This window comes from Lissotriton vulgaris, chromosome 3_1 (assembly GCF_964263255.1).
Source record: "Lissotriton vulgaris chromosome 3_1, aLisVul1.2, whole genome shotgun sequence".
Lineage (NCBI taxonomy): Eukaryota > Metazoa > Chordata > Amphibia > Caudata > Salamandridae > Lissotriton > Lissotriton vulgaris.
In genome coordinates, this window is record NC_141689.1 from 1,376,295,343 (window position 1) to 1,376,367,431 (window position 72,089).

Below are 72,089 nucleotides of genomic sequence, written 5' to 3' on the forward strand. Positions count from 1 at the left end.
AAAAGGGTTCGGAAATGCCCAAGGGAATAGGAAAACAGGGGGGGGGGGTTCAAGGAAAAAAGGGGGTCAAAACCCAGCACTAGAAAAGACCGCTGGAATGGTGCTCGAAGGAAGGGAAACAAGGTAGAACCACAGGAACAGGAATCACTTGGCAAGGGACCAATAACGAAACCAAGCACCTGTTTCCTGTTGGCAGCCCCCTTTTAAAGCGAGCTCTAGGGAGCGTCCATAAATTCACATATGCACTTGGCACTTCTAAGGATAAATCACTAAAGAGGAACTAGACAGAAGGACCCAGGCCCCCTTGAACCCCAACACCGGGCACCTGGACGGGTCTTCCAGCCCTGGGCCCTGTCCCCCAAGCCTGCCGCACTGCCAAGGGCCCAGGACAGGGTTCTGTTGTGCCCGGGGAGCCTCCCCAAGCTTGACTGGGTTCAGGAGCTCCATCCGGGGCCCCTGAGGGCCCTGGGGTGGGTGGCCTCCCCACCCTGGGCTCTGTCTTTGGTCCTGCTGCGTGACAGGGTGCCCGGGATGGGGCCTGGATGGCCCGGAGAGGCTTCCCCTGAGCCTCTGGGCTTGGGACCCCTTGTTGGGTCAAGGGGCCCGATCGGGCCCGGGTCGGGTGCTCTGGCCCCGGGACCTGTCTCCCAGCCTGCCGCACTGCCAAAGGCCCGGGTCGGGGTTCCGTTGTGCCCGGGGAGCCTCCCCTTGCTTGGTAAGGTTCAGGAGCTCCAACCGCGGCCCCTGAGGGCCCTGGGGGGGGCGGCCACCCCACCTCGGGCTCTGTCCTGGGTCCTGCTGCGTGGCAGGGTGTCCGGGACGGGGTCCAGAGGTCCCAGGGAGGCTTTCCCTGTGTCTCTGGGACTGGGAACCCCGACTGGGTCCAGGGGCCCGGCTGGGCCCGGAGTCGGGTGCTCCGGCCCTGGGCCTTGTCCTCCAGCCTGCCGCACTGCCAAAGGCCCGGGTCAGGGTTCCGTTGTGCCCGGGGAGCCTCCCCTTGGTTGGCTGGGTTCAGGAGCTCCATCCGGAGTCCCTGAGGGCCCTGGGGGGGTTCACCTCCCCACCCAGGGCTCTGTCCTGGGTCCTGCTGTGTGGCAGGGTGCCCAGGATGGGGTCCGGAGGGCCCAGGGAGACTTCCCGTGTGCCTCTGGGACTGGGAACCACGGCTGGGTCCAGGGGCCAGGCTGGGCCCCTGGTCGCGTGCTCCAGCCCTGGGCCCTGTCCCCCAGCCTGCCACACTGCCAAGGGCCCAGGACAGGGTTCCGTTGTGCCCGGGGAGCCTCCCCAAGCTTGCCTGGGTTCAGGAGCTCCATCCGGGGCCCCTGAGCGCCTTTGGGCGGGCGGCCTCCCCACCCTGGGCTCTGTCCTTGGTCCTGCTGCGTGGCAGGGTGCCCGGGACGGGGTCTGGGTGGCCTGGGGAGGCTTCCCCTGAGCCTCTGGGCTTGGGAGCCCTGGCTGGATCCTGGGGCCCAGCCGTGCCCCGGAACGGGTCTTCCAGCCCTGGGCCCTGTCCCCCAGCCTGCCACACTGCCAAGGGCCCAGGACAGGGTTCCGTTGTGCCCGGGGAGCCTCCCCAAGCTTGCCTGGGTTCAGGAGCTCCATCCGGGGCCCCTGAGGGCCTTTGGGCGGGCGGCCTCCCCACCCTGGGCTCTGTCCTTGGTCCTGCTGCGTGGCAGGGTGCCCGGGACGGGGTCTGGGTGGCCTGGGGAGGCTTCCCCTGAGCCTCTGGGCTTGGGAGCCCTGGCTGGATCCTGGGGCCCAGCCGTGCCCCGGAACGGGTCTTCCAGCCCTGGGCCCTGTCCCCCAGCCTGCCACACTGCCAAGGGCCCAGGACAGGGTTCCGTTGTGCACAGGGAGCATCCCCAAGCTTGGCTGGGTTCAGAAGCTCCATCTGGGGCCCCTGAGGGCCCTGGGGAGGGCGGCCTCCCCACCCCGGGCTCTGTCCTGGGTCCTTCTGCATGGCAGGGTGCCCGGGACGGGGTCCCGAGGGCTCAGGGAGGCTTCACATGCTCCTCTTGGCGTGGGAGCCCGGCTGGGTCCAGGGGACCCGCCGAGCCCCGGATCAGGCCCTCCAGCCCTGGGCCCTGTTCCCCAGCCTGCCGCACTGCCAAGGGCCCGGGACAGGGTTCCGTTGTGCCCGGGGAGCCTCCCCAAGCTTGGCTGGGTTCAGGAGCTCCATCTGGGGCCCCTGAGGGCCCTGGGGTGGGCGGCCTCCCCACCCTGGGCTCTGTCTTTGGTCCTGCTGAGTGACAGGGTGCCCGGGATGGGGTCTGGAGGGCCCGGGGAGGCTTCCCCTGAGCCTCTGGGCTTGGGACCCCTTGCTGGGTCCAGGGGCCCGACTGGGCCCCGGGTCGGGTGCTCTGGCCCTGGGCCCTGTCTCCCAGCCTGCCGCACTGCCAAAGGCCAGGTTGGGGTTCTGTTGTGCCCGGGAGCCTCCCCTTGCTTGGCTGAGTCCAGGAGCTCCATCCGGGGCCCCTGAGGGCCCTGGGGAGGGTGGCCTCCCCACCTCGGGCTCTGTCCTGGTCCTGCTGCGTGGCAGTGTGCCCGGGACGGGGTCCGGAGGGCCCAGGGAGGCTTCCCCTGTACCTCTGGGACTGGGAACCCCGGCTGGGTCCTGGGGCCCGGCGGGGCCCTGGGTCGGGTGCTCCAGTCCTGGGCTCTGTCACCCAGCCTGCCGCACTGCCAAGGGCCCAGGACAGGGTTTTGTTGTGCCCGGGGAGCCTCTCCAAGCTTGGCTGGGTTCAGGAGCTCCATCTTGAGCCCCTGTAGGCCTTGGGGCGGGCGGCCTCCCCACCCTGGGCTCTGTCCTTGGTCCTGCTGCATGGCAGGGTGCCCGGGACGGGGTCCGGAGGGCCCAGGGAGGCTTCTCCTGAGTCTCTGGGCTTGGGAGCCCTGGCTGGGTCCAGGGGCCCCGCCGGGCCCTGGGACTGGTCTTCCAGCCCTTGGCCCTGTCCCCCAGCCTGCTGCACTTCCAAAGGCCCAGGTCGGGGTTCTGTTGTGCCCGGGGAGCCTCCCCTTGCTTGGCTGGGTTCAGGAGCTCCATCCAGGGCCCCTGAGGGCCCTGGGGAGGGTGGCCTCCCCACCTCGGTCTCTGTCCTGGGTCCTGCTGCATGGCAGGGTGCCCGGGACGGGGTCCGGAGGGCCCAGGGAGGCGTCCCGTGTGCCTCCGGGCTTGGGAGCCCCGGCTGGGTCTAGGGGCCCCGCCGGGCACGTCTCAGGTTCTCCGGCCCTGGGCCCTGTCCCCCAGCCTGCCGCACTGCCAAAGGCCCGGGTCGGGGTTTCGTTGTGCCCGGGGAGCCTCCCCCTGCTCCATCCGGGGCCCTGGGCCTCCTGTCCCCCATGCCCCGGCGCTCGCTCACTCTTTCATTGGGGCACAGGGTAACCAGATGGCTTCCCTTTCGTGCCCGGCCATCTGGTCACCCGCATCCCCTCGGATATCTGGTCACCCAGATCCCCTCGGCCATCTGGTTACCCGCAATGCTTTCCTATGGGGCGACCAGATGGCCGCACTTCCCTGGAAGTCCCCATGAGGTGCCATTTGCCTCTCGGATCGCAGCGAGGGCTCCAGGATGTCGGGTACTTTCGCGCCTTGGGTCCCCTCTGTCACATCGTGCGCACGGATTACAAGAAAGGGGGTAATTTTTCTACGGATTAATAGGGAGAGTCAGTAAGACCTCTGTGAGGTCCGGCGATTCTGAATCAGGGGAAGGCAGAACCCGGGTCTGCCCGCCGGGGCCCCAGGGGCCTGGGTACACTCCTGCCTCTCAGCCCCTTGCCAATGGTCCTTTTTTTCCGAGTTTGCTCAGGCATACCTCTGTGAGGTCTGGCAATGCTGAGACGGGGGAAGACAGCTCCCGGGCCCGCCTGCTGGGGCCCCCAGGGGCCGGGTATGCACCTGTCTCTCAGCCCCTTCCCAATGGTCCTTTTTCTCTGAGTTTTTTTCCACAGTCAGACCTCCGTGAGGTTCGGTGATGCTGAGACGGGGGAAGGCAACACCCAGGCCAGCCCATCGGGGCCCCCAGGGGCCTAGGTATGCACCTGCCTCTCAGCCCCTTGCCTATGGTCATTTTTTTTCGTGTTTGCTCAGGCAGACCTCCGTGAGGTCCGGCAAAGCTGAGACGGGGGAAGGTGGCACCTGGGCCCCTCCCGCCGGGGCCCTCAAGGGCCTCCGTGGGCCCAGGTATGCACCTGCCTCTCAGTCTCTTCCTGATGGTCCTTTTTCTCTGAGTTTGCTCAGGCAGACCTCCGTGAGGTCTGGCGATGCTGAGACGGGGGAAGGCAGCACCAGGGCCCACCCACCGGTGTACCCAGGGGACCGGGTACGCACATGCCTCTTGGGCCCCTTTCCGATGGTCCTTTTTCTCCGAGTCTGCTTGCCCTGGCAGCAGACAGGCAGGGGATGCTAAGCCAGCATACCCCCTGCGCAGGGTGGCCTTCCAGGGCATGCCCCAGCTTTACTCCGATCGATTGGGCACACTCGGTCCGTTTAGGGATGGACTGCTTGGCCAGCCTCGGCTGTTCTTTCAAGCAAAGAGCTTCCACCCCGCATGGACCGGCCGACTCGAGGGAGGGCCTGCCGCATGGCGGTAGGTGGTCCACCCTACCCAGCAGAGCGAAGGCCGAGTGGCCCGACAGCTCATGCCTCCCAGTAGTCTGACCCGAGCGGAAGGGGTCGGGTGGTGCCAAGCTCTCGGATGCTGCCTAGCCAGCGGGTCTGTGGGCCCTGTGTGCCACGCCGTCACCCCTCTCTGCCCAGCATGTTTCCACAGCAGCTCAGAACAATATTTCCGAGGGATTCTGCCGCTGCCAGGCCCCAGCACCCCTGCATCTTGCTCAGGCTGCGCCTCTGCCTGCCTCTCCCTCCCGGGGAGACGGCTGGGCGACTGCACCGTTTCACACCCCTCCAGTGAGCCCTCCAGCCCAGGCGGACAGGCTCCTTCTCCTGGCAGGCTCCCGAGAGATGGAGGGTTGCGTGAAGGTTGCCGGTCGGGGAGATGGGCATGCGGCTTCCACCCTGTCATCAGGTGCGGCTACCTGGTTGATCCTGCCAGTAGCATATGAACGTCTCAAAGATTAAGCCATGCACGTGTAAGTACACACCGCGGGTACAGTGAAACTGTGAATGGCTCATTAAATCAGTTATGGTTCCTTTGATCGCTCCATCTGTTACTTGGATAACTGTGGTAATTCTAGAGCTGATACATGCCAACGAGCACCTACCTCCCGGGATGCGTGCATTTATCAGACCAAGACCAATCCAGGCTCGCCCGGCGCCTTTGTTGACTCTAGATGACATCGGGCTGATCGCACGACCCCCTGACGGCGACAATACATTCGGATGTGTGACCTATCAACTTTCGATGGTACTTTCTGTGCCTACCATGGTGACCACGGGTAACGGGGAATAAGGGTTTGATTCTGGAGAGGGAGTCTGAGAAACAGCTATCACATCCAAGGAAGGCAGCAGGCAGGCAAATTACCCACTCCCGACTCGGGATGTAGTGACAACAAATAACAATACAGGACTCTTTCGAGGCCTGTAATTGGAATGAGTACACTTTAAATCCTTTAACAAGGATCCATTGGAGGGCAAGTTTGGTGCCAGCAGCCGCGGTAATTCCAGCTCCAATAGCGTATATTAAAGTTGCTGCAGTTAAAAAGCTCGTAGTTGGATCTTGGGATCGAGCTGGTGGTCCGCCGCAAGGCGTACTACCGCCTGTCCCAACCCCTGCCTCTCGACACCCCCTTGATGCTCTTGACTGAGTGTTCTGGGGGTCCGAAGCGTTTCCTTTGAAAAAATTAGAGTATTCAAAGCAGGCCGGTCGCCTGAATACTTCAGCTAGGAATAATGGAATAGGACTCCAGTTCTAATTTGTTAGTTTTCGGAACCGAGGCCATGATTAAGAGGGACAGCCGTGGGCATTCGTATTGTGCCACTAGAGGGGAAATTCTTGGACCGGCACAAGACAAATCAAAGCGAAAGCATTTGCTAAGAATGTTTTCACTAATCAAGAACGAAAGTCGGAGGTTCGAAGACGATCAGATACCGTCGTAGTTCCGATCATAAACTATGCCGACTAGTGATCCGGTGGCGTTATTCCCAAGACCCGCTGAGCAGCTTCCGGGAAACCAAAGTCTTTGGGTTCCGGGGGGGAGTATGGCAAAGCTGAAACTTAAAGGAATTGACAGAAGGGCACCACCAGGAGTGGAGCCTGTGGCTTAATTTGCCTCAACACGAGAAACCTCACCCGGCCCGGACACGGAAAGGATTGACAGATTGATAGCTCTTTCTCGATTCTGTGGGTGGTGGTGCATGGCCGTTCTTAGTTGATGGAACGATTTGTCAGGTTAATTCCGATAACGAACGAGACTCCTTCATGCTAACTAGTTACGTGACCCCCAGCAGTCGGCGTCCAACTTCTTAGAGGGACAAGTGGCGGTCAGCCACACGAGATCGAGCAATAACAGGTCTTTGATGCCCTTAGATGTCCGGGGTTGCACGCGCGCTACACTGAACGGCTCAGCGTCTGTCTACCCTTTGCCGAGAGGTGCGGGTAACCCGCTGAACCCCGTTTGTGATCGGGATTGGGGATTGCAAATATTGCCCAGTAAGTGCGTGTCATAAGCTCGCGTTGATTAAGTCCCTGCCGTTTGTACACACCGCCTGTCGCTACTACCGATTGGATGGTTTAGTGAGGTACTCGGATCGGCCCCGCCGGGGATGACAACAGCCTTGGCAGAGCGCCGAGAAGACAATCAAACTTGGCTATCTAGAGGAAGCAAAAGTCGTAACAAGGTTTCCGTAGGTGAACCTCCGGAAGGATCATTAATGGCGGAGCGGCCGGAGTGACCGACGATGCCAGCCTGAAGCCCTCTGCTGCCTCTTGAAAGCACACACCATAGGCACAGGGCCCGGCCCTGCCCTGGTGCGCCCCGGCCGGCGGAGCGGTCCGCAGCCACATGGGGTGCTTGGGTGAGGACCGGGACTTCGGAGGGTCTCTTACCCCGGGTAGGGCCTGACCGATGTGTGAGGGACCGGGTATGGGGGCGGCCCCTGTCCCTCTCTGAGACGGAACCCAAGATCACCCGGCACCACATCCCCTCAGGTGGGGGAAAACCGAATGGCAGTTCATCCCCGGGCTGGTACCACCCCTCCCTTGAAAGGCTGTGGAGCCGGCTGGATCCTCCCACGCCTGAGTCCCGGCTCAACCGGGTTCCGGGCTACCGGGGAGTGGCCCTTCTCGTGTGGCAGGGCGGCCTGGAAGAGAAGGGGCCAAGGGCCTGTGAGGGGACCTTGGCTCCTCTCTGTGGGAGGCGTGTGGGATGGGGAGTCACCTTGCTCTTCCCTTTCGGCATCTCTGACCCGTACAAGGATGGTGGTGGGCTAATTGCCAGTCACATGACCTGAGGGGAGGGTATTTAGTTCTGGCTCTCCCCTGTGCGAGTGCTTGGTATCTTACCCTGCTTGGTTCCGGTTCCTGGTCTGCTGTTACATTGGGTTCCTGGTTGGCTTACTCGCGGGCCCGCGAGCAGAGTCTTTTGTTCTCCCCTGCCAGTTTCCTTTCTTTGTCCTTTCCCTTTTTCTGGTTCTGAGTCCCTGTTCCCGTTTTGTTTGCCCATTTCCCTTCCGAGTTGCTTGTCCTGGGCTTTTCTGGACATTTGGAGCACTGCCAGATTATTTGGGGTGCTAGGGCTCTAGTACCCCCTTTTTTTAGTGGAGATGTGGAGTGGGGACCCCAGCAAGTAGCGCACGGCTGTGTGTTAATGTTATTTCTCCCGTCTCGACTTCCGCAATTTTTGTAGTCTCTTGTCGTTGTTGTGCCTTTCTTTGGGTGCAATCGGCGTTCGTCAGGAAAGAGGCTGAGATAGTGTTCCGAGTGTTTGTAGTTTCCCTTTTTGCCCTTTCAGTTAGTTATTTAGTTGAGGACTACTGGTTAGGGGTTTTTTTCTGTAATTTTTGTGACTTTTTCCCCCTGTTGGAGTATGGAGACAAGTGTTGGGACTTTCTTCGTTTTGTGCTGACCCTACAGTTAGCTTCATTTCATGTATCCACAGGACCAGCAATGCACGCACAAGATATTCGGTAAGGGAGTCATTGTGCTATGTTTTATATGTGAGGGGCATGGTCATAGTGAATGAAGGGAGGGGGTTGATTATACGTTTGTCTAAATAGTAACATGGTGCCTTTATTCTTCAGGTGCATGCAGCTACGTACAGGTCATTTTCTGGGTCAGACGTGGTCCCTCCCCTCAAGTCTCCCTTGTCTTCCTATTTTTTTTTATTACCACCCCTCCCGGTGTTCATCTGCTTACCCAGTGCGAGGATTCCACTGGGCGGCAGGTGGGCAGGCGTAGTGGATTGGGCCGTACTTCGCCCCTGCAGTGGTAGGGGCTTCTGAGGTGGAACCTAACAGCTAGCTGCGAGAATTAGTGTGAATTGCAGGACACATTGATCATCGACACTTCGAACGCATCTTGCGGCCCCGGGTTCCTCCCGGGGCTACGCCGGTCTGAGGGTCTCTCGATCATCAATTGTCCCAAGGCTTCCCCGAGACATGGCTGGTGCCGTGTCAGGGTTAGCTTCGCTTCCCCTTCGTCCCCCCACAAGGTCAGGCCCCCCTATTGTCCCGTGGCAGGGCCCCTGCTGGGTCTTGCCGCGGAGGTACGCCGCTGGTGCACCTGGCCCTTGAGAAAGGGGCCTGGCGACCGGTCCACCCCGGGACCTGTCCCAGGGCGCCTGGCTGCATGCCGCACTTTGATGTCGGTGGTGTCCCACCGGCTGCTCAGGCATCCACCTCTGCGGCTGGCTTCCCGGGGATGTTGAAACCCTCAAGATACGATCTGGGGAAAGAGGGTTCACTCTGCCGGGACACCAGGACACCCCCTGCTCCGGCAGGGGAAGCCTGGCCTTCCCCGGCAACCCACTTTTGACGCTCCAGCATCATTCTTTTGACTACGACCTCAGATCAGATGTGGCGACCTGCTGAATTTAATCATATTACTAAACGGAGGAAAATAAACTAACCAGGATTCTCCCAGTAATGGCGAGTGAAGAGCCCAGCGCCGAATCCCCGCCTGCCGGCGGGTGCAGGAAATGTGGCATACAGAAGACCGACTCCCCTGATCGAGGCTAACCCCACGGACGGTGTTAGGCCGGTAGCGGCCCCCGGTGCGTCGGGATCAGGTTTTCTCGGAATCGGGTTGCTTGAGAATGCAGCCCAAAGCGGGTGGTAAACTCCATCTAAGGCTAAATACGGGCACAAGACTGATAGCCAACAAGTACCGTAAGGGAAATTTGAAAAGAACTTTGAAGAGAGAGTTCAAGAGGGTGTGAAACCGTCGAGAGGTAATCGGGTGGGGTCCGTGCAGTCCACCCGGAGGATTCAATACAGCAGGAAGGTCGGGGCCTGGAAGTTCTGGATCCCCTCTGCGGGATCAGCCCCCGGCCCCGCAGGATGCATTTCCTCCGCGGCGGTGCACCGCGACTGGCTCTGGGTCAGCAGGGAAGGCTTCGAGGTGACACGTGGCCCTCCTCTCCGGCGGAGGGTGTTACAGACCCCTGGCAGCAGCTTTGCCGTGTCCGTGGGGCCGAGGGAGATTCGACCGCCTCCGCGCCCTCCCCCGGTCACCTGTCCCCAGCTGCCCCTCGGGGCACGCCGGAATGGTTGAAGGGGGGACCGGGCCCCCTGCTCCTGGTGTGACTGTCGACTGGGGCAGACTGTTCTCAGTGCACCCCGACCGCGTTGCGCAGCTGGGCAGGGAGGCCCACGCCGGGCGCCAGGGGCCTGCGGTGATGTCAATTACCCGCCCAACCTGTCTTGAAACACGGACCAAGGAGTCTAACACGTGCGCGAGTCGGCGGGCCGAGCAAAACCCTGTGGCGCAATGAAGGTGAGGTTCGGCATGCGCTGGCTGAGGTGGGATCCCACCGTGCTTCCAGCGGCGGGCGCACCACCGGCTCGTCTTGCCCACTCTGTGGGGGAGGTGGAGCATGAGCGTGCATGATAGGACCCGAAAAATGGTGAACTATGCCTAGGCAGGGCGAAGCCAGAGGAAACGCTGGTGGAGGTCCGTAGCGGTCTTGATGTGCAAATCGGTCATCAGACCTGGGTATAGGGGCGAAAGGCTAATCGAACCATCTAGTAGCTGGTTCCCTCCGAAGTTTCCCTCAGGATAGCTGGTGTTCGGAGCCCCCAGTTTTATTTGGTAAAGCGAATGATTGGATGTCTTGGGGTCGAAACGATCTCAACCTATTCCCAAACTTTAAATGGGTAAGAAGCCCGGCTGGCTGGCGTGGAGCCGGGCATGGAATGCGAGTGCCTAGTGGGCCACTTTTGGTAAGCAGAACTGGCGCTGGGGGATGAACTGAAGGCCGGGTTATGGCGCCCAATGCCGACGCTCATGAGACCCCAGAAAAGGTGTTGGTTGATATAGACAGCAGGACGGTGGCCATGGAAGTCGGAATTCGCTAAGGAGTGTGTAACAACTCACCTGCCGAATCAACTAGCCCTGAAAATGGATGGCGCTGGAGCGTCGGGCCCATACCCGGTCGTCGCCGGCGCTGATAGCTACAGGGGCTAAACCACGACGAGTAGGAGGGCCGCTGTGGTGAGCACGGAAGCCCAGGGCGAGGCCCGAGTGTAGCCGCCGCATGTGCAGATCTTGGAGGTAGTAGCAAATATTCAAGCGAGAACTTTGAAGGCCAAAGTGGAGAAGGGTTCCATGTGAACAGCAGTTGAACATGGGTCAGTCGGTCCTAAGAGATGGGCGAGCGCCGTTCGGAAGGGAGGGGCGATGGCCTCCGTTGCCCTCAGCCGATCGAAAGGGAGTCGGGTTCAGATCCTGGAACCCAGAGTGGCGGAAACGGGCAGCCCTCGCAGCGTCCAGTTCGGTAACATAAACTATCCCATAGAAGCCGGCTGGAGCCCCAGGGAGAGTTCTCTTTTCTTTGTGAAGGGGAGGGTGTCCTTGAATGGGTTCGCCCCGAGAGAGGGGGGTTCCGGCGGCATCTGGTGAGCTGGGCCTTGAAAATCCAGGGGAGATGGTGTAAATCTCACGCCGGGCCATACCCATATCCACAGCAGGTCTCCAAGGTGAACAGCCTCTGGCATGTTGGAACAATGTAGGTAAGGGAAGTCGGCAAGTCAGATCCGTAACTTCGGGATAATGATTGGCTCTAAGGGCTGGGTCGGTCGGGCTGGGGCGCGAAGCGGGGCTGGGCGCGCGCTGCGGCTGGATGAGGCGCCTCCCTCCGGGGCAAGCCGGGCCCTTCCTGTGGATTGCCCCAGTTCCAGTGGTCACCTCTCCCCGTGCCCCCTCCTCGGGGGCACAGGGCCATCGTTCTGCCTCGGCCGGCGCTTAGCAGCTGACTTAGAACTGGTGCGGACCAGAGGAATCTGACTGTTTCATTAAAACAAAGCATCACGAAGGCCCGAGGTGGGTGTTGACGGGATGTGATTCCTGCCCAGTGCTCTGTATGTCAAAGTGAAGAAATTCAATGAAGCGCGGGTAGACGGCGGGTAATCGGTTGTAGTGGCCTTACCTCCCAGTGGTCCCGCCGGTAACTGCCTCTGAAGTGCTAGACTCTGCATAGAGAAGCATATAGAGACAGGCCAAACAAGGTTCTATCATGGCAGCGAGCGTGATAGTAAGAAATAGCGAAGCAAACAAACCCAATTCCAGATGGGGTAGTTCCTGGAGAATAAAAACTCCATTAAGATGGCGTAAAGAGGTGCTGTCTTTCCCAGAAATCATTAACCTCCTCACCGAATTTGACAAACCAGCACCCGCTTCCAACAATGCAACAGTGAACAACGATCCAGATCACAATATAGGCCCTAGTTCACCCTCCATAGCAGAAGAAGACACAACAAAAGACCTCAGCAAATCCATCGAGTTTGTGGCCTCCTCAGCCAACAATGACATTGGTACAACAAACTTTGAAAATCTACCCGATGTATACGAGGTCAGCGAAAATGTAATAACAAAGAAAAGTGACTACACAAAGAAAGTCACTTATTGGAAGTACCCAAACGAAAAATATAAATGTGACGTATGTGGAGACATAATGAGAACTTTTAAAGAACTGAGAAAACATGTCTCCAACAAACACAAAGGCTTCTATCTTAAAATGTACTTTTCAAAATGTGATAAAGAAGCCGAATACCACAATATTGCATGCCATTATGCCAAATGTAACGGAAGACCTAAAAAAGGAGAGCTGCCATTCCTGTGCAGCTTCTGTGACCTCAGATTTGGAACAAAAATTGGTGTTTCTCAACATGCTCAGCATGCGCATCCAAGAGCGCAAAATGAGGCTAGACTAGCAGCTCTAGCAAGCAGCAAAACGTCAAAATTATGGTCACAGGAAGAAATACTGCTACTAGCAGAATTGGAAAAAGTATATGAAAATAAGAGGAATATTAATGCGCTGATGGTTCCACATTTTGACACTAAAAACAGAAAACAAATTGCAGAAAAAAGAAGAGATAAAAGAGATAAAAGCAAAAAATCCGCAAAAGATGTACTGCAAGCATCAAATGTTTCAGAAAATGACTCTTGCGATGAACAGAGGTTACAATGGAAGTAACAACAGAAAAGCGCAAAGACTTTATCAACCGCAAATATGTGCAAAAAATCAAGAACTTTGATGAACTGGAAGACAGAATCACAGAAATCGAGAAGTACACCCAAAACGTAAAGCAACACGATGTTGCTATGGATCTGATGGATGAGGTAGTGACTTATATCGCAGAAAACACCACTGATATAAGTCCTACACCAACAAGTGTACCAACAAATGAACCAGCAAGAGAACTCAATAATGAGCCTATGAACTCTGCTCAAGATGAGCCCCAGAATGCCTCAGTAGAGAACAAGATAACAAAAAAAGATAAGAAAAACAGAAGGCTTAATCGGACTCACAAGAAAAATTATGCCAAAGCAAAGGGCAGCTATAAAGAATACCAGGCAATGTTTCAAAAAGACAAAAAGAAAATTACCAGGATTATCACTGATAGGGCAGAAGATGCTACTTGCCAAATCAGTGCTGATGAAATCTTTCAATATTACAAAAACATATTTGAGAAAGAAAACAAGAAAAATCCTAATTTCATGCCGATTGATCGGATACCAGAGGATTATGAAATTATAAATCTATGTAAAGAAATAACACTGCTCGAAATAACTCATGCCTTTGAGGACTCCAATTTAAAGAAAGCAGCGGGGCCTGATAAGATTGGTCTGAATGACTTGTATAAAGTGCACAGCAAAGAACCAAGACTGCTGCCGAGAATTCTATCGTCTTGGTTGATGATGAGTAGAGTACCAGAAATTATCAAAAAGAACCGATCAATTTTGATACCCAAGAATGTACTGATTAGTGAACTAAAAAAAATCAGTAACTGGCGTCCAATTACCAACAGTACTGCATTCATGAAGTTATTCACAAAAATATTAACTAAAAGACTTTCATTTTTTTGTTAAATTGAATACGAGAAAAAAAAGGCTTCATGAAGGTGAGAGGATGTCACGAGAATCTGACTCTTCTGCAAAATATCATAAAAGGGGCATGAATAAACAGTCACTCATTAACAGTCGTTTTCATTGATATATCGAAAGCCTTCGACTCTGTCAGCCATGGTCACATTATAGAGTCTTGCAAGGCAAAGAATTCCATCATACATCAGAGACATAATAAAAGACTTATACACTGACTCAACAACATCTTTCAAGGGAAAGAACAACAAATCAACTCCTGAAATAACAATGAAATCTGGGGTCAAACAATGTGGCTCTTTATCCCCACTACTATTTAACATTGACATGGATCCTCTGATCTGTGATCTTCAGAAAAATGGCAAGGGCTTCACATTTGGATCACTGAAAAAATGTAAATGTCGCATATAAGCAATTTGAAACCTTGGCAGCTGTGTAGAGCCTCACTATACAGGGACATCTAGTAATGAATGATCTGAGGTACTGCACCCTCACACATCCAAGAGGGATATCCAGCCACAGCCTGAAGTACTCATTCCCCTAACAAAATGAGATGAAGAAATCTTTGTTGTCAGAGGAGAGGGACTGTTGTTAGTTTTTGCATTCTCCCTTCATGAGAGGATGTGGTCTCACAGCCAGAGCTGCCGACCTCGGAGCAGAGAACCAGGTTTGAGCCATGGCATCAGCAATCTGTGATTCTGGGTAAATCGCTTTAATCTCCCCGTGCCTACCAACAAATAGTAAATGAATGTGCCTTTTTGTAATGTAATGGTGCTCATATAAAACACTCCAATATCTTGGGGTCGAGTTTGCAGTACACAAGTCTTCAAACAAATTATTTATTTATTTATTTATTCAATTTAGAGAGCGCACTATCACCTTGCAGGCATCCTGGCGCTAAGCAGCTCAAAAGTAGAAGTGAGTCAAGCCGGAGGTCAGCCATCTAGTTCTTAGGGAACAACCAGGTTTTAACACGTCTCATAAAAGAATTTCCCTGATTTGCCTGATCTCCCAGGGGAGTTTGTTCCACAGTCTAGATGCTGCCACCCCAAAGGATCTGCCCCCGACCTGACTTTCTTAAATCTTTGCACCTTCACCAGTCTGGCCGAGGACAAATGGAGCAGTCTTGAGGGGGTGTACCAGTCAATTATTTTGTGCAGGACCACCAGTCCTACCCCATGAAGGGCTTTAAAGACCAGGCAGAGCGATTTAAAGTGCATCTGTCTCAGAGGGAGCCAGTGAAGTTTTGCCAAAGCTGCAGAAGCGGAGGACCTTCTAGATAGTCCTAACACTAGTGTGACCGCTGCTGATTGGATCCTTTGTAGTCTGTCCAGCAGAAAGTTTGGGGAATCCAGCAGGAGGGTGTTGCAGTAGTCAAGTCTACTGGGGATGGTACACCTTGCCACTAAGGCGCGCGCCTGAGAAGGTAAAAGCGGAATTTTTTTGCGAAGGGACCTAATGATTGCAAAACAGGAGGCTGTTGTTTTTGTAACCTGGGCTTCCAGGGAAAGCTTGCAATCAAACATAATGCCCAGGTTGCAAACAGTTTTTATAGACCGACCTGTGTTTGAAAAACCCGGGGGCCAAAGATTGCCAGGAAGAAGACAAGGGATCCTATTCGCAGCACACACAATCATCTCTGTCTTGCCAGCGTTGAACTTTAAGGAATTGGCCTGGAGGCACCGGGCCGTGTCCTGCAGGCAATTCTAAAATACCTCCACAGACGTTGAATACTCTCCATCGAAGGAGAGGATCATCTGAGTGTTGTCTGCATAGTTCACAATATCGTGAGACTTTATGACCGCAATCAGTGGTTTTAGGTAAATGTTAAATAAAATAGGGCTGATTGCCGTTCCCTGAGGTACACCATGCAGCACATTAGAGAAGGTGGATTGGAAAGGAGGGAGGAACACTGCCTGCTGTCTATCCTGCAGAAAAGAACGGAACCAACGTAAGGTGCAGCCTTTCACTCCGGCCTCACTAAGTCTTTCCAGCAGGATTCAGTGATTTACCGTATCAAAGGCGGAAGACAGGTCAAGCAGGATCAGGGCAGCTGCCTGACCCCTGTCTGCCTGCCTTTGAAGCTCATCCATGACGGTCACCAGGGCAGTCTCCGTCCCATGTGCCGGTCGAAAGCCAAACTGAGCCTCTTCCAACCAGCTCTGTTGTTCAAGGTGCATGGAAAGTGTGATGGCAACAGCACGTTCCACAATTTTAGATGGGAATGGCAGTAAGGAAATGGGTCTATAATTTTTAGAACATTCCGGATCTAGAGATGGCTTTTTCAGTAACGGGGACACTAGGGCTTGTTTCCAATGTCTGGGCACTACCCCACTCACTAGCGACTGATTACAGATTAGGCGAAGGGTAGGGAGGAGCTCATCCTCATACTCCTTCCAGATCTTATGTGGTACTGGATCCAGGGGTGAGCCGGAAGTGATACCCTGTGCCAAGCGATTGAAATCTTCAGCTGAAAAATAGCCTGAACTCAGATAGGATTTCAGTATCCTGCCACCCCCGGCCATTATCCACACCCTCCGACTCCTCCCTTGTAGGGGCTCCTGAGCACCTAGCCTCAGATGCAGTGTTCTCGGCTGCCAACTGACCGCCCGCAAGATCATTGATAATCAGTTGGATCTTTTCCTGGAAGAAGCTAGCCAAGTTCTCGCAAAGTTCTTGAGAGGGAGCTATTTCATTCCTAGAACAATCAGGGCTGGTGAGACTGTTCAGAATGTTAAAGATGCTTCTAGAACTATTACAGGCATTACATATTAGGTAAAATAGTCAGCTTTGGTCCTTTTAATCGCATTTTTGTACTCCACAATTTTTTGTTTCCACAGCAGTTTGTCTGTCTCCTTATATCCATGCCTCCATGTCCTCTCAGCCTGTTTACACCCAAGTTTCAGGTCTTTTAGTGAGGCATTAAACCATGGGGCAGAAGCTTTACCTTTACCTCTATGTTTTTTGAGAGGGGCGCAGGAGTCCAGGATCGAGGTGATCCTTAGACACAGTGAGGCATAGTTCTCCTAAATATTATACTGTAGTTTGGAAATTTGTGATTTTGGTAGGGTTGCACCATGCGCAAAGCCACAAAGTACAAATAAATGAACATAATTTTCAACAGCTGGAGGATTGTGCTTAAAACTCATTGGACCCTTGGAACAGGAATGAATCCTTTTTGTAGCGACACAATTTATAGCAATTCGAAAAGAGAGGAGCAGAACTTTATGCAGCTAATTAATAAAGAGAGTAAAGTCCAGGAAATGACATCTGCGGGAAACCCAATACTCAGTGGGAAATTTGTATTCCCACTATCCTTTGCTACACAGCAGCCATAGTTTCATTCTTGCATGAAAAATTACATTATTTAAGAGTGTATCATGTGATAATTTTGTTTTCAGCTTTGTTTATTATTTATATTTGAGACACTTTAAGGTGAATTTATACCCCCGTAACATTGGTGTGATCTAAGTTCACTGTAATCTGTGTGATAGTGAAGGGGGAGATACTGTGTCAAATTTTGGAGGATTCCTGCGGGGATCCGATAATCAGCTCGTGGGCTGCCTTCCGTTTAAAGCCCGGCCACAGTAATTCGGGAAGAGAGCACGTCATCATGTGTACGCCATTCTCATTATGCCGCACGTTCCCCCTTTAATACTGTAGTTTGGAAACTTGAGGTTCGTGGTAGGGTTGCACCACCCGCAAAGTAACAAAGTACAAATAAATGGACATAGTTTACAATAGCTGGAGGATTGTGCTTAAAACTCATTGGACCCTCAGAACAGAAATGATTCCTTTTTGTAGTGACATATTTTATAGCAATTCGAAAAGATCGGAGCAGGACTTTATGCAGATAATTAATAAAGAGAGCTAAGTACCATTACAAAATAGTAGTACAGGAAAGGGCGTCTGCAGGAAGCTTCGGTTGAAAATTTGCATTCCCACAATACTTTGCTACACAGCAGCCACACTTTCATTCTCGTATGAAAAATGACATTCTTTAAGAGTATATCATGTGATAATTTTGTTTTCAGCTTTGTTTAATATTTTTATTTTGAGAACGTTTAAGGTGCATTTATATCCCGCAATATTGGTGTGATCTAAGTTTTATTTTTAAGTTTCTTGTACCATTAATGGCAACCTTTTTTCCTTCAATCACTGCATGTGATAGTGAACGGGGGGATACTGTGTTAAATTATTGGAGGATTCCTGTTGGGATCCGACAATCAGCTCGCGCGCTGCCTTCTGTTTAAGGCCCGTCCACAGCAATTCGGGAAGAGATCACGACATCCCATGCGCCTCGTTCTCATTAGGCCGCGCGCTCCCTCTTTCATTCTGAGAAGGTGTGACCTTCGTTATTATGAGAAGACAGCTGCGAGCAAACTGTCAAGCCCAGAGAAAGTGCGGCATGTGTGGGAGTAAAGAGGCCAATAGCCTTGGAAGGATACAAATGACGACATGGTCGTCATGAGGAGGGACTAACAAGCCTAAAACCAATCGGAAGGCAGTATTTATGACCTAAGCCAATGAAAAAGATGGGCGGAGAGTGAGCAGAGCTTCCACGAAGCTTCCACACTATACTGAATACTGCATGCCTTGCAAAGCGAGCAGCGCATGCGCTGCAATGCTATGCTCGACAAAAAAGGGTTATGGCTGCCATCAAAAGCTTCAAACAGCAGGTGTATGATTGGTATCAGGAAGTCAGGAACAGGACACAACTGTGCCCTATTTCATGAGTGTCACTATGCACTGGAGGGGGAAAATAGGAACACACTTCAGTGAGTGATCCATATAGTCCTGGACAAGATGTGCGAAGCACAACAAAAGATCTGCCAGTCGTTTGGGACACGGTAAGAGCAAAGGACACAACTATAGTGTATCTGTATTTCTGTGTTTCTGCCCCACGGACTCATATAAGAAAGCACAAATGAGTAATTGCCTGATTGACACCTATGTGTGGATGTGGATGTGTCTTCCTCATTTATTCAACCAGTTTCAGTTGCTATCATCACCCACCAGACCCAGCAGCTACTGATGGTTGTTTATGCATGTCCAAATATCAATTTGGCTACTGTGTTTGCCCTTTCACCTTCTTTCATCTCTCTGCTTTTTTAGATTGCAGGACTAAGTGAGGCAGCTGAAGAGCCCATGATCCATAGTAAGGGATGAATGTTGCCATATCTAGGAAATTGGGTTTTTGATTGAGGAAGCAACAAGCAACAAGCACAATCCCTGTCGGGGTGAACCACAAACGATTACATTAACCAATGCTTAACCCTCTAGGCACAAAAGCAGTCATGCTTAACTTGGAGGCACTATGTTAGGTATTTATGGAGCATACAAACAGTAATAAAGTGAAACCATAGAAAAAATCCCACAGCAATTTTTAGCAAAATATAGTAAAATGGAATAAATCAAATGACACCCAAATGACAAAAATACAAATAGTAGAACTGAACATATGTAGTTTCAAAGTGTTATGTAAGTATATTCCCTAAAAGCGTGAAGCGCCACTGCCGGTCTTCTGGGAGCGCTAGACCGGGAAAAAATGACAAGTTCAGGTAAATTGCGATGCAGCTTGTGCCAGATACAGGGACCAGGTTAGTCCCACTGGCAAAGTTACTTTCTCAAAGTGAGTTACGAAGAGTTCCATTTTCGATGGAGGAGGCTGCAAGGAGCATAGAGAGTGTCACGAATGGTCTTCACTGTAGCAGCCATGAAGATCGGGTTGGGCATCGCAGGGGGTCCTTGCTGGAGCTTCACAGTGGCGTTCATAGCGGTCTGTAGTTGCTGCAGCACAAAGTACAGATCTCCCATTGCCGGTCATCACTGGCAGTCGCTGTAGCGTGAAAAGTGGGGTTCAGAAGAGCATCACATTGGCTGTCCTTGCAGTGGCAGAGTTTAACCCCTTCGCTGAGGGGGTTATTCCCTTGCTGTGCTGTGGGGGAGGGGGGAATGCACAGCACCGGCATGCTCATGATAAGCTGAGCTCGTCATGAGCTACAGTGCTCCTGTGCAGGTGCATTGGCTCTGTGGAACGTTCAGCACAGCGGGGGGATGCACCGGAGCACCGTGGCTCATGACGAGCTCAGCTCGTCATGAGCATGGGAGGGGTTAAACATGAACAGGTCAGTTTGCAGTTGCGAAGAGCCTAAGACACCAGGATTCCATCCTTACTTTATGAGGAGTGCATTCTGATGCCAGCCACGAGTCCAGGACCTCACTCTAGCAGAGACTAGCAGTTCTCAGACAGGTCCAGTTACAGCAAGTCAGCTGGGCATTTTAGGGAGGCCTTTGGAGATGTTGTGTCCCTGTAGCTCAGAACTGGAGGTCCGCCACGTGACCCTTGGAATCATTCAGGTTAGTCTGGGATAATCGGAGCAGGTCTAGTCTTCCTTCATAGAGAGCAGAGCAGACGTCAAGCATCAGGGCAGATCTGTCTATGAAGAACAAGGCATGCCTAAAACAGCAGGGTAGTCCTCTAGTATCGGCGGAGCAAGCTTTTGAAGAACAAGGCAGGTGTCAAGCAGCTGGCAGATTTTTCCTCTGTAGTCCACAGGTTCAACAGTGTACTGAAGAGTTGGTCTGAGGGTCCCATATGTATACATGGTGCCATCCTTTGAAGTGGGAAAAACATCTAGGATATCCTCCTGGAAACCTGGAAATGTCCTTCCTTCTCCTGCCCAGGTTCCAGGTGGCTTAGATTGCCAAAGGCCTAGTGTCAGGTTCCTTTGTGAGAGTACTGGAGGCAGCCTTTCGAATTGTAAGTTGGGCAGGGAACAGCTCCACCCCACCCATTGGCCATCCTGCCAACACCCAGTCCCCCTTTGACTTACTGTCTGAGAGGAATACACAAAGGCCAACTGCTAACTTTTCACAGTCACGTGACTCAGGACACAGGCTTCAGGCACCAAATCATTAGTACAAGTAAAATGCAAACTTTCTAAAAGTGGCCATTTCATAATTGTCAACTAAAATCTGACTTTACAATGAAACCAGGTTTTTAATTACAATTCTTTGCAGACCATACATGACAATTCTACCTGTTGACAAACAAAGGTTAACACTTATTCAATATAAGAAGGTAACACAATGTTATCCTATGAGAGTGATAGGCCTCACAGTAGTGAAAAACATTTTTCACTAGCAGAACTTATGAAACTTAAAAGTAAATGTCCAACTTTTTAAATGCACTGCACCTTGCACTATGAACTGTTTAGGGCCTACCTTGAGTTGTGAAATATGTATTAAAATGGGAGGTTTGGGCTTCTCAAAAAGTTTATTTTGCCAGGTTGAATTGACAGTTTAAAATTGGACACAGGCTGCAGTGGCACGCCCAAGACATGTTTTAATGGGCTATATAAGTTGGCATTGAACAAAAAGTATGATGTTCCTTGGGGTCAGGGGGTAGGGAGGGGAGAAGGCGGTTTGCACAATAAGCACTGCAGGCCCTCCACTCACATATCATATACAGGGTCTGGATACAAGTTGTATCATTTTACTGGGGATTCATAAGTAAATTAAATGTGCCAATGAAGTGTAGGCCAATTTTAAAATGTTTAAAGGAGTGAGCACAAGAACTTAAGGTCATGTTGGCAGTGGTAAAGTGCACAGAGTCCTAAAGTCAACAAAAACGAAGTTCGACAAACAGGAGAGAGGGCAAAAAGTTTGGGGGAAGACCACAACAAAGGCTGTCAGATCCAACACCATATATCTGATGGTAGTACTTAGAAAAGTGCCCTTGGCTCACATTACTCTACACAGTCCTCTAGGGAATTGTAGGTTGGCTGTTGCAATGTTGCTGCTGTAGTTACCAATCTGCCCATGCTCCATCAGATTTGGCAGCGTATCAGGCAGTGGTTGTCTGTGGCCATTCAGAAATTGAAGAAGTTTACTGATGGCTATGTGAAGTATCATGAGATATATTTGCAGAATGTCTCTTTTCTTTAGTGACTCTATTTTGCTTCATTATTGCATGTGTTCTAAAGCAGCTGCAAGAATCTATGACTGATATCTCTAGATGCCAGTCTACTAAATGCTACACCGTGTTCAGACTTGTAAGATATTGTAAATCATGTGCTCTATGTTAGCTGGATGTGTCAGGAGATTAAGAGGCATGCCACCAGGGGTATCTGCTGCCACCTGAAAGGTTTTAAAGGGAATCATTTGTTTTTGAGGGTGGTGCATGGGGACTTTGTAGTGTTTGTCTGCTTGGTGTACCCATCTCTCAGGATACAGTTAATATACTTTGGTCTTTGCATCCTAGTCAAAATCCAGCTTCTTTCAAGTATGGCTGTAATGTTATGAGCCTAATAAGCATTTAGAGTACATAGAGAAGGGTGTTTGCACAAAATATTGATTACAATTTTTTTTTCTTTTTTACTATTTTTTTTTGCATTGGAGGCAAAACAAAAGCAGATACATCAGCATATTATATTTTTCGAAAAAATAAAAAATATTGCATACTAAAATTCCACAGAGTTTAACAGTCAATCTTGACTCATTCCATGCAAACAGCATTAAATCTCTGCATCGACTTTAAGCCTCTAACTTTAGCCAAGGCCTTCTCCCTCTGAAAGAACTCCATAACAGTAGCCCACTATTCTGCTGTATTACAAGGTCTTGGGGAAATCCAATCTCTGGAGATAGCTAATCTAACAGTAACTATAATAATAGATGTTAACACCTTGGCTGCTAAGGGGTTTTCCCCTCCTGTGCTGACATTCCATGAATCCCTTTATTCATGACAAGGTCAGCTCTTTTTATTTTTTTATTTTAAAGTATGTTTATTATTGCAAGAAAAAAATACACATCAGTTCACATATCAATGGTATGACAGAGTATTATCACAAAGTATATCTTTAGCTATCAAAAAGAGCAACTGAAGAAAGAGAAAACAAGAGGGAAAACTGTACAGTACATTTTAAATAATTATATATTGTGCCAAACTAATAGTAGATAGTCACAAATAAGAAATTCCGTTTTTTAAAGTTCGAAAAAGTGTTTCCAAATCCTTTCCTTTTTTTTAAAGGCTTTTGGACCTCTATGTTTTGCTAGTGTAAGTTCCATGATTCTTATTTCGCTGACCAAAGCGCACCATTCTGAAATATTAGGGGGATCCTTAGATATCCATGTTCTAGCTATAACTAATCTAGCACATGCAAAGAGTATAGTTAGGAGGTCCTTATTCAAGCAATTGATTTCTTGGATGTCTAAAAGGATGAAGTGTGCAGAAAGCACCGGAGTTGTGATTTGTTTACGTTTTAAGACCTCCATTATTCCTTTCCAATATATAGATAATTTAGGAAAAGAAAACAGCATGTGTTCTAATCCTGCTGCATACAGATCGCATTTTGGACATTTAGTTTTATCAGTTGCTGAGTTCCCCTGAGTCCAGGCAGATATTCTTTGTGGGGTATAGTAAAGTTGTGTGATTGTTTTATAAAGTTGTAATCTAAGATTGGAAGAGTGTACTATAGTGTTTATATGGGATAGTGCCGCTGCAATCTGTATAGGGTTAATATCCATATTAAGTCTACCAGACCATTTGGTTGCAATTTTGATAGTATCATCACACTTGCCGTTAGTTAGATGTTGATAACCCAAGCTTATTAATGATTTTGTTTTTTCTGACTATAGACAAGCTAATAAATCAGATTGGGTTATTTCTGTTATTTTCATTTTACAAAAGAAAAAGTCTCTTATTTGCATGTATTTAAAGTACATATCGTTTGTTAGACCATTTGTTAGTTTCAATCTTTCAAAATCTAAAATTCCTTTTGAACCGTAAAGGTCTCCCAGTGTATTAATACCATGTCTGATCCAGCGGTTTCCTGTCCCATCTGAAAAAATACCAGGAAGACCTGGATTGTTCCAGAGTCTAAGTTCGGTATTAAAAAATGAGCTTTTGTCGATAGACAAAATTTGATCCCAGATTTTTTTAATATGTTTGGCCGTCTTAAATTTAACTCGTTTGAAATAGTTCGGATCATGTACGCGAAACAAGAATTGATTACTATCTGGCCCTAGCATGTAGTGATGGAAAAATAGAGGACTTTCGTTTTTCATTAAACTTCTTAGTCGACGAAAAAAAGTTGCTAAAAAGTACAAATTAAAATCAGGAAATGTAAGACCGCCTTTTGCTATTGGTAGTTCCAGAAGCTTTATAGCCCTACGAGCTTTCTTAAATCCCCATACGAAGCTGCTACATATGCCATCTAGTTTAAAAAAAAAAAGTTTGTTAGGTTGTAAAGGTATAGCCCTAAATAGATAAAGTATTTTAGGTAATATCTTCATTTTTATCAAGTTAAGTCGCCCTATTAAGCTAAGTGGTATCTTGTGCCACTTTTTGAAAGTTGAAGCAGTTTCTTTTAATAAAGATTCATAATTCATACTTAATATGTTCTCAACGTTGTTAGCTAATTTAATTCCTAAATAAGTAGCATTTTGACATATATCATATATAGGTTCTTCTGGAAGATAGTTAGCAATAATTTGTGTTTTGTTCACATTTAATTTGTAACCTGATACATTACCGAATTTTGTCGCTTCTTCAATTATCTCAGGTATTGCCTTGTTTATGTCTGTTGTATAAATCGCAATATCATCAGCAAAAGCTGTTAGTTTGAGGCTCTTTTCGCCGTGGTATACTGGAGTGATATTAACCTGTTCCATTAGCGCATTTAAAAAAGGTTCAAGGGACAGAGCAAAAAGTAATGGGGAGAGAGGGCAGCCTTGCCTTGTTCCTCTTCCTATCTTGAAGTTAGCTAAGTCTTTTCCCCCATAACTAGTCTTGGCCAGCGGGTTATCGTATAATGAGCAAACCCAATCCAGGAATGGTCCGGAGATACCCATTTTCTTTAACACTTCCCACAGGTATTCCCACCCCACTCGGTCAAATGCCTTTTCCGTATCTAACATGATCATACCGAGTGGGGTGTGAGTAGTCTCTGCAACATCGAAAGCTGTAATTGCCATATTTACATGGGCAGTGGTGTCTCTCCCCATCACAAATCCATGTTGTTGTAGGTTAACCATATCTGGCATGATGGGAGCGAGACAATTAGCTAGGATTTTAGAAAAAATCTTAACATCCGAGTTGAGCAAAGAGATTGGCCGGTACGAGCCGCACTCTTTTTCGGGTTTGCCTTTTTTGAGGAAGAAAACTATTTTAGCTATTTTCCAAGATGATGGTGCTTTCTTAGATGTGAGTATTGAATTGATCACTTCTTCCAAAAGTGGATACAGTTCTTTAGCAGAAGTTTTATATATTTCCAAAGGTAGACAGTCCTCTCCAACTGCTTTTCCTAACGGTAAAGCAGCGGTTGCTAATTTTATTTCAGTTAATGTTATCTTTGAGTTTAGTTGTTGAGAAACTTCTGTGTTTAGGTCCCTTTGTGTTGATAAATATTTATTGAGGTATTGTATTATTGTGTTTTTGGAGGGTATGTTATCGGGGGTGTATAGATTTTGGTAATAATTAGCAAACTGATTTAAAATTTGGTCTGCTTGTTCATAAACGCCTTGATCTAGCCCTATTATTGCCTTGATTTTGGTTCTAGCTTTTTTATCCGCTGTCTTATATGCAAGTACTTTGCCTATGCGATCGCCACCTTCATACTGAGCTAGTTTATATTTATGGATTTTTGAGCTATATCTTTCTCTTAAAGTTTTTTTGATACAAAATTGTAATTCAGCTAGCTTTATTCTAATCTCGTCAATATCAGTTTTTGATTGCGTCGTGGCTTCGGCAAGCTGTTGTTCAACTTGTAATATGTTAGAGGTAATTCTCTTACTAGCTCGACGGTTCTCGGCATTTGATGTCAATATGTATTGCTGGGAAAACCCCCTGATGCTACATTTACAAGTGTCCCATACTGTATTTATATTAGCAGTATTGATGTTAAGTGATATAAACTCTTTTATATGTTCTTTCAATAATGTTATGAACCCGGCTTCAGCCAGTAAGTATCTTGGGAATGTAAAATTTTGTGTTTCTTTCTTTTGATCTCTTATTTCAAACTCGAGTAGCAGTGGGTTGTGGTCTGATATAATTTTTGGGCATAATTCCAATTCACAATGATCTGCTATATGATCTGATGCCTATATCATGTCTATTCTAGAGCAGGATCTATGTGGCGCTGAGTAGTAAGTGTGGCCTGCTATTAGAGGATATTTAGAACGCCATATATCTTTCAAGTTGTTTAATCTTGCCAGTTCTAATATTGCTGATCTGACTTTGCGCATCCTATTTGGGGTACCTTGCCCTGTAGAGTCTATTTTATAATTAATGACACAATTGAAGTCGCCCGTAATTATGCGTTCTCCCTCCCATTCTAGTAACTCTATACTTAATTGTTCAAACACTTTGGGATCATCGATGTTGGGTCCATCTACCACACAGAATACAATTTTTTTGTTATCACATTGTATCTGGGCAATTGCCCATCTACCCCGAGCATCTGAAGCTGTTTTGATTGTTTCAAACAAAGTTCTTTTTTGTTTAAGAATGGCAACCCCTCGAATAGAAGCATTTAATGTAGAGCAAACGACCAATTGGTAACCCATCTGGGAAAGCAGTTTTCTTTCCTGATACCTGATATGAGTTTCTGAGAGTAGCACAAAATCTGGTTTGTACATTTTAATCTCTTCTTGTACTAATCTCCTCTTTATTTTGCTATTTAGACCATCTACGTTCCAATTTAGTAATCTTAGTTTAAGCATTTTTATATCTTGTAATTTCTCCTGTGTAATTAGTTTCCCTCTGTTTGTAAATTTTATTGTGCAGATATTTTCTGTTGTTCTTTAAAACAAATTCATTTCTTGCAATAAACTTTTTCCCCCTTTTTGTCCCCCACCCTTTCCCACCCCCTCCCTTGTCGTCACCCCACCACCACCCTCGCACCCTCACCTCCCTTCGGGGGGAGCACCCCTCTATCTCTTGCTGCCGCTGTGAGAGCAGCACAGTGAAGGAGCATACATGGAGGTTACCCCTACCGCTTTCTAAGTATATCTATGTTTGGTCAAAATAATTAGTGAGTAAAAGCAGACCCAAAAAGAAAAAAAAGAAAATAAGAAAAGGCAAGAATTCTTAAGTCATTATATCAACAGTGTCAGGTATACTCCACGGGATCCAGTCGCTGCAAGTATGGTTCCACCTCCAAATGTCACCAACACCCTGAAGTGTAAACACAGGGTGTTCGAGCCATTAGGCGAGGGAGAAAAATAACAAACTAAAATAAAAAATTGTGGGATGGGTAAAGGTAGGGTCAGCAGGGAAAGGACGCCTGTAACAAAAGACAAGACAGGCATCAGTTAAGTGCTTTTCTAACATGCAATACTACTCTCATATAGTCTCACTAGATAACCAAGGAAATAGGCAAGTACCTGAGCAGAAAGAAAACACGACCTTGGATAGGAAATAACTACAGCCCTTCTGCCACAATCTGTGAGGAAGGCCTAAGGAACACATAAACATATAATTAAAGAAAACAATCCTGTCGTACCAGACACACACACGCTGTACTGAGACACCAAATCCACTACTCACAACATACCACAAACATGTCAGAGGACTCAATGTACAAGGGGTGTCCCAAATCTCCAAAGCAAGGATGTTAGTTCCAACACAAAGTAAGAGGGAAACGGTAGTGTGTAGGAAGCAAAAACTACAACACTCCGCTCTCTAAATAATGACCCAATAGAGAATGCTTGGTTAATGTCAAACAGAAAAACGTAGTTGCGACCACCACTGGATTCTGCCAACAATACACCCCATGGAGGACCATGCAATGTGAACTGGGGTATCCTGTCGTTTCCTCACTACATGCCCAGTTCTTTTGTTCCTTGTAAATACCCAGTTAACAACGGAGACGCGTAGTTGTCCTCACTACAGCGCCCCGCTTTCATAGTACAATAACAATTCCCGGGTGTACGGTAACACGTGGTTTCGACCGCCACTGTGTTCCGCCACACCCAAATTAGCCAAGAAAGTATCAGCAATGATATGGTCTGTGAGCAACAGACACAGAACTCCCTGAGCACTCTGACCTGGAAGCAAGCAGCTGACCGCATGGGCGGCCGAAGGAATAAGAACGGCAATATCTGCTGGCGCTTGAAGTCTGTCAACCGCTGAGGGCAGAACAACGAAGCACTCCCCACAGAGCCTCAGGGGGGGAAGAGATGACCAACAGGAGACACGAAAGGCAGGCATGCAGAGCGTCCGCTCTCACGCCGAGTGCAGAACCAGAATCCAGAATAACGCGCAACCGGAAGCGCGTCTGGTCCCGAGATAAACTTCCTGCGGGACTCCGCCGACTCATGGGAAATGTAGTTTCCTAGTGCGGTAGGCGCGATAGAGCGGCGAATCCTGACAAACAGAGCAGAGTCAAAAATCTATCTAAGTATTAGTTCATTTGTCCTTTTTTTCTAGAGTAATTTTTTCTAGCGCCTGGACTGCCTCTTCAGGTTCTGTGAAAAATAAAGCTTGACCATTTCGTCTGACTTTGAGACGAGCAGGTTCTTGAAGATAAGCCATGCACCCTGTATCTTTAAAGGAATCAATCATTTTGCGAAGTTCCCATCGTCTATCCATTGTGCCCTTGCTTAGATCTGACTTCACAAAAAAAGTCAGGTTATCAATAGTTACAGGGTTATTGGGTCTGGCCTTGAGTGAAACTGCTTGTCTCAATAGAAAGTTCCCGAAGTAAATCAAAAATGGTCTAGGAAATTTATTATTTTTGTTTTTTTGAAACAAGGGCAGTCTATGCACTCTCTGGAGTTGGCAATCCCAGTCCCAGTCGGATAGGTCGCTAAAGGCTCTTTGGAATAATTTCACCATAAAAGATCTCGGGTCGGCCCCCTCCATGCCTTCAGGGATTCCAAAAAGTCTAAGGTTTTGTCTTCGTGCACGATTCTCCAAATCCTCTACTTTGGCTTCCAGTTTTGAAACCCGTGTGTAATTCTGTTTTACAGTTAATTCTGATTTACTTGCACCTTCTTCTACTTCTACTATACTTTGTTTTAAGTCTTCCATTTCTTTTGTGACCCCTCCAAGATTTTGACAAATTTCTCTCATAAAAACTTGTATTTTGGTATTGTCTTCTCTTAATTGTAAATATTGTTGTTGGCTTTCCGTTCTTTGTGAAAGAAGAGTTTGCATAATTAACTCCATGGATATAGTATTTGATATAGTTTTTGAGAGGTCTGGTAATGATACTGTGTCCTGTGTCTGTACATGTCCTTGAAGTGGTGTTTGATTTAAAAGGGCCATTTGAGTTATCATTGCAGGCGACTTATTGACATCAAAGGGAGCAGTGCTCCAACCTGTTTCCTCAGTCTCGTTGTTTGCAATGTCAAGTTGTTCCACTGAACTATCCACTAAAATTGTTTTAGCTGGTGTTAGATTTGAAAGTGGACGAGCTGGGTCTTCTCCTATCGTATTAGAGTTGGAAACTGTATCATGGGGATTGATATTCACAGATTCGTCTAATTCAATATTATCGTTAGAGGTAATCATCAAGGAAACAACCTCTCTGTTTTCAATACTTGCGTTAGCTTTACTTGGGGGAGTTATCAAGTCATTGTTCGCAAATGTTGGCTTCTTTATAGACTCCGTTATGAGTGATTTGTTTCTTCCCTGAAGACTTAATTCCTCTTTGGGACTTGTGCCAGATAATCTTAAAGCCATGTTTTTTACTCCGCCCTTAGCTTCGATCCATCTTCTCAATGGACTATCATCTATTAAGCGACTTTTCTTATTTCCGTCCGGTTCTTTAGTAATTGGTTTGCGAGCTATATTTTTTTGTTTATTTTTAGCCTTCATTTTAGTTTTCCTTGATCCAGTTGCTTTGCCAAGATTAGATTTATTGTTAGGAGTTCCATCTGTTTCTTCTTCCTCAGAAATTTCTTCGTATTCAGGGTTGGAGCCCTCATCCGCTAGCTCGATATTATCTTGGAGCGAGCCATCTCCTGCTTTTTTTCCAACCAATATACACTCGTCCGTTTGATAGTTGGGCTTAGTGCTAAGTTCCACTATAGCCCCGCCTTTTTTTGGCATGTTGTCCTGCGTTTTTTTCAGGTTGATGCACTCAACAAGCGTCTCCTTCTCACATATCATCGCCTTGCCGCTTTGAGTTTCATTTGTTGTTACATCTTCTGCATTTGAATGTCTTTCTAGAGAGAGTACCACTTTATTCACTTGAGTGAGTTTATCAGGGCCTTTGTTTCTGTTCTTATTTTCCACTTTCTCTGTTGTAGCAGCTGCCATCTGAGCGTCATTAGCGCTGTTAGCTGTATTTGTGTTTATATTTCCCTGCTCATTAGCCTCTACCTCAGACACAGTGGGCGCCTTTTGTCCAGTTAGAATGGTACCTCCCCTCTCATCAAGCACAAGCGTTGTTTCAAGTACTCATTTAGTATCTTCGTCTAGCGTGTCAGAGTGTTTTTGCTTGTCTGCTTTGTCTTTGAATAAACTTTTGCCAACATTATCAATGCCTGTATTTGCCTTTAACTTTGCAGAGCGTTCTACTAATGACGTTTTAGAGCCGCCTGACACCGGCGCTGCCATCGTACCTGAATTTTCTTGTTTCGCCGATTTTCCAACTTTCCGAGTTCTTGTGGAGCGTGTCTGCCTCGATGACATCGGCGCCGTGAGCAGCTCCGAGCTGGCCGGCGATTGAAACACAGAGTGCAGCGTCTGGTGTGCGCACAGCTGCAAGACAGGTGAGCAGGATCCGAGACCCGCCCCGCTGAACAGCCTCCTCGGCGTTCGAGTGGAACAGACCCTGGCGAATGTCCAAGACCGCAGAAATCCTCTGCTCTGGCGAAGTACAGTCAGCAGCATTAGGTCTTTCTGCAAAGTAAAGCCCCGTTTCTTCAAACAAGTTTTCGGTGGCGGTTTTGGCAATAGCTCCGGTAAGCCCAATGCTTCCTTCTCACTTCAGTGGCTATCGTTTTCTGCCTAATAGAGCAGTTCTCAGCATATCGTATCCGCGTAGCGAAGAGCAGCTCCATGTTGCTGCCTTCACCTGGCGGCTTCAGCCCGCCATCTTGAATCCTCCCCCAACTGCAGTGACAAGGTCAGCTCGTCATAAGCACAGCTCAACGGTGCCTCATGACGAGCTGACCTTGTCATGAGCATCCAAGGGGTTAATGCACGACGTGCCTGATTAACATCCTTCTAATACCCCAGCATAATCTCTTCATTAGAGAGTCAGATCTAATCAGAGACAGTTTTTACAGACCAGTATAACCTTGTGCCAGAAAGCTCCTAGCTGTGGGCATGTAACAAACATATGGACAATATTAACCTTATATTCTCCACACTTAGGAAAGTGAATCCTATTATTTGAAAAATACGCTTTTAATTGCCCCACCTAACTATCTTATCGGGCGAGTACTACAACATGCAGACTATCTTAAATTGTTGTAGTCTCAAATTAATGGACCAAACAGCATCTTTTAACGTTGAAAGTGCCTTCTCCAGCATTGTAGAAGTTACTGCCATCAAAAGAGTTAAACACCATTATGGAGCTAGCTGTAAGCAAGGATCAGTTATATCTCAGCAAAAAAGCCTATATTCCGCCCAAATTGTCTTCTTCGGAGGAGGTTCATTAAAAATATCAGTAATTCCAGAGTATCGACCTATTTAATACACAGTGATCTCACAAAAAATCACTGAGATGTAAGTATTTATATTTATGTTGTTGTGGTATCAGAAAAGTGTCCTGCAGGTTTTGAAAAGTTCGGAAGCCATCACAGTCATAAAGATCTTCCAACTTGTCCACCCCAAGTCTAGCCCATTGCTTCCCTATCCCATCCTAAAAATGCCTGGAAGAAAAGGATTATCCCATAGAGGAAATTTACTAAAATATATTGGCAAAGAATACCTAGTAACAATTTCTCACCAAAAAAAGACTAGGCCCCTATGGGTCTTAAATCATACCCTCTTAAAGTAGTCCGGGTCATGGATCCAGTAGAGAAACCTACAGCTATCCTGGCCTAACAAAAGTTTATGATTAAAATCATGGCCCCATCAGAAAGAAGACTGCATAATCTACTCATGAAAGAGGCCCAATAATAAAGATTAAAATCAGGAAGTTAGAGGCCACCTTAGTAAAATGGATATTTTAGGAATTTAATTGCGCAGCGAACATGCTTATACCCCCATATAAAACTGCTCACTGTCCCATCTAACTTCTTGAAAAACACATTAGAAACTCTCAGAGGAATAGAACGAAATAAATACAGAAATTTCGGGAGGATCGTCATCTTAATTATATTACATCAGTCTATTATACTAATGTGTAATTTATGCCAGTTCCTAGGTTTTTTAATGACGTTGTACGGTTAAACCTCATAGTTTAGTTTGATTATAGTTTCGATCTGGGGTGAAATATAAACACCTAAAGAAGTAGCTTCAGAGCATGTTCCTATAATAGGACTTACCAGTCTAAAATTCAGTAAGACCTGAGTTTTGTTGGTATTCAATTTATATCCAGAGAAAGACCAGAATTTCCCTGCTTCTTGAATTATTAATTTTAAATATTGGTCCGGATCCATCGTAAAAATAGCAATATCGTCTGCTTAGGCATTGACTTTTAATTCATTGGGTCCTGGAGATAGTGGTAAAATATTTTGATTAGCAAGCAGAGCCCTGATAAAAGGTTCAAGGTATAAAGTGAAACAATAGTGGGAAAAGGAGACATCTCTGGTCTCGTACCCCTATTTATACGGAAAAGCATAGATTGTGAACTGGCATAACTTCATTTGGTCTGTGGGGAGTGATAAAGCACCTTTACCCATTACAAATATCGACCAGAAATTCTGAATGTAGTAAGAGTACACCAGAGACAACACCATGCCACAGGGTCGAAGGCTTTCTCCGCATCCAATAATATCATGCCCAACTTAACACCAGTTTGATTACATAAATCAAATGCCTTTAAGCTGTATTAGTATGAGTGGATATATCTCGACCGGCTATAAAAGCCATACTTTTGGCTAGAAACCAATTTAGGCATCAAAGGAGTAAATCGATTAGCCAGCATTTTGGTGTATATTTTGGCATCAGCATTAATAAGTGAAATCGGGCACTAAGATCCACAGTCGTCAGCTGACTTTTCCTTTTTCAGAAATAAACTATATTAGTAATATCCCATGTTGGTGGCACAATACCCGATTCACCTATTTCTATGATGACCTTAATGAGAAGTGGGATTATAATGTTCTTAAAGATTTTGTAAAATTCAACCGGTATCTGATCTTCACCTGAGTCTTTACCTGAAGGGAGTGAAGACAGTTCAGTCTGAATGTCTTCTGACGATACCTCTGAGTTGAGCTGGGTAAAATCTTCCGCTAATAGTGAGGGGAGTGGTGCCCTAGCTAGATAACTAGAGACCTCCTCTGCCATTATCTGATCTGACGGGACATAGAGATCTTCATAAAAAGAAGCACATTTTGTAAGAACCGTATGAGTTTCTGTATAAAAAACATTAGCCCCCTTTAATTCCAGTAATTAAGCTCTTAGCCTTATTATCAGCTATTTTATAAGCTAATATCCTGCCCACCTGTTCGCTATATTCATATTGCATAGAACAATATTTATTATAGGCAATAGCCAATCTTTCCTTGAGTATCCCTACTGCTAATTCTCTTGCTTCTGTCAATTTATTGTAAGCATGGGATTGGTCTCCATCTTGTTGTCTAATAGCCATCGCATGGGACAGTTCTAAATTAGTTAATGCTATGCAAGCAGCTTTAATAGAAGCCTCCCTAATTTAATTTAAACTAGTATGAATTGCTAAGTGATACCCCTTATAAATGCCTTTATAGCATCCCAAATCATATAAGATGAAGCAGTATTGATATTAAAATATATAAATTCCGCCAGCAGTTTCCCCTTTGTGAAATATAATCATCATCCGCCATCAAGTGACATAGAAAAGAAAAAGGTGATTCAGAAAAGGGGGTGGTGATGAACAGAGTGTCTGAATTAAGCAGACCACTCTTACCCAGTCCAAAGATCAGGGCTTGACCCATCACCGTTTTTTAGCTCACTGCACCATCCCAGCTCAGAACCTGGCTATATGCAAATTAGTCTGTCCCTGGCCCAGTGCATCATGGGAACAGGGCAGACCAAACTACCAAGCCAATTCTTATATTGGGAAGGAAACAAGCTACTGGGGACCGGTTTCTGGCATTTCAGCCGTCTTCGGCCCGGCTTGCTTGAATCCTGATGGTGCAATGAGCAAGGGACTCACATCTGAGTATACCCTTCCACGCTTATGGTGGACAAAAACGATTCAGAAAAGGGGGTGGTGATGAACAGAGTGTCTGAATTAAGCAGACCACTCTTACCCAGTCCAAAGATCAGGGCTTGATCCATCACCGTTTTTTAGCTCACTGCACCATCTCAGCTCAGAACCTGGCTAAATGCAAATTAGTCTGTCCCTGGCCCAGTGCATCATGGGAACAGGGCAGACCAAACTACCAAGCCAATTCTTATACTGGGAAGGAAACAAGCTACCGGGGACCGGTTTCTGGCATTTCAGCCGTCTTCGGCCCGGCTTGCTTGAATCCTGATGCTGCAATGAGCAAGGGACTCACATCTGAGTATACCCTTCCACGCTTTTGGTGGACAAAAACGATTCAGAAAAGGGGGTGGTGATGAACAAAGTGTCTGAATTAAGCAGACCACTCTTACCCAGTCCAAAGATCAGGGCTTGATCCATCACCGTTTTTTAGCTCACTGCACCATCCCAGCTCAGAACCTGGCTATATGCAAATTAGTCTGTCCCTGGCCCAGTGCATCATGGGAACAGGGCAGACCAAACTACCAAGCCAATTCTTATACTGGGAAGGAAACAAGCTACCGGGGACCGGTTTCTGGCATTTCAGCCGTCTTCGGCCCGGCTTGCTTGAATCCTGATGGTGCAATGAGCAAGGGACTCACATCTGAGTATACCCTTCCACGATTATGGTGGACAAAAATGATTCAGAAAAGGGGGTGGTGATGAACAGAGTGTCTGAATTAAGCAGACCACTCTTACCCAGTCCAAAGATCAGGGCTTGATCCATCACCGTTTTTTAGCTCACTGCACCATCCCAGCTCAGAACCTGGCTATATACAAATTAGTCTGTCCCTGGCCCAGTGCATCATGGGAACAGGGCAGACCAAACTACCAAGCCAATTCTTATACTGGGAAGGAAACAAGCTACCGGGGACCGGTTTCTGGCATTTCAGCCGTCTTCGGCCCGGCTTGCTTGAATCCTGATGGTGCAATGAGCAAGGGACTCACATCTGAGTATACCCTTCCACGCTTATGGTGGACAAAAACGATTCAGAAAAGGGGGTGGTGATGAACAGAGTGTCTGAATTAAGCAGACCACTCTTAAGTTAAGTTGAATAGTAGTGACCTGGCTCTAGAACCTTTTGAGGTCGCCCCCAATTATATCATCAAGGCTGCCAATTTGCTTTACGGCCGAGGAGGTCGAAAAGGCCATCATAACCACATCTGGAGGCAAGGCCCCTGGGCCTGATGGTGTCCCTGCGGATATGTACAAAGATAATCCTAGTTATTGGGCTAAACTTTTAACAAATGTATTCAATTCCGCAGTAAGCTCAGGGTTCCCGGCATCATGGTCAAGTTCAACAATTATTCCTGTTTTTAAAAAGGGGCAAAGAGGGGACCCTAGATGCTCCAGGCCCATATCTCTTTTAGATTCGTCCTTCAAAATTTTAGGGAAAGTCATTTTGGCAAAATTAGATGACTGGATTTCAAAGAAAGATCTCCTCTCTAATGCTCAATACGGGTTCCGGGCGGGTAGAGGGACCGTAAACCAGTGCCTCAATTTGTACCTAATAATAAATAAATACACAGTTGCCTCGAGAGGCTCGGTCTATTTGGGGTTCATGGACTTGTCCACAGCCTTTGACCTAGTCAATCGGTCAAGGCTGTGGACAATACTCCTGGACCTGGGTCTTGACCAGGCGCTTGTGTATTTCCTGGCAGAATTACACAGAGATCTATATGCCACAATTAGAATGTCTCAGGAGGGTAAATGCACTGCAAGATTTAAGTCAGTGAGAGGGGTACGTCAAGGGTGTATATTAGCCCCAATCTTATTCACCTTATATATAAACTCTCTGGAAGACGCACTGGGAAAGGCCACGCTTGATAAACCGCGTATGGGAGGAACGTCGACACCCGTACTCCTGTACGCGGATGATACCGTTCTCTTAGCGTGAACACCATTGGGCCTACAAAGGTTACTAAACATCTTTGGGGAGTTTATGAGGTCTTTGGATCTGGTGATCAACGTGGGGAAATCACATGTGATGACAGTTGGAACTAGAAAGTATAGCACAAATAACTTTTACTGTAATGGTAGTGTCATCTCCAGAGTTAAAGTTTTTACATATCTGGGTGTAGTATTTAACGATAGAGGCGCCTGGGTTCCCCAAATTAAGTCCAAAGTTAATTCCGTTAGAAGATCATCTGCTGCAATTTTAGATTTTGCAAAACGGTTAGGAGGGAAACCTTGTGAAGCAATTCTATCTATCTATAGAGCAAAGACCATCGCCATCGCCCGATACGGGGCTGCAATATGGGGGTACAAAATTCAGAGTTAATCCAGAGAGAGGAAAATAAATTTTTCCGGGCCCTTCTTGGATTACCCCAATCCTCCGCCACCTTTTCCATCCATCAGGAGTTAGGTATGGGTTACATTGTAGACATGATTAATATGGCACCTATCCTATTATGGATAAAAATCTGGCTGAACTCCAACCTCATATTGAACCATCTTATTTTGCGTGATTGCATGAGCCTAGAGAAAGCCAAGGACATTCAGTGGCTAGCCTACATTAAAACAAATACTAAGGCTATGGGACAACCAGAAATTTTTACAAATCCTAAAGCCCTGGTAAAAGCTGATTTGAAATGGGTTAAAATAAATGTTGTTAAAATCAGAGAGTAGGAACGAGAGAAGGAACAAGTAAGAAAACCCATGGTTAGGGAGCATTATTTATTAATCTCGACTTTGTCTATCCAACCATATCTCACGATAGTGACGATCCCTTTCCATCGCTGGGTACTGACAAAGTTCAGATTTAATCAGATGCACACAAAATTAACTGACTGTAAAATATGGTGTAAACCAGAGGATGCTCCCCCCTGTAGGTGCGACGGCTATTCACTTCAGGACACTAGTCATTTTATGTTTTCCTGCTCTTTGTACAGACTAGCTAGAAGAAAGTTTATTGTTGAATTGCTAAAGGACAAGGGATTCCTATAAGTTAAACCAGCGCTGCTTTATTTGCAGTTAATGGAATCCCCTGTAATAATGTACGGAGTGGCACATTTTTTAGTGGCTTCCATTCGTTGTAGGAATAGGAATGCGATGGATTAACTGACATTGTTCCTGTACCTTTATTAAGCTAAATGAAACATATTCCTTTTAATCAAAAAGTGTATAGGTATATATATAATTTTTATCTGTTTTATGCGTATTTTGCACATTTTCTAAATCAAATGAAACATGCTTTTTTAATAAAAAAATTTATATGTATATATATATAATTTTTAACTTGTTTTATGTGTATGAATGTAAATCCCTCCATTTTTTGTATTGTTACTTTTATGATTTTTATTAATTGAATAAAGTGGTTTTGAATTGAATTGACTCTTAGCCTTATTATCAGCTATTTTATAAGCTAATATCCTGCCCACCTGTTCGCTATATTCATATTGCATAGAACAATATTTATTATAGGCAATAGCCACTCTTTCCTTGGGTATCCCTACTGCTAATTCTCTTGCTTCTGTCAATTTATTGTAAGCAAGGGATTGGTCTCCATTTTATTGTCTAATAGCCATCGCATGGGACAGTTCTAAATTAGTTAATGCTATGCAAGCAGCTTTAATAGAAGCCTCCCTAATTTAATTTAAACTAATATGAATTGCTAAGTGATACCCCTTATAAATGCATTTATAGCATCCCAAATCATATAAGATGAAGCAGTATTGATAATAAAATATATAAATTCCGCCAGCAGTTTCCCCTTTGTGAAATATAATCATCATCCGCCAGCAAGTGACATAGAAAAGAAAAAGAGCGCCTTGACTTATTAGCTGGTAACAGTTGAATTAATAACAAAATGGGTTGTGATCAGACGTGATCTTAGGGCGGACCTCCATCTTAGCCGTACCCAATACAACATCACAACCCTAGGCCATGTCTATTGTTTAATAATGTCTGGGTGGATATGAGTAGTAAGCAAACCCCGGGAGATTCGGATATAAAGCTCTCCACACAGCAAGCTCTAAAATTGATGCTCGTACTTTCGCCATTCTTAATGTTGACCGCCGGGTAGTAGAATCAATAATTTGATTCATAATGCAATTCAAATTGCCCATGACTATCAAAACCCCTTGTAGTTCCAATAAAGATAGCATGTGTGTATTAAACACTTTGGGATCATCCACATTAAGCCCATAGACAACAGCTAAAACATATTTAGTTACAAAAAGTTGAAGTTGAATAATAGCCCACCTCCCCCTAGAATCAGCTAACACATTATGAGCTATATATATATGATCTATATATACAAACGTCCTACTAGCTAAAATTGCAATGCCAATGATTAAAACTACTTGGGGTGAGCATGCAACTATATTGTATCAAAGCTGTTCAAGCAATGCCCAATCTTTATATGCTAAGTGAGATTCTGTTAGAAATATAAGATACATCTTTAGCTCCTCACGTACGAGTTGACGTTTACGTCCTGCATTTAACCCAGATACGTTCCAACATAAACATTTTATTATCCCCTGGTATTCCTAAAAATACTTCACAATTACCAAATTTTCCTACAGTACCACTAATTAAGAACACTCCCCCGAGCTAAAAGAACGTCAATTCAACCCCCTTGCTTTTACCCAGCAACAACACACCCACCACTACCCCTTCTCTGTACCCCCAACACTCATACTGTATCTACGGAAATAAATCACCCCCCTCATTACTGCCAAATAGACAGCCTTGGAGGAAGGTCGCACACAGAGTGCCCCCAAGCCATTTTCTTAACCAATTAACTAGAAACAAACAGCAAAAAAAGAAAAGAAAGTATATCTCATCTGAAGATTCCCTGTGAATTATGAGACCGCAAGTAAGAAGAAAAAAGTCTAAATATGAGTAAGGAAAAAGAAAAAAGAGAGAAAAAAAAAGAAAAAAGATGGAGAAAGAAGTTATCAATTATCAATTCTGATTATTTGGAACTCCCTGTCGCCATTTGTTCAGAACTTCTTGAGCCTCTTGTTCGGTGTAAACCAATTGCGAGTGGCCATTTTTAATAATCTTTAAGCGTCCAGGCTCCTGCAGATAAACTTGTGCTCCTTCAGTTCTTAAAGTGTCCATTAACTAATATAGCTTCCATCTCCTGTCCATTGTGGCCTTACAAAAACCCGATCTTACAAACACTGAAAAGGAATCCAGCCAGATAGGAGAAGGAGGGCGAGCCTTAATGGAGACCACTTTTCTCAATAAAACATTTCCAATGTAGATTAGAAAAGGCCTGCAGAAACGTTCAAAAGGTTTATTAGAAACTAATGGGAGCCTCTGTGCACATTGGATTTGGCTATCCCAATCAGCCAAATCTGGAAAGATTTTCTGAAAAAGTTGAACAATATGTGCATGAGAATCCGCGCCCTCCATTCCTTCTGGGACCCCAAAAAGTCGAAGATTATTTCACTGTTGAAAATTCTCTAAATCCTCAATTTTCACTTGTATCGATCTAAGCTGGATGTCATGTGTGCCTCTGAGATTTTAGCTGAATTATTCAGATGATCTTCTGTGTCAGCTACCTGCTGCTGCACGTCCGTAATATCAGATGTAAGGGAGGCCACTTGCCTTAGTTTTTTCCTCAGAGAGAGATTGTTTGATTACAGAGCTGTCAGCCCTGGCTTGAGCATAGTAATCTTGAGCGTGTTAAACTATTGCTAATATGGCAGTAACCAGGGATCAGGGTGGAGGAAATAAATAATGTGCTGATCCCTCAACAAACTTCCAGTCTTATGATTAAGGTTGCCAGCTCATTATTTTGATGTCACAGATGGTATAAAAGTAAGCAGTCACCTAAAGCTGTATTTTCAGCACTTGTCTGTGCATATTTTGAACAGCAAATATAAATAGAAAGAACTTTTAATTGTTTTCTAGTGCTGCATGAATGATCCTAGACTGATAATAAAAGGGAACAAAGATAGAAAAGTCACATTACAAATGAATGCATACTCTTATTTATAGCCATATTTAGCAATTTGCAAGCTGTTAAAACAACACATGGCTGGCTGGTATTTTGAGCGCCTGCCTGTGTAATTTTAAAAGAAACTTTCAGGGACGTTTTAAGGATTTTGGGGCCTGTGGGCCAAATGTATTTTTGGGGTCCCTGTTCGGACCAGCTTTGATTTTATGATCCAGTCTCAGCTCTTTCATGCCTTCTTTGGTCAAATACTAAATGTGTGTACATCGTATATTCAGGGAGAGATATGCGTGTTTTCAGTATGTAACACAACAGCAGTTCACTAATATTACTGCAAATAATCTGTCACACACTTCCCTTTCTCATATGTGAGGTCATATATTGATCTAAAATGAACATTTTATATGGATGTCACATGACGCATAAACACATTTTGTCTGCAAAATGTCTGTAATAGACTTTTAGACATTAAAAATTAATGATAGAAAAATGAATTATAGAAAAATAGAAAAACGCTATTTACAACAATGTGTTTAAAAATGATTCAAGGTCATGAGGGCAAGACTCTGTAGAACAGAGCTGGCTTTCAACCCCCCCTACCTCCCCCTCCCCACTCCCACCCCCTTTGAAAAACTGTGGCCCTGGGCCCGAGCCCACTTTGCCCAAGCCTTAAAACTTCTCTGGAAACTTTGTCTCTGTTCTGGGAAAAGCTAACTCTACCCGGGGGGGGGGGGTTAATTCATAGAGCTGAAATGCTTCAGCTGCAGTGGGAGGCATTGGGTCTCCTCTGCTAAAACTGAAAGCATGTCTGTTTGTTTGTTTTCGGTTTTAGCAGAGGAGACTCCTTGCCTACCAAAGCAGCTGAAGCTGTCAGCTCTGTTTATTAACCCCCTCCTGGGAGAGTAAGCAAGACAAAAGCCTGGGCACGTAGTACCCCATCAATCTCCCCTCCCTCCCCCTCCATCCATACTGGAGTCCTTCAAGAAGACTTGCACGGACGCAAGGAACAAAGGTCAGATTCATGGAGTGGAGTGGCACCCCCCCATGGGATTGTGTCGCACCCCCCTAGGGGGGCGCACCACAGATTGAAGTACTCTGCTCTATGGCTACGGTTTATAGATGATATCTTTGTGATATGGAGAGGAAGCAAGGATTTTGCAGAGCTGTTTGTAACAGATATCAACTCAAATGATTTGAACCTCAAATTCACCAGCCATATCAGTGGCCCTGAAGCATAATTTTGGATGTTAGAATAGAGGTTAAAGTAAAACAGGATGAAAGAGGAGGGAATAGAGAGAAAAAATTGAGGATTTTGGAATCTAAATATATACTTGCAATAGATTGCAATGAACCTCGAGGATTAAACAATTATTAGGAAATGTATGTACATTTATAATATGACATTTCTATGCTACCCTGACCATCCTAAACGTATTTTAAGAACAGTGTTGTGTATATATATTTTTGATATATTATCTGAATAGGCCTGTCCTTAATCTGCTTGTAGCAAGGGTGTCATTTCTTAAATAGATATATAACTTTTGATTTTTATTTAATATGTGTTTGAATGAATGAATGAGACATTTGTAAAGCGGTGGAATCACCCCCACAGCCACCGACCACGGAAAGCAAAATAGGGGGGGTTGGATGCTCAGTTATTGAAGAGTTCTGTTTTCAATAGTTCCTAAATTTAAGAAGATTAGGACACTTGTGCAAAGCGATGGGCAGCAAGTTCCAATGACGCAGGGCAGCAGAGGCAAAAGATTTGCCTCCAGTTCGAAGTTAGGTAACCCGAGGGACTACTAGCAGAGCCTTACCACCCGAACGATCTGCTAAGACGGTAATGGACAAGGTTTTCCACCAGATACCTGGGCCCACTATCATTGATTGTTTTATGGACCAGGCAGCAGATTTCAAACTTGATTCTGTCACGGATACAGAGCCAGTGAAGACATTTCAGCAACAGCATGGAGGCTGTCCTGAGAGGCAAGGTGAGAGCCAAACGTGCTGTCGTATTCTGAACCACTTGCAACCTGTTTAGCACCACCTCATTTTCTGTTCCAAGAAGTGCATTGCAGAATTCAAGAAGACTGACTACTAGAGCTTGGAGCAGGGTCTTACGGACAGATAAAGGGAGAAGATAGAACACACTCCAAAGGAGCTTCAGCAGGTTAGTCAATATGTGGCAAACAAGATTAAGATTTTACACACACAAAACCATGGAAATGTAGCTGTTACAGTTAGTGCTATTTCAAGTAACTATAACTCATGCCCTAAGGTAACTCTGACTACCTTTCTGCCAAGCTGGGGTAATTCCGTCTTGCGGTTTGGGCTGTAGCCATGTCTAAAAATCTTTACGTAAATTGCATAGAGAAAAAGCGTTTTGGAATCTCCCCCCTTTTCCCAGCCCCTGCGTGACGAATCCCCCTAAAACTTTCAATACAGCAGCTGCACTGACTGTTGTACTAGTTTTGAAAGTTTTGTGAAGATTCGTCAAACGGCGCTAAAGTCATTGGCAAAACATAAAACTATTTTCCAATGGAAACTAGGTCCTAACTGTAACTATCTACTAGTGATTGACAGAAGGAAGCATATATAAATGCATTCACAAATATATGCAGATATGTTTGTGTGTTTGTGTGTGTCTATATATATATATATATATATATATATATATATATATATATATATATATATATATATATATATATATATATATATATATTCACTGAAAAAACCATAGGTTTCACACCAGTTATAGTTAGGTGGAAATTTTACTCGCATAAAACCATTGAAATTCCCACGTTATAGTTAGTTGGACTCACTATAAATTGCGCGTGCACTGCACTGCTGATGATGTCACATATTACATCACTCATGACATGGTCAGTGACATCACTCATGACATCACTGATGACATTTAAAATGACATCACTGATGACATCATCCAGTGAATGTGTATCTTTCTGAAAAATAAATATTTTTTATATATGTATATCTAAAGGTTGATGGAAGAATAAATGGGTAAATAAATGGATTTTTTTGTGTAAAATTGATTGATTAACTGACTTATTAAATGTATCTTAGTGAATACATATATTAGCGAGTAATGTTTAAATATTTAAATATCTGTATCTGTGTCTCACTTTGTGTATAAGTGGCGCAATGGGTTGGTGAGTAGCTATATGAGTGTGTATATGGGTTATTAGTTGTTTTTTTGAGTATCAGTATCAGTGTCTGTATGGTTCGGTGGGGGATATTACTTAGAGCACAGATGCATGAATGAGTGACTCACTATTTGTATGTATTTTGAAGACAGCATGTGTGCAAGACTGTATGGGTGGATGATTGTGTGTATGGGTTGGTTAGTGAGTATGTGTTTTTATAATTGATTGTTTAAGAGAGTAAATATGTTTCCGTTTCTGTAGAATTATGTGTAGTGGTGTATATATAGCAGTATAATCAAGTAAATGGTTTTTTGATAGTTTATTTGCATGTGTGAATTTGTGTGTGAGTAACTATATGGATGAGTGTTAGTGTGTAACAGGATGTATAGGTGTATGAGTACATATGATGAGTAAGTACATGCATGAGTGACTATATTGAACTGTTGGTGAATTAGTCGATGTGTATGTAGATGTTGGAATTACCTAATTAGTTTTTTGCCCATGTTCATTTCCATAGGAACTTTAGACAAAGCTAGAGCCTGAACTGCTGAATGGAATTACACCAAATTTGTCCTCCCAGCACCCCCAGGGACCACCACCTCCCTGGGGGTTAGTATATCATATGCTAGGGGCACGGGGCCCCCAGCAGCCCCTGTGACCGCCAACTTCCCATGGCTTTTTTAAACAATGCGTGGGAAGGCTCCTGCCCCCCACACTGCCCCAGGGCATTAAGTTATTTTAGGGTGGGGGTATCGTGGGGGTATCGTGGGCCCCCGATAAACCCCATGTACTGCCACTTCCCGGGGCTATAATTTATTTATGTCAAGGGGGCTTATGGGCCCCCCAAGCCCCGGGGAGTACCACCTCCCTGGGGCTATATCACCACCCGGGGCACTCTTGAATAAAATGCGGGGGTCTGTTGCAGACCCCCAGCCCCGGGGACCACCACCTTCTGGGGCTTTAAGCAGTTAGGAGGGGGCCATGCTGCCCCCCTCCTGGAGCCCTAGATGCCCCTGGGGACTGTCACCCCTTTAAAAAAAGAAAATTTAAACAAAAGACGGCCGTGCCCGGGGGGTGGGGTTCCCAGGGCCTACAATGGCCTCAGGAGGGAAGCTACGTGGGCCCCCTCCAAAATATTAAAAAAGGCTGGGTATGCCGTGAGAGATGGGATCCCTGGGGCCAAAAGTGGACCAGGGAAGGGGGGGCCACACGCCCCCGCCATAAAAAAAAAGAAACCAGCAACTCACTGAGGCCCTGCGCCCTCCATGCACAACTCTGCAAATACACCTCCTGGCACACTTTGGGTTAGGGTATAAAGTCCTCGTCACTACTGTAAGCCCAACACAGTGGGATTGCTGAGACGTGGTACGAGGCCACGCCACTTTTTACACCACTCTGCAAACTCACTTCTTGGCACACTGCTGATGGGGTGATGAGGTCCCCTTGTGTCCTGAGGACCTCGGGACTAAAGTGGACTTCATACCCTAAGCAGTAGTGCGCCCGGACGCACGTTTGCAGAGTGGTGTAAAAAGGGGGCGTGGTCTCTGGCCACTCTCAGCAATCCAGCTGTGTGGGGCTTTTTAGAGGTAGCAAGAGCGCTAGTTGGCCCCTAGGGATCCCCAGGAGGCAAGGAGACTTCATCCCCAACTAAGAGTGGGCCAGGAAGTGCGTATACACAGTGGTGGCGAAAGGGTGTGTGGCCACCTCTCAGCAATCCCACTGTGTGGAGCTTACTGGAGGTAACAGGTAGGCAAGATGACCCCTAAGGACCCCCAGCAGTGAAGGGGATCTACTCCCTATCCAAGAGCGTGCCAGGGAGCATGTTTGCAGAGTGGTCGGCACCAGGGTGTGGCCTGCTATGAGAACTTAACAATCCTGCTTTGGGAGTTACTGGAGGTAATAGGAGTGGTAGTTGGCTTCCAAGGATGTCCTTGGGGGGCAACTACCCCTCCTGTTACCTCCAGTAAGTCTCACGCAGTGGGATTGCTAGGAGGATTTCAAAGGCCACGCCCCCCTTTCTCTACTATTCTGCAAATGCCCGTCCTGGCTCACTGACCACGTCATGATGTAATATGTGATGGCATCAGCAGTGCATTGCAGGGGCGCAAGTTATAGTTAGCTGAACTAAAGATAATGGACAAATTTCTCTGGTTTTGTACGAGTGAAATGTCCAACTAACTATAACGTAATTGAAACCTGTGGTGTTTCAGTGAATTTCTAAGGTTTTTTAAATGCTAATTTCTAACTCTAACGTCCCTGAAACCTATGTTTTTTTCTGTGAATTTATATATATTTTATATGACCACAAACACATATATATCTGCTTGCTTATATAAGTATACATTGATTAATCTTACTAAATACTAGTGGAATATATTTAATTGATATACTATTACATGTATATATTAAACTATTTAACATTAACTGGTTTGAACTCTATGTTAAAACAAATCAATATTTTTGTCTATTTCTGGACGATATTAGTGTCTATAATATTTGTTTCCTGATATTTTTAGGGACCTAAAATCTAATGTTCTTAGTTTAATATAGATGTGACATCATTACAGACGTGTAGGTAGAAGCTACTACACTTCAGTACTTTATCGAAGTTGAATTCTGATGTCATAGTACCTGAATACAACACAAAGTGCAACTGATACTTAAATGAAATGAAAGGTAAAGTAGCAATTGGGCTAGGTCTGCATTCAGACAGCATTAGCTGTTTTTACATCTTTTGAACACCAAAAACAAAGAAGGGCATTGTGTCAGCCTTCTTCAACCATTAACTCATCCAGGTCAGCCCCTTGAGAGATAGCTTGAAGAAAGGTACCATTCACATTTTAGATCAGGGTAGAGAAGTATTTCACTCTCACTGTTATCTATCGGCTATTAGGTAAGTTAATCCACCTGCATCCACAATGCTTCCAGTTGCAGTTCAAGGATTGTGAATCGATGAATCCATGCACTGCACTCTTGTTGGTGCTGCTCTGATGGTGATTTTGCACATTTGTGTGACATTGCTCATTCATGTGATTCTTTTCTACTGAAAGTGTTTGCCCTCTTATTAGAATTGACACTCTTCAGGTACCGTTTCCCTAACCTTTTTGATTTTTCCTCTTGGGTGTTGCTAATTTTCTTGTAGTGGCCTTGGGGCTCTGGGCACTTTCCCACTGTAAATGCAGTGTGAAAGTGCAAGTGCCCTTCCTACACATGTTAGGAAATGGTGCTTTCCTGATGGTTTTAAACATAGGCCAGGCCTGTCATTGCCAGCAAGTGTGTGTTCACATGCACATATGGTGTTTGTAAACTGGGGTCAAGACTTCCATGAAGGCCGGTGTGTGCATTTTCACCTATGGTGTTTCTAAACATGTGTCCAGCCTGCCATTGCAGGTCTGTGTGTACGCAGTTGCACTTCTACTTAGGCTGGCCTTTCTAAATCACCAGCCATCCTGAGAGGACCTTTCAATACCACCAGAGCATCCCGAGGGTATGCTCAGGACGTGGCACAAAACATCCTTAGATTCACAGTGAACTGCATGACTGCCAACTCACTGAAAATCAACCCAGATAAAATAGAAGTACTTGTCATCCCACAAAAGACAACCCCTGGAGCGACCGTTTCCGGCCTCAAGAGCTGTGTGCCGCCCCCACACCAGTTCATGCTGTAAAAAGCCTGGGCATAAAAATTGATTCAAAGCTCTCCATGGCCACCCAAGTTACCACAGTGGTTGGAACTTGTATAGGACTTATGAGACAATTACGAAAACTTGTCCCCCTCCTTTCAACCACCTCGCTGCGAATGATCATATCAGCCACAATTGTATCCAGATTGGATTACGGCAACGCCCTATATATAGGTCTCCCTCAGAAGTTGACTAATAAATTACACGTGGTGATGAATGATGCAGCCAGACTGAGTTTTAGGCTGCCAAGAAGGTCCCACGCATCCTTCCTGCTGCGTAAACTACACTGGCTTCCAACCAAACAGAGAGTTAGATTTAAAGGCCTCTGTATCGCCCACAAGGATGTATGACAATACAACGTGTTCTATTACAACGCGGTATGTTACATCTCGGTCTTGACAACGCAAGTCATTACATCGACTTGCACTGGAGGGTGCTGGACTTAGGGACAGTGTGAATTACTATTCCAACTCCAGTCTACGGACAGTAGGGAAGGTGTTGGAATAGTAATTTACACTATTCCTTAGTCTATAGTGCCTTCCAGTGCAAGTCGATATAACGACTTGTGTAGTCAAAACTGCGATGTAACATACCGCATTGTAATTTATGCGTGGTAAAGGATGCTTTCCCGCCCACAAGGCAATCCACGGCCTAGCCCCGGCCTATATCAAAGAACGTCTGAAAACCTATGTTCCGGGATGCACATTGCGGTCTTCCGAGATCTGCCGTCCGGCAACTCCAGGCTACAAAAATGCATTCAATGGGGGCCGAGCATTCTCCAACCAGCTCCCACAACTTTGGAATCAATTGCCCCAATACCTGTGCAAGGAGCCGGCATCCCTCTCATTCAGGAAACAGCTTAAGATGCTTCTGTTCAGGGAATCCCTAGTCATGGCCTAACTGGCCTACTATACGGCCATGCACCGGTGACCCATGACGACCTCTGGTAACTCTCTCTAAAGCGCTTAGAGACCTGTCGGTGATTAGCGCTATATAAAAATCAGTTAACATAACATATCTTAAGGGGTGAAGTGATTGGTAGGTGAAAGGCAGGACAGGTACACATATGTGTTCTCTGCCCAGGTTTGAGGAATCCCTGTAGCACTACCCTGATTATCTCTGGGAGCACCTGGGGATGGGCAAGCATGTAGAAGATCCAGTACGTAGTCCATGCCAATCAATGCAATATCCCTCCTTAATGCAGGGTCTGCCAATTCCCCATGTAGTGAGTTATTGACAAACAAGATTCTGTGATGCCCAACAATATAGACGCACATCTTCCATGGCAAGCAGGCCATCAAATGTGGATCACACACATTTGTCAAAGACTATCCTAGGGGGTGTGTTCAACCACAAGAATGCACGTACTTTAGCCATCAGGGCATTGAACCAGCTCTGATGGATGAGGGGACATTTCTGGAGCGCATAAATCATACCCTGTAGTACCATCATGTTGAAGAGTATAACCCTGCCCAACATGTTAAGCAGTAGTTTGGCCAATTTGTCAAGGTCATCTTGGGTTACACTTAGAACTGGTCAGAGGTTCAGGCTCCAAGTCAGAACTGGTTCCCAAGCAATGTGTATGCACAAGTGGTGGAAACTGAGATGTTGAATCTGAAGGTTTGGTTGCCAGGTTTCATCCCCTCTGTCACCCCCTCAGGGGGACCAGTATGGATTTGGCCAGCTGAATAGAAGGCCAGACACCTCACCGAAGATGTTCAGAATGTGAAACAACTGGAGTACCGTAAGGATGAGTGAGCCAAGAATAAAAGAGGATTATCTACATACAATGCAATCCTGTCTTCCAGTGCCATCCCCATGACAAAGCCGAAGCCTGTGCATCACAGACAGTGTACCCATACTGCCAGCGGCTCTATGTCACAATTGATGTTCTATGTTGGGGAGTGGAGGCAATACCTGCTAGGAGCCAATCATAGAATAACTGTTCTCACAGATCATCGCAATCTGCAATTTCTGAAATCCGCAAGGGCTCTATCCCTGAGACAACTGTGTTGGACTCCATTTTTTAGTGATTATGATTTGTAATACAATTCCAAACGGGGAGTAAGAATGGGAAAGCAGATGCTCTATCCCACTTAGATTACGAAAACATAGAACCACAAGGTGAGCCTCCCCCCATTATAGCCAGAGAGAGAATAATCGGTGCTCTGTATTCAGAAGATGACTTCTTATGAACTGTTAAGAAAGAACAAGCATCTGCAGCTATGAAAGAGACAGTTGGTACCCAAGACGTCACTAAAGATAAAGACCTGTTCCTTGTCCAAGGGGGTTTAGTACTGCCCACTCACAAGTTGAGGTTACAGGATTTAGAGTGAAGCCACGCTCATCCTCTCGCTGGACACCCAGTGTACAATAAGACACTGGATTTACTAAAAAGACACTTTTGGTGGCCTGGCATGGGGAGGTTTACAAAACACTATATTCAGACAAGTCATGTGTGTGACCAGGGGAAAGCGTCTCACCAAATTCCTGCAGGGTTGTTACAGCCTTTACCAACACCGCCTAGTCCCTGGCATACAGTATCCTTAGACTTTATAGTGGATTTACAGAAGACTGAACAAGGGAACACTACCCTCTTCGTTGTAGTAGACTTATTAACCAAGATGGCCCATTTTATCCCATTAAAGGCTCTGCCCTCGTCCCGAGTGTTAGCCTCTGTATTTGTTCAACATGTTGTATGCTTACATGGCCTCCCCTCCTCATTGATGTCAGACAGGGGAGCTCAATTCATCTCTAGATTTTGGAGGGGGTTGGGAGCCCTATTGTAGATAGACGTATGATAATCCTCGAGTCAGTCAGTCAGTCAGTCAGAGAAATATCTTTATTCGGTTTATGTGCAAACCATAAAAGCATACTAAAAAACAGATTATGTCAGCAACTGTAAATCCCTGGTATATAAAACACAATCATATCCCATATATACATATAAAACCAGTTAATAAAAATGGTACAGAGTAATTTCATTTTAAAACACAATGATAAAAAAATATACATGTTTATAAAATATTAGGTTATTTTCCTAAGGGTTCTCAAAGCTGCACATAAAAAGTTGGCAATGTTAAAAGTTACCCTTACATCATTCAGCATTTGCAAATAGAGAAGAGCAGGTCTCACTTGCATAAAACCTTTGTTTTTTAAAATTGGGAGGATAAAACGTTTCCTAATGACATTAAGGTGCTCACAGAAAAATAGGAAGGGTATGATGTCCTGTGCAGAAAAAAAACTATCACAGGAACATGGCCCAAGATTATCTACCTTCTTCCAACCCTTCTGCTCACCAAGGAGAAAATGAAATTGATTAAATCTAAATCGAATCAATAAGAAACGGTGGTTATTATTTGTGACGTAGCCTAAATATGGTTCCATCAATAATGTTGTTTTACATAGCTGATGGGCCCTAACTGTCACCTTTGCCAGCTCTCTCTCTTCCCTGTCCATGGTAGCTATGTTCCCTCGAGACACCACCCTCAGACAGACGGCCAAACTGAAAATGTAAACCAATGTTTTGAACAGTATGTGAGGTGCCAGGTCTTACACTCCGTTTCCGAGTGGGATGAAATGGTATGGATTGCTGAGTTTTCAAATAACAACAGTTACCACTCTTCCACTACTTACTCCCCTTTTTATTGTACTTAGGGTTTTCACCCATGAACCATGCTATCCCCGCGTTCCTCCTTTTGTTCTACTCCTGCAGCTGCAGACTTCGTAAAAGAGATACACAACGTACACAAGACAGCACAGGTGAACCTAGATAAAGCTAAGGCAAGCTACAAAGAAAGGGCAGATCTTCACAGACGCACAGAGCCTGGATACAAGCAAGGGGACAAGGTGTGGCTGCCCACTAATAATCTTGCATTAAGAGGGTCTTGCAAATTCAAACCTTGGTATATAGGCCCCTAAAGGATATGTAAGGTGGTGAATCCTGTCGCTATGAAGTTGGACGTTCCGGCCTTACTGAAGATCCATCCCATATGTCATGTTTCTCTTCTGACACCGGTAGAACCGGGCATGAGCCTCCCTGATGTCCCAGCCCCTGTGATGGTTGACAATGAACAGGAATATGAGGTCGGAGCAATCATTACTCACGTAGAGTGAGACGCAGGCTCCAGCATTTGGTACACTGGAAAGGTTACGGCGTTGAAGAACATACTTGGGAGCCAGCTAGTCAGGTGCACCCCCTTGGTTGTTGCATTTGTTTCACAAGTGACATCCTGATTTACCTAAGCCAGTAGGGGGGTCCGTGGGGGGTGCACTGTCACAATTGCCGTTCCCGCGAACTACAAAGATGGCTGACACCCGGGGGTGCGCATGCGCCGGGGATAGCCAGGCAAGTCAAAACACAGCCCCCCTCGAGCAGTGACGCTTTGCGTTCCTGCTTCAGGTTTGTGTTGCTCATCCGGGTTAGTAACCTGACACTTCTGGGGCGTTGAGCTCCTCACCCACGTCCCGCCTCATCGCGGTGGATCTCCAGCCTGGATCGTCTCTTCTCGGCGTTCTGCGTCTTGGGCGACCGTGTCCTGCTGCTTCCTACAAGAAGAAAAACAAAGCAAAGCTGCAATACCAATTTAGACGGTAACAGAGCTTTTGCCCTGACATTTAATTGTACTACTTTCTGTCTCCACAATACTTACCGGATCCTGTGTTCTTCGCGCTGTGGGGATCCGTTACTGTATTTGATGTACCTGTTTTGGGGAAAAGAAAAAGGACAATTATTTACCCGAACTATAAGGTGTTACTTTGGTTGAGCAGTTTATGACAGTGATCTTGGGAAATATTTTACACACTAAGGGCTGATTTATAGGTGGGTTCATTTGGCACCTTCATAGGTCATTTGTTATTAACTCCTTTTTGAGTAGCCCTTAACTTGGCAGCTCCTCATTTTCTCTCCAGTACCAGATACAAGCCTTACACTCCAGCTACTTATATTATTTGGAAGAAGGAAATTTTCAAGGTATGTAGTAGTATTGTAGAGAGAATAAAGGGATAGAAGGTGAACCTTTTCACATACTAACCAGTTCTCTGTACTTCTCTCTTCCCTACAGCCTTTTGCTTTATCCTGACAGGTCCTGTTGCCGACTGGGTTTCGACATGGGATTTCTTTCCCCTTTCCTTGTTTTGTTTCCCTTCTTCCCAGGGTTACCATTGTCACTTTGACTTTGTTGGGTGCATTAGGTGGCTCAGGGAAGTTGCAGACCTTGCTTCATGTTCATGACGTTCCTGCAGAAATATTGTTGACACTTGACACTCTATGGTCAGAGCACATAGAAGGGGGGTGAGGAGACAGCCCTGTCTTGGCCCTCTACATATCGGGCAAGCAGGAGAGAGGACTCTGCTTAACTGGGCTTTTCGCTGTACATATAGTATTCGAACAGATCAAATGAACCAGAGGTCAAAGCTCAACTTCAGTACATCCTTTTCAGCTATAGCAGCATCTACAATGCATGCTTTAGTTTCTGTGCCATTACAATGCAGTGGTTACAACAACTGCGTTGTTACAACGCAAACCATACATCACAAGTAGTTGCGATGACTTGCTGTAGGGGGCGCGCTGGGGTTGTATTTACAATCCAACACCTTCCCTGCTGTTCACAAACTGGAGTAGGAATAGTAAATAATACTATTCCTAAGTCAGCGCGCCCCCTACAGCAAGTCATTGTAACGACTTGTGATGTAATGGTTTGCGTTGTACCAAATCAGTCGTTGTAACAACCGCTTTGTAATGGCATGCGAACTAAAACATGCGTAGTGAAGGTATATATTTCCCTTTTCAAGGAATGCGTAGTCTAGTGAATCAAAAAGCTTTTTTAAATCAATGAATATTTGGGTGGTGAAGCATTGCAAAGACTAAAAGGCTGGGAGGGCTAGATGAACTCTGCTTATGTAGTGTCATGTACAGTGTTGTGGGATAAAGCCACATTAATCTGGGTGAAACAGGTTCATCAATACCTGGAGGACCAGCTTAGTCAGGACCTTAGTGAAAAGTTTATCTCTGTAAGTGACCCATACCTATTGATTTAAGATGCAACGCTGGAAGGGGCAGGAGTATCACATACTTAGTTTATGATAGTATTCAACCAGGATTCATGTCTGTGAGGGCCTTGACTATCTCCTCCAACATAAGAGGCTGATCAAGATCTTCTTACCCTGAAGGGATCTGGCACAGTATTGGAAGATCATTAACAAGATCTACTGCCTCACTTATGTCTGGGGTAGCATTTGTAGGCATATAGGGAGTGGCAGTATTCAACGAAGGATATTGTGATGTCTTGGGCCATTAATAGCAATCTCGTGGCCCCATCTATAGGATGGGTGACTACTCGCATCTTAGCGTCTTTGATGGCCAGCCAATATAGGAGTTTGCTTGATTTATCACCCCAATTACACACCCTCCTGGTGGATGCCACCCAACACTGGCTGACCTCTTCTAAACAGAGCTGTCGCATGGACACTATGTCAAACGCCAGATGGTGTCTCCTGTGTTCCTTCTGGTGCCTGCTACTTTTTTGTTCTGGTGTAAACATATTTGTCTCTAGAGTATTAATTTGGGCATATTTCTCTCTCTGTTTACCTCTCAAGAATGGACAATCTCCTTCATGGTAGCCTTGCCGGCTTCCAAAAGCATCCTAGGGTTCTCCACCAACCATTGATTATTTTTTAGGAATACTTGTAGTGCTTGCAGTGAAAAAAGGGCAAATTGGTTATCCGCTGGAAACCAAGCGTTAAGAAACCAGATCGATTTCTCATCTGCTCTGTGGGAGCCAAAATGGATCGTGACCGATAAACTGTCTGAAAAACAAGGAACTGAGGGTAAGGAAACTACTTGCATGTCCTTGAGGTTGGAGAGGTCCTTTCTAACCGAAGAAAACAGAGAGGGGATACATGCTCCCAAAGTTAAACTAAAAACTCCTATGGAGTCACACCTAGACTCCACTCTACCTGAAGTGGGAAAGGAAATAATTCCTTTTTTAATACAACCCTCACACACTCCATTAGTGTCATGCTTCATCATCGGGTTCACCTTGACTCCTAAAGGTCAGGGTGGGCCTGACCATGTTTCAGGGGGCTCTTAGGAGAAAATGGATTTTAGGAGACATAAATATTAGATAAAAATCCATCATCCACTCCAATGTATCCCTTTATTAGCGGAGCATATGGGGACAGTCAAAAATGAAATATCGATGGGGACAGTAGGATTCAGTGGTCCTGTGGGATTCAATATGTATGATTCAATATACCCCTGTACAGGGTATAAGAGGTCATCGTGTGGAGGAGATCGAGGGCAGGAAGAAACAACAGGTCCATGCTGGCCATTGACTCATGAGGCACTGAAACATGAGTGTATCCCTGAGTCTCTGGATTCCCAAACCCTCTATGCATCCTTAGTCCAAGGCCCCTCAGCCACTCAGCCAGTCCCCTACCCATGCTCTGTTTTGCCCCAAGGGGCCTGTTTGAGTTGATGGGTCCCATGATTTTATTCAAGTCCTCCCCCAATAATTGTGATGCTATGGACAAGTCCTGGGATTAGTCCCCTGAGGCTCTCCAATGTGGGCTTGGCTAGTAGAGGGAGAACATAAACACTTAGTATATATTATGGGTGCCCTCTAAGGAGAACTAAAAAATCAGATATCTCCCCAGTGTGTTAAGGGAGGTCCAGGAAACAGCAAGGAGCAAAGGAAAAAAAAATGCCACCCTTATAGAGCCTCAGGAATTCTCTGCCTGAAACACTCTATCCTATGCACATTGAGCCAGGAATGAGTATTTGATGCCCATGAGATGGGTTTTTGCAGCAATAATATTGCTGGTGCATAGTGTTGTGCAAATTGCAGGACTGTTCCTCTTTTAAACTGGTTGAGCAGACAGTTAACATTCCATGTCATTACCGTAAAAGTAGGTATATGGCAAGGGACATTAAAAATGATATAGGGCGGCAAGGGACTCGTGCACACGACTGGCATCTTGTGGATCCCAAAAAGCCTGGGTCCATACCCTTGAGTGGAGTCGCAATGCTTTAGGTGTAGTAAGGCAGGGAATATGATATTCGCCGTGTGCAACTGAAAGCATGTGGGAAACAAAATGAATAAACAAAAAAAAGCCCAAACTTGAAATCCTCCTATCTTATTCTGCCCTCATCGAAGTACCATCTGATGCCCTAGAACACTAAACCAGAGAAACAAGTAGGTGGCCAGTGTGTCCGCTCCCCTCTCACACCCCTGCAAAGTAGCACATTTTGAATACAACAGTGATGATTCAGAAAAGGGGGTGGTGATGAACAGAGTGTCTGAATTAAGCAGACCACTCTTACCCAGTCCAAAGATCAGGGCTTGATCCATCACCGTTTTTTAGCTCACTGCACCATCCCAGCTCAGAACCTGGCTATATGCAAATGAGTCTATCCCTGGCCCAGTGCATCATGGGAACAGGGCAGACCAAACTACCAAGCCAATTCTTATACTGGGAAGGAAACAAGCTTCCGGGGACCGGTTTCTGGCATTTCAGCCGTCTTCGGCCCGGCTTGCTTGAATCCTGATGGTGCAATGAGCAAGGGACTCACATCTGAGTATACCCTTCCACTCTTATGGTGGACAAAAACAATTCAGAAAAGGGGGTGGTGATGAACAGAGTGTCTGAATTAAGCAGACCACTCTTACCCAGTCCAAAGATCAGGGCTTGATCCATCACCGTTTTTTAGCTCACTGCACCATCCCAGCTCAGAACCTGGCTATATGCAAATTAGTCTGTCCCTGGCCCAGTGCATCATGGGAACAGGGCAGACCAAACTACCAAGCCAATTCTTATACTGGGAAGGAAACAAGCTTCCGGGGATCGGTTTCTGGCATTTCAGCCGTCTTCGGCCCGGCTTGCTTGAATCCTGATGGTGCAATGAGCAAGGGACTCACATCTGAGTATACCCTTCCACTCTTATGGTGGACAAAAACGATTCAGAAAAGGGGGTGGTGATGAACAGAGTGTCTGAATTAAGCAGACCACTCTTACCCAGTCCAAAGATCAGGGCTTGATCCATCACCGTTTTTTAGCTCACTGCACCATCCCAGCTCAGAACCTGCCTATATGCAAATGAGTCTGTCCCTGGCCCAGTGCATCATGGGAACAGGGCAGACCAAACTACCAAGCCAATTCTTATACTGGGAAGGAAAAAAGCTTCCGGGGACCAGTTTCTGGCATTTCAGCCGTCTTCGGCCCGGCTTGCTTGAATCCTGATGGTGCAATGAGCAAGGGACTCACATCTGAGTATACCCTTCCACTTTTATGGTGGACAAAAACGATTCAGAAAAGGGGGTGGTGATGAACAGAGTGTCTGAATTAAGCAGACCACTCTTACCCAGTCCAAAGATCAGGGCTTGATCCATCACCGTTTTTTAGCTCACTGCACCATCCCAGCTCAGAACCTGGCTATATGCAAATTAGTCTGTCCCTGGCCCAGTGCATCATGGGAACAGGGCAGACCAAACTACCAAGCCAATTCTTATACTGGGAAGGAAACAAGCTTCCGGGGACCGGTTTCTGGCATTTCAGCCGTCTTCGGCCCGGCTTGCTTGAATCCTGATGGTGCAATGAGCAAGGGACTCACATCTGAGTATACCCTTCCACTCTTATGGTGGACAAAAACGATTCAGAAAAGGGGGTGGTGATGAACAGAGTGTCTGAATTAAGCAGACCACTCTTACCCAGTCCAAAGATCAGGGCTTGATCCATCACCGTTTTTTAGCTCACTGCACCATCCAAGCTCAGAACCTGGCTATATGCAAATTAGTCTGTCCCTGGCCCAGTGCATCATGGGAACAGGGCAGACCAAACTACCAAGCCAATTCTTATACTGGGAAGGAAACAAGCTTCCGGGGACCGGTTTCTGGCATTTCAGCCGTCTTCGGCCCGGCTTGCTTGAATCCTGATGGTGCAATGAGCAAGGGACTCACATCTGAGTATACCTTTCCACTCTTATGGTGGACAAAAATGATTCAGAAAAGGGGGTGGTGATGAACAGAGTGTCTGAATTAAGCAGACCACTCTTACCCAGTCCAAAGATCAGGGCTTGATCCATCACCGTTTTTTAGCTCACTGCACCATCCCAGCTCAGAACCTGGCTATATGCAAATTAGTCTGTCCCTGGCCCAGTGCATCATGGGAACAGGGCAGACCAAACTACCAAGCCAATTCTTATACTGGGAAGGAAACAAGCTTCCGGGGACCAGTTTCCTGCATTTCAGCCGTCTTCGGCCCGGCTTGCTTGAATCCTGATGGTGCAATGAGCAAGGGACTCACATCTGAGTATACCCTTCCACTTTTATGGTGGACAAAAACGATTCAGAAAAGGGGGTGGTGATGAACAGAGTGTCTGAATTAAGCAGACCACTCTTACCCAGTCCAAAGATCAGGGCTTGATCCATCACCGTTTTTTAGCTCACTGCACCATCCCAGCTCAGAACCTGGCTATATGCAAATTAGTCTGTCCCTGGCCCAGTGCATCATGGGAACAGGGCAGACCAAACTACCAAGCCAATTCTTATACTGGGAAGGAAACAAGCTTCCCGGGACCGGTTTCTGGCATTTCAGCCGTCTTCGGCCCGGCTTGCTTGAATCCTGATGGTGCAATGAGCAAGGGACTCACATCTGAGTATACCCTTCCACTCTTATGGTGGACAAAAACGATTCAGAAAAGGGGGTGGTGATGAACAGAGTGTCTGAATTAAGCAGACCACTCTTACCCAGTCCAAAGATCAGGGCTTGATCCATCACCGTTTTTTAGCTCACTGCACCATCCAAGCTCAGAACCTGGCCATATGCAAATTAGTCTGTCCCTGGCCCAGTGCATCATGGGAACAGGGCAGACCAAACTACCAAGCAAATTCTTATACTGGGAAGGAAACAAGCTTCCGGGGACCGGTTTCTGGCATTTCAGCCGTCTTCGGCCCGGCTTGCTTGAATCCTGATGGTGCAATGAGCAAGGGACTCACATCTGAGTATACCCTTCCACTCTTATGGTGGACAAAAACGATTCAGAAAAGGGGGTGGTGATGAACAGAGTGTCTGAATTAAGCAGACCACTCTTACCCAGTCCAAAGATCAGGGCTTGATCCATCGCCGTTTTTTAGCTCACTGCACCATCCCAGCTCAGAACCTGGCTATATGCAAATGAGTCTGTCCCTGGCCCAGTGCATCATGGGAACAGGGCAGACCAAACTACCAAGCCAATTCTTATACTGGGAAGGAAACAAGCTTCTGGGGACCAGTTTCTTACATTTCAGCCGTCTTCGGCCCGGCTTGCTTGAATCCTGATGGTGCAATGAGCAAGGGACTCACATCTGAGTATACCCTTCCACTTTTATGGTGGACAAAAACGATTCAGAAAAGGGGGTGGTGATGAACAGAGTGTCTGAATTAAGCAGACCACTCTTACCCAGTCCAAAGATCAGGGCTTGATCCATCACCGTTTTTTAGCTCACTGCACCATCCCAGCTCAGAACCTGGCTATATGCAAATGAGTCTGTCCCTGGCCCAGTGCATCATGGGAACAGGGCAGACCAAACTACCAAGCCAATTCTTATACTGGGAAGGAAACAAGCTTCCAGGGACCAGTTTCTGGCATTTCAGCCGTCTTCGGCCCGGCTTGCTTGAATCCTGATGGTGCAATGAGCAAGGGACTCACATCTGAGTATACCCTTCCACTTTTATGGTGGAAAAAAACGATTCAGAAAAGGGGGTGGTGATGAACAGAGTGTCTGAATTAAGCAGACCACTCTTACCCAGTCCAAAGATCAGGGCTTGATCCATCACCGTTTTTTAGCTCACTGCACCATCCCAGCTCAGAACCTGGCTATATGCAAATTAGTCTGTCCCTGGCCCAGTGCATCATGGGAACAGGGCAGACCAAACTACCAAGCCAATTCTTATACTGGGAAGGAAACAAGCTTCCGGGGACCGGTTTCTGGCATTTCAGCCGTCTTCGGCCCGGCTTGCTTGAATCCTGATGGTGCAATGAGCAAGGGACTCACATCTGAGTATACCCTTCCACTCTTATGGTGGACAAAAACGATTCAGAAAAGGGGGTGGTGATGAACAGAGTGTCTGAATTAAGCAGACCACTCTTACCCAGTCCAAAGATCAGGGCTTGATCCATCACCGTTTTTTAGCTCACTGCACCATCCCAGCTCAGAACCTGGCTATATTCAAATTAGTCTGTCCTTGACCCAGTGCATCATGGGACCAGGGCAGACCAAACTACCAAGCCAATTCTTATACTGGGAAGGAAACAAGCTTCCGGGGACCGGTTTCTGGCATTTCAGCCGTCTTTGGCCCAGCTTGCTTGAATCCTGATGGTGCAATGAGCAAGGGACTCACATCTGAGTATACCCTTCCACTCTTATGGTGGACAAAAACGATTCAGAAAAGGGGGTGGTGATGAACAGAGTGTCTGAATTAAGCAGACCACTCTTACCCAGTCCAAAGATCAGGGCTTGATCCATCACCGTTTTTTTGCACACTGCACCATCCCAGCTCAGAACCTGGCTATATGCAAATTAGTCTGTCCCTGGCCCAGTGCATCATGGGAACAGGGCAGACCAAACTACCAAGCCAATTCTTTTACTGGGAAGGAAACAAGCTTCTGGGGACCGGTTTCTGGCATTTCAGCCGTCTTCGGCCCAGCTTGCTTGAATCCTGATGGTGCAATGAGCAAGGGACTCACATCTGAGTATACCCTTCCACTCTTATGGTGGACAAAAACGATTCAGAAAAGGGGGTGGTGATGAACAGAGTGTCTGAATTAAGCAGACCACTCTTACCCAGTCCAAAGATCAGGGCTTGATCCATCACCGTTTTTTAGCTCACAGCACCATCCCAGCTCAGAACCTGGCTATATGCAAATTAGTCTGTCCCTGGCCCAGTGCATCATGGGAACAGGGCAGACCAAACTACCAAGCCAATTCTTATACTGGGAAGGAAACAAGCTTCCGGGGACCGGTTTTTGGCATTTCAGCCGTCTTCGGCCCGGCTTGCTTGAATCCTGATGGTGCAATGAGCAAGGGACTCACATCTGAGTATACCCTTCCACTCTTATGGTGGACAAAAACGATTCAGAAAAGGGGGTGGTGATGAACAGAGTGTCTGAATTAAGCAGACCACTCTTACCCAGTCCAAAGATCAGGGCTTGATCCATCACCGTTTCTTAGCTCACTGCACCATCCCAGCTCAGAACCTGGCTATATGCAAATTAGTCTGTCCAACAGTGATGGCATGCTATTTATTATGAAAACGATGTTCAGTATCAGTCCTAAATTGTCCCTGTCAGGTTACTGTTCCTAATCCTCGGGAGAGGTGGCACCTCCAGGAGTCTCTGGGACTCTATTGTTACTTGGTCCCTTTTCTTCACCCTCGGAGCCCACCTTTTAAGGAATTTTGGCAGCCTCAGGGACCAGCAAGTTTCTCATACTCCCCTGTGTTGCTGTCCACCATCAGAAGAAGGGCCATGCGATCACAGGACCTTGTTAAGTTTAAACAGTTGTTGCCTTGTAAGCCAGTCACAAGCTGCCTCCAGTGTTTCAAAATAAAAGGATTTGGAATTGTGAACCAGTCAAAGTTTTGCTGGGTAAAAATGCATTTATTGGAGTTGCATTCCAAAGAGTTTTTACTTGACATTGTCATAAGATTTCCGCAGTCTTTGTACCTGGAGTATATAGTTCAGGAAGATCATTATGCGACTGGACTGGAAGGAGAGTTGCCCCCAGCAGAATTGGGTCTCTGTAGTTCAGCAGTTTGGTGATAGGAAGTGGAGGAGAATCCGGGTGGAGGGATTTCTGTGCTAACAATAGGTGAGCCTGTTCAACTATAAAGAATGGTGATAGTTGGTCCCTATCCATCCACAATTGAATCCACTGCTCTAGGAAGGTTTCAGCTGCCAACTCCTTCACTCCCTTGGGAAGCCGAAAATTGAAGGTTACACCTGCGAGTTCTATTCACCACATCCTTTGCCAAGTCTTTGGACTTCACTGCCAGGTGTGAGATCTCAGATCTGAGCACCCGTACCTTATCCTTTAACTCTGAAATCTGTGCCTCTGCCTTTGATACTCTGTCAGCCACATTACGAAGGTCCTTTCACAGAAGAACCACATCAACCTATACTTCTCATTGGATTCTAATGCTGACTTTGAGTCCTTGATGGCCTGAAGTATCACACTGGTATCCCTGGTCTCCAGTGAACTTTTCGGCAGAGACTCTTCCCCCCATGCCCCTTGAGGACCTGCTGCAGGGACTATAAATCTATCCATTTTGGTTTGCTCCTCTGAAGATGGAGTCTATCACACCTCATGGTCTGGTTATTGTAAGATGAGGTCCCTCGACCTGGGGCATGGATCTCCCTGTAGGAAGTAGTTTTTCACCCCCAAAAGTCACCCCGTATTTAAGGAAGGGTTGGAGGACGCTACCTCCAGACATCATCGCATCAGATCAAGACTGAATCACTAACTCTGCTGGATCCAGTGGATTGACATGCAGCACGAGCAGTCTGACTGTCCACTGGCCCAGTCCACCAAGAGAGGGTTGTAGCTGAACCAGGCACAAGAGTCTCTACCCCCAGAGTCCCATCCTGGGGTTGACGTGCCCATCAGGGAACAGGGTCGATGCTCCAGGGGTTTCCCACTCAATTTTATGACCACATCTGGGCTAACTGTTTGATGGCCTAGGCCTCACCAGCTTGGATCTGGGTGGTGCCAGCCCCAAGCCACCACAGGTGGTTGGTCATACAGATCCTGCAGTCCTGCCAGCCCCAGCTGTGACAAAGATAGTAGTGTCCTACGGAGAATTTTGGCGTAATGTCCAATCAGTCCATAATGGCTGTTAGGAAGTCTCACAAACAGCCATGGGCAGAGCCACCACAGGTGTCCGGAGTAGAAGTAAGGGCCCACGAAGGGGGAGGCCCCAGCCCACCCCTTGTTGAGCCGTCAAGGCCATAATACTTGCATCCCATTGCTGTGCCTCATGACTGGGGTCTCTATGTCAGGCAGGTGCCCAAAGGATCAAGGAGGAGGAGTCCTCGCTTCTCACTACCCCTTCTGAGGCACTCCTATGGTCAGGACTCACTCCTGCACTAAGAGCTCAACCTCTGAGGACCTCTGCATCAATGAGTAGGGGACTGCAGTACACCCCCGGGCCCAGTGTGTGTCAATGTGCCACTACAACCTGGGATCAGCCGACATGGCCAGGAAGAAGACATCAGGTCTGGGATGCCATCATCGGCCCGCTCTGCAGTGATCTCAGTGACCAATGGTGGCCATGCAGAGATGGGGATGAGGACTACCTGTCACCCTCAGAGTCACATATAGAAACACAGGATGAGAGGGGACAGACGATCAGGCATGCCAACGCTTAATACGTTGTGTGTGAGGCAGAAGTGAGCTCAGATTGGAGCATCTGCCACCTTAGCCATTGAAGCCCCTATCCTGTGGGCATCCTTTTTTGCACAACAGTGGTCAATCCTGTTTGAGAGGTCTATTGATCTACTAGTAAAACTTGGGGCACACTTGAAAGGAAGAGAACAGGATGCCAAGACAATTTTTGGGGGTCCCCTGTCTGGTTGCCGAAGGACCCTGCGTTTGTCCTACCAGACATGTATCTCTTGGTTTGTTGTGGGTGCAGTGTCTGCCTAAAACTGGATTTTAGTGTAGGTGTGTGAGGACACTAGGATTGCCTTAGTACACTCCCCACACACACACACCCAGCCCTCAGAGCCCAAGTTTAGTATTAGGACTGGCATCTTAAAATTATGTGATAATGTCTTATTCGGCCTGTTTGCAGTAAGGCAAACAGGATATCCTGCAGAAGTTGCAAGGCTAGGAACTGGAAACCTTTGCACAATTGATTAGGGAGGAGCCAGGAGTTACACCCTCCCACTAGCTAGTGCCAGGCATAAATGTGATATCTCCAAGCACCCCGTTTAGAACACTTTCTGAGCCTTTGGAAGATAATAAGAGGACCTAACCTGACAGGAGCTATGAAGGCCAGGACATAAACCCTCTTTTAACCAGGATAAAGAAGTGGACTGCAATGGCCAGTTGGCTGACCCGTGTGGCTACAGGAACAGAAAATGCTGCAAGAGGTCTTTTCTTTGAAATAACCAGGCAAGAGGCATTTCTTTTAAATACCCAGCTGATCATTGGTAAATGTATCTGGACTGGACCTTGCCATTGGCCACTGCCTGACACCTTGTGATTTTCTAAGTTTCACCCCTGAGGTCCCGGGCTGTTAGATATGCACTCTTGGGTACGTTGTGGCTTTAAGGACTTAGGTCCAGATTTACAAAGATTTAGTGTCATGGTTGCGTCACGTCACAGTTTGGATACAGCCCTGGTGCAAAATCTTTTTTGATATTTATGAAGCCACACAAATGTTGATTTACTTGGCTTGTAAGCAAAAGTAGAGCAACACAATGCAATGCATTGCTGTGTGTTACCTTAATCTAGGTAGGCATGCCATCAGCGCTGCATAGGTATTCCTGTGCATCCACCCATGGATTTTGACGCAAAACCATATTTACAAAGAGATGCACACATGGGTTTGCGCAAAAATCGTGCGCCTGTCTGAGGCTGATGTAACGATTAGGAATATCTTTATTTCTACTTTTTATTTCCTCTTTGCATGTGTGCTGTATTCTGAAATAACCCCAAAAGGCAGCCTTGCACTATAGCACATGTTAGCCTATGTTGGTGACAGACAGCCACAATGTGTCCTAGCACATGGAGAGATCTGAAACTTGTCATTTCTTTGAAGATATGATGCAGTTTTGCTCTCTCCAGGTGACGCAACACATTGCACCAACTTTGCTTGCTGCACTGCATTTCACCACTTCTTATGCCTTTAAGTCAGAAGTTAAAATCTTTGGCCAGCACAAACGTGGTTGGTGTATATGTTCCACACTCCATTGCAGTCTGCCTTGAATTGCACCTAGGTCCTAGTCTATCACAATAGTTGGCAATCATTAATGCTATGTGCTTCTTGGTGCTATTTCTACATAAACGTTTAAAAATGTATATATTCAGTTATTTTGGTGTCATTTCATTTGCTAGACTTTATTCTAGTTTTCTAATTCAACTTGGGATTGCTATTGTTGTGAATTTTGACTTTATTACTGGTTGGGTACTGCATCAATACTTTACACGTTGCCATGAGGTAGGCCTGTCTGCTCTGTCTGCTCAGGTTAATTTAGTGACTTGGAGGGTTCACCATGACAAGGGTTGTGATTATTCCTTGAAGTGTGCAGTCAGCCATCCCAAATAGTAATCCAATTTCCTACAGCTGTTAAATCTTGTGTTTCATGTAGAGATGGTGGCCATCTTGGATATTTGGGTGCTACTACCCTTGTGGACCACAGCGTTTTTGCTAGCAAACATGGTACAATATTGCTGCAGTCAGGATCTATTGCTGTAATGATTTTTGGATTTCCTTGTCAAGACCCATTGCTTTCCAATTAACTTGTATTGAATGACATTGGGAATACAAAGGAGTATTTAACAAGTTGTGTGGTTGATGGAAAAGAACTTTGAACTATTTGCTGAGCATTAATATAAATTCTTCTAAAGCATGGGGTTGTTACACTTCCTATGGTTAATACTGTGACAGAACAGTAAGGATTCTTATACCGGACTATGTTGTTTATGTTGTGTTCGGATTTCAATAAATCACTTGGTATTTGTAAAGTGAGCTTATCACCCGTGAGGGTATCTAGGCACTGGGCTGCTCGGTTCAGTTGATGAGCGAAGTCTTCGGAGCTGCAGACAGGCAATTATTGCAGCACTAAATCCTGAAAATATAGCCCTAAATATAGGCCTCACAACCTATATACGCTCTGCATATCGATCCTTCGCGCATGCTTCTTCTTTTAAGCAATAGTTTAAATTAATTTGCACCTTACTTCTAAGCTGCTAAGACTGTTTTTACTTGACCGTATTTTACCACAACCCGCTGCTATAGACGTGTTGCTGCTGAGTTCTATCCGTTTTTATACTTTTTTTATAACCCGCAGCTATTCGATGTATGTTAGTTTGCATCCACAAGCTCAATAACGCTAACTGTCGGTATTACAAACCCTTTTGTTTTAATGTTCTGTTTATACATACTCTGAATGGGTTTTTAAATCATCCATATGCAATAAGTACCCTCACATGCTATTTGGAAGCCTTTATTTAACTATAGTTGTTTTACTGGCTTGTTTTTTATTTCAATGATGTGTATTGCTATCAGAATCATTCTGGTGCTCTTTTAACCCCTTCCATGCTGGTGACGAACCCCAGCCGTCACGCTCTGCGGCGCTCGTGTGCTGATGACGGCTGGGGTTCGTCATGGCCCGCCCCTGTTCTTTTGTTTACCGCACAGCGGCGGAAACGGCCCAGCATGGAAGGGGTTAAGGATACTTTATATCCAAATAAAGATTATTATTATATTATGTCTTTTTGCTAGGAAGAAACCCCCTTTTCCTTCTCTGTAAATCTGCTGCTAGAAGAGATGCCCAAAAACCATACAGACGCCATTTTCAGCACATGTGCTCGAGCACGGGATGCGATCACGTGCTGATCACGTGCTGTTTTCAAGCTCCCTGTTCATCTGAGTTACTGGTAGCAGCTGAAGGTAGCCTGTTTACTTTACTGTTTTAGACTCAAGGTCGCATCTGGCTTTGGGAGTGATTAGAGCATTCCTGAAGGCGCCGCCTCTTCTTTCCCAAGCACCTAGACGAAAGGGAGTCACTCCTCCTGCCCTCCCCAGTAATAGATAGCTATGCCTTTTTTCCTATCCAAGCTGTGCCATATATGGTCCCTTCCTGGAGCTAGGGAGCCAACTGGTGTTTTTCCTCTTACAGGGATGGTATGGGGTGGGCGCAAGTGTATATAACTCAATGTTTGAATATGAGCCAGCAGTCTTCTCTGCGCACCTGATGGGTGAGGGTCAGAGAGGCTCCTCTATAGAGTATTTTGCTTAATAAATAATTAAACCTTCTTCACTGCCATTTGACTGATTATTTGGTAATGGTATTAGGACTATTGGTAGGTATAGTCCTTTATGTTATTTTTTATGGTACTTCAGTTGAGGCGGTAGTTCAAGTCCTAGGTTGTGGAGAGCTTTGTCAGCTTGAGTCAGCAGTTTGAATTGCTATCTTTTCTGGAAGTAGAGCCAGTGAAAATTTCTCAGGTGCTGGGTGATGTCGGTCCTTTTGGGCAGGTTGAGGATCAGTCCGGCTGGTGCGTTCTATATCACCTGGAGTCTTCTCATGAGTTTTCTGGTGATACCTCCATAGAGTGCGTTGCCATAGTCCAGACGGCTGATGATTAGGCATGCATGATTGTTTTCCTGTTGCTTGTGGAGAGCCCTTTGAAGATTGTACGGCCCATAAGGAGAGTGTGGATGCAGGTTGAGGAGATGGCGTTGATCTGTCAATGAATGGAGAGGTTGCTGTGCAGGATGATGCTGGGGTTGCGGGTGTGGTCTTTCAATGAAATGGTGGGTCTGAGTTTAGCTGGCCACCAGGTGTTGTTCCAGATGGAGGTGTGGTTGCCGAAGATCAGCACTTCGGTTTTGTTTGTGTTGAGCAGTTGACCTTCATCCAAGCTGTCACATTCTTCATACACTTGTGAACGTTGTTCTTCATTGCGGTAGGGTCTGCTGAGGGCAAGAGGATGAGCTGCATGTTTTAGGATAGGATGCTGATGTCATGGATTCTGACAATATTGGCTAGCAGTGCCATGTAGATGTTGAACAGGGTGGGAGTGATGAACCTTGAAGGAAGCCTCAGATGGTGCTCTTGGGTTGTGAGTGAAGGGGGAGACAAATTATTTTCCTATGTCCTGTGAAGAAAGGTGCCATTCATCTGAGAGAGTCTTCTTTGATTCCAATCTGGTGCAGTCTTTTGATGAGAGTGTAGTGGTAGACCGTGTCGAAGGCTCCAGAGAGGTCGATGAGGATCAGGGCAGACGATTCTGCACTGTTGATTAGGGTGTAGACATTGTCTGTCACAGTGATAAGGGCTGTTTTGGTGCTATGGTTGGCTCTGAAACTTAATTGGGAGGGGTCTAGCAGGTTGTTCCTTTCCAGATGTTTGGTGAGCTGGAGGTTGAAGGCCTTCTCCAGGACTTTTGCAGGAAACAGGGGCAGCATGATTGGGCAGTAGTTCTGGAGATCACTAGGGTCTTTAGAGGATTTCTTCAGGAGAGATCCAACCTCCCTGTGTTTCCAAGTGTCAGTAGCTGATTGCTTCACTTCTGAGGTTGACGAGGCGATGGAGGCATGGGTTGGAGGGTTCTCCGGAGAGAATGGAGTTCATAATCGCTGTGGTGTCTGGTGTGCTGAGCTTTTTCCAAGTGGTGAGATGGTGGTTAGAGGGCAGACTTAATGGTGGCTCGGTCACTGTCATCTCTGCTGAAGCGCCATCTCCTCTCTAGTTGTTTGCAGTTCTGAAGTGTACAAGCTGGCTTGTTTGGTGGATCTTCAGGTTTTGGCTGGTTTGGTGGAGGTTACTTGGTCTGCTGTGTTTGTCATCTAGGAGTTGAAGTTCCTAACTACCTGTTTAAGGTTGGCTGAGACATCAGGCAGGGAGGCGTTGGCGGCATCTGTCCATGATTCAGTGAAACTTTGCTCCGGCTTCAGCTGGAGGAGCTGGGAGGGACTGGGGGTGGTCCTGCTACTGTGAAGTGGGCAACAGAGTGATCGATCCAGGTGAGTTCTGTCATTTGGCTGTATTTGACTCTGTTGCTGGACATGAAGACTGGTTCGAGTGTGTGTCCTGCTCTGTAAGTGGGGCCTGTGACCAGTTGAGTGAGGCTGATGTTGTTCCTTCGTTCCGGGAGATTGGTGGAATGGGTGTCTGTGTGGTCATCCAGGTGGAAGTTGAGATCTCCTAGGAAGACGCATTGCTCAGATTAGATGGTGAGTGGGATAATAAAGTCTGCTATGGTGCTGTAAAGGCTGGTTCGAGGTCCAGGGGGTCTGTACGGTAAGGGTGAATTCGATGGTAATTTTGTCATCGGAATGGAGCTGAAAATTGAGGTGTTCCTTGATTGGTGTGGTTTCCTCTTCGGTGGTGGTGCAGATGATTGATTTCTTGTGTATGACGGTGAGGCCACCTCCATGTTTGTTGGTGTGGTTGTGGTGTTTCATCTTATAGCTGTTGGACATTGTGATGGCGATGTTGGGAGCAGATGCGGGGTAAGCCAGGTCTATTTGAGGAATGTCACTTCATCAGCGATGGTAGAGATGGTGTCTCATACTTCTGTGGAGTGTTTGCAGAGAGACCTGGCATTAATCGGGAGGCAATGGAGTGGTTACTGAGAGGTGCCAGTCAACAATGGGGGCATGAGCAGGGTACTGTAGGTGTGGGTGAGCGTAGGTTACACTTAAAGAAGCAGCGGTGGCAGGTGATAGGTCCTGATATGGAGCAAGGATAGGTGAGACAGCAGTTGTTGCTACGGCCGGGTTCGAGAGCTCAGAGGTCTGCGGTGGAGTACCTGTGGGTGTCCGAAGGGCCAGGGTTTCTGCCGATGAGCGCAGTCCAGGCGTGGATGGGACAGACAGTCTGAAGCCTCCATTAAGTAGGTCCTGGGAGGGGCACTGGGGAGGCGGCTGGGAGACTGGTGGTTGGAATCAGTAGCAGTAAAACAGCGAGTGGGCAATCCCTTGGGGCAGGCACATGCAAGGAAAAGCAGAAGTTGAGGGCTGGCTCGCAGGAGTAGCCTGGCAGCAGTGGCACCAGTCAGTGGCACCAGTCAGGCTTGGGGTGAGATAGACGGCATGGGTCACTCAACAGGCAGGAGGGAGAGCTGAAATGGACCTACTCAATGGAGCTGCGCTGCATACTCCATAATTTAGGTCCTGGGAGGGGTGCTGGGGAGGCGATTGGCAGGAATCGGGATTGGGAAAAACAGCACGTGGGCGATCCCTGGGCTCAGGGATCTGAAGGGAAAGGCTGAAGCTGAAAGCCGGCAGAACTCGGCTTGCTCAAATTTCAATTATTGCACTTCTAGTATGAACATATGAATTGCCAAGACTAGGCAACAACAGAATATTAAAATTGCTGGTTAGCTTTCATTTCTGCATGCGTCTTGTGGAAACTATATCTCATCATGTACCGAACAGTGCAAACGTGTGTGGTTATTAAACTGTTAGGGAGAATTGTTAGTTAACAAATAGTTGAATTTCTTATTTTATGTGTGTTTAGTTTTCATGAATGGCAAGTCCCACATCAAAAGTACCGAGAATTGATTACACATAGGTATTGCTAAGGTATATCCAATTACCTTTACAGTTAAGCACCAAACTTTCTATGACGAACTACTGAAGATATCTTTTTTGCAGAAATTCTTATCAACTTGAGTGATGAGTCCGAGGAATGAGTCTGTTTTCTCAAATTTCTCTCCTATCCCACTACCCTTTCACCATATCACCCATTCACCCTCATTTCCTGTGCTTGTGATCACAGGTGAAAGTGGTGAGAGACAGAAGAACAAATATCTCCCATTAGATTACACAGTGAAGGTTAGTGCATCCTGACATTAGTTTGCATCAAGGGTAATTTTGCACCCTTAAATGTGATTTTTGCTCCTAACGATTTTCCACATTCATGCTGATGTTGTGCAAAGGGTGATTTTGCACCTCAATGTGCTGTCAACTAAACTTGACATCATACTGATGTACACTTTCACACCTAATGTGATGTCTTGCGACCATATCTCTATTCTGAGTGATTATTTATCAAAATGCGATGCTACTCCTGTAACTTAGTACCAAGCATGAATTAGCACCTGGCTGTGTTTTATGACATAAATGTGAGTTTTGTCTGTAAATGATTGTTTGCATCCAACAGTGTATCTGCTCTTCTGTGTCTTTTGCCCCTGAATGTGTTTTGCACATGAATTGCATATTGCACTTTATTAAACCTTTTTCCACACTCTTTGGTGATGAGCACGATTGGTAATTTTGCACCTTTATGTGATTTTGTACCTAAGGGTGTTTTTCCAGCCAAATGTGATTTGTGCTACTAAATGTGTTTCTATATTCCTGTGGATGTTACAAGAAAGATAATTGTGCATCTAAATGTGATTTTGTTAGTAAATGTGATACAACAATCCTGCGTACTTTACATCAAGTGTGATTCTGCACATAAATGTGAACAATGCTCATTGAAATCTTCCATGTTCATGTTGATGTTGCACCAGAAGAGATTTTGCACCTCAATATGTCGTCAAGTAAATTTGAGGTTATACCGGTTTAAACCTATTAGGCAATTTTGCTAGAGAATTTGTTTCTGCAGTGAGTGGTACAGCTGTCCCTTACTGAATTTATTTTTAAAAATCAATAGCCGGAACATTTTTTGCATGATCTTATCATGGACATCAAACTTTAGGCAAAGAGAAATTCAAATCAGATCAGTTTCCAGGATGTAAGTAACAGCAGCTTCATTTTCCCACAGGAACAAATCATATTTCAAAACCACCATCCAATACCACGAACTGTGACAACCAGCCAAAAAACTATAATTTGTGATAAATACCAAAGACTCAGACTGGTTACCTCCGACAATGAGTTCCAAAAGTAAAAGCTATCCTTGACTCTACATGAAATTGGTAAGATAATGTTTCAGTACTCAGTGATAAACCTCTATATCTTTAGGACATGGTTTGATAATCTTAAGGACCTATAGCTTCCATTGTGATTCTGGAAGACAATGGGTTACCCTGCCTACCATTCCTACCAAGCCTATTGACTATGACTGCTAGCTGCATTAGCTCACCCAACATTATGTCCCATAATCACTCACACATTCCTTGAAAATTTAAATCAGACATTAATACCGATAACATTGTGCCAAGAAGTATTTCACAGACTTTTGGGCAGTCGGGCAATGCCAGATGTGCCACCTTGAAAGGGTCTGTGTGTGGATGTTTTATTTTGGTACCATCACAGCCAACAGGAACAAACACATGATCCGCACACTGGACTGTCAGACTGCCACGAAGGCCTGTCCCACACTGAATCACACCAGCGGTGTCATCCAAGACTGAGGATCTGATATATATCTCGTTAAATGGGTTACTTCGTCACAAAGGTGATGGATATCCCATCTGCCAAAATATAAATCCCATTATATTCTACGGGATATTTGTCAGATGGGGTACCCGTCACCTTTGTGATGGAGTAACCTGTCCGCCAAAATCTAAATCAGGGCCCGTGTTTTGTGCTATGGCACTCATGGACACCTGAGTCTAATCATCCACCATAGCATTATCTTACCGATACAATACAACATCCTCTGCAACAAAAAAAACCAAAAAACGGAGGGGTTCCACAATAAACTTGTTTGAAAGCCTCACTATGGAAATTACAGTCACAACATAAACCACTGAAAACAAAATCTTATAATTCCAAACTGTGATACAAAATAACTTTATTGATGATTTTCTTGATTATATCACGGATCTACTGATCTTCTCTATTAATGGGATTGCCCTAGGAGATCTGGACCCCCACTAGAAAAAAGGAAAATACACTTACACTATACTCCTCAAATCCTTCCTATTGGACACAATATTCTGAACTATTTCACCTTCCCAACCAAAAGGGTGCCACCATTTATAAAGAAACTACAAGCAAATCCAAAACCCTCCCAAATTTGATTCGTTAGACCACTTCGTCATTCCTTTTAAAATCCTAACCTTAAAAGACTAGTGCTAGATGGGATTAATCAAAACTCAAACGCACTGACAATAAGCACTGGCAAAGCCAACAGGTCTGGTTTTAATATGCTAATTCATGCAGCAGCATACATTCACAAATGTACATCGACCTTTTGTACTGTGTCTCTTTGTTTGCCATTGCTGTATGTATCATGTTTTGTATTCCCCATTCCTGCTGGGCTGCTGTTTTTAATTCCCTAATATGTTGCTGCTAGATCAGTTCAGCACAAGAACCTTGAGAAATTTAAAACGAGCACAGACAAAGGTGGCATAGAAACAGGCAGTTTACACAGACACATGGCACAAATAACCTGTTCACATTTTTGCATGTCTGTGTTTTCATATGTAAGAACATCAAAAGCCTGACCTATTAGCTTTGCTATTGTATTTTTCCTTACAAAAGAAATAGTGTTGACTCATAAGAGGACATTTGTGTCAGTTTGCTTACTTATTGTTCTGCTGTAGTTCACAAAAAGAGGATAGAGGCTGGCTGCATGCTACCACATGCTCTGAAGCGGCACAGCAGGTTTTGATAATCACATATACCAAAATGTTGGTAGCAAACTAGAGCACATTAGTCTCTGTTCCTATCCCACACACACCATATTTATTCCTCATGTCTGCAACCCAAAAAGTATTTTATCTGAAGTAGCGAGCAACAAAGCATTCAAATGGGGTTAAGGGAAGAGTAATGTCATGTATTATAAGGATTATACTACCCTACTGTACTTTTCAAG

At 46.0% G+C, this 72,089-nt stretch overlaps 3 pseudogenes; all 3 read left to right on the forward strand.

The window, feature by feature from the left end:
* Positions 1-5,031: 5,031 nt before the first annotated feature.
* On the forward strand, positions 5,032-6,829 carry LOC147727929 (18S ribosomal RNA; annotated as a pseudogene).
* Positions 6,830-8,396: 1,567 nt separating this feature from the next.
* Positions 8,397-8,519, forward strand: LOC147727930 (5.8S ribosomal RNA; annotated as a pseudogene; the record flags this gene model as incomplete).
* Positions 8,520-8,978: 459 nt separating this feature from the next.
* On the forward strand, positions 8,979-11,109 carry LOC147727931 (28S ribosomal RNA; annotated as a pseudogene).
* The last annotated feature ends 60,980 nt before the right edge of the window (positions 11,110-72,089 follow it).